The following is a 70,552-nucleotide window of genomic DNA, read 5'->3' as shown; positions in this document are numbered from 1 at the left end:
AATCTTTTAGATTCGGGCGCGGGAGGCACTTTTATGGAAATCACTTTAGGAGAAGCTACTAAACTCCTAGATAATATTATGGTTAATTATTCTCAATGGCACACTGAAAGATCTACTAATAAAAAAGTGCATGCTATAGAAGAAATTAATGTTTTGAGTGGAAAGATGGATGAACTTATGAAATTATTTGCTACTAAGAGTGTTTCTTCTGATCCTCATGATATGCCTTTGTCTACTTTGAAATAGAATAATAATGAATCTATGGATGTGAATTTTGTTGGTAGGAATAATTTTGGTAACAACGCGTATAGAGGAAACTTTAATCCTAGGCCTTATCCTAGTAATTCCTCTAATAATTATGGTAATTCCTACAACAATTCCTATGGAAACTTTAATAAGATGCCTTCTGAATTTGAGACTAGTGTTAAGGAATTTATGAATTCGCAAAAGAATTTCAATGCTTTGCTTGAAGAAAAATTGCTTAAAGTTGATGAATTGGCTAGGAACGTCGATAGAATTTCTCTTGATGTTGATTCTTTAAAACTTAGATCTATTCCTCCTAAGCATGATATCAATGAGTCTCAAAGCCATGAGAATTTCCATTGATGAGTGCAAAGAAAGAACCGCTAGGATGCGTGCTAAGAAAGATTGCTTTGTGAAAGCGTGTTCTTAAAATTTCTATGAGAATAAAGATGAAGATCTAAAAGTTATTGATGTGTCCCCTATTAAATCTTTGTTTTGCAATATGAATCTTGATAATGATAGGGCTGAATATGATCCACCTTTACCTAGAAGGCGTTCCAGAAATTCGGAGTTTTTTGATCTTGATGCTAAAATTGATAAAAGTGGGATTGAAGAGATCAAAACATTAGATATTAATGAACCCACTATTGTGGATTTCAAGGAATTTAATTATGATAATTTCTCTTTGATAGATTGTATTTCCTTGTTTCAATCCGTGCTAAATTCTCCTCATGCTTATAGTCAAAATAAAGCCTTTACCAAACATATCGTTGATGCTTTGATGCAATCTTATGAAGAAAAACTTGAGTTGGAAGTTTCTATCCCTAGAAAACTTTATGATGAATGGGAACCAACTATTAAAATTAAAATTAAAGATCATCAATGTTATGCTTTGTGTGATTTGGGTGCTAGTGTTTCCACGATTCCAAAGACTTTGTGCGATTTGCTAGGTTTCCGTGATTTTGATGATTGCTCTCTAAACTTGCACCTTGCGGATTCCACTATTAAGAAACCTATGGGAAGAGTTAATGATGTTCTTATTATTGCAAATAGGAATTATGTGCCCGTAGATTTTATTGTCCTTGATATAGATTGCAATCCTTCATGTCCTATTATTCTTGGTAGACCTTTCCTTAGAACGATTGGTGCAATTATTGATATGAAGGAAGGGAATATTAGATTCCAATTTCCGTTAAGAAAAGGCATGGAACACTTCCCTAGAAAGAAAATAAAATTACCTTATGAATCTATTATGAGATCCACTTATGGATTGCCTACCAAAGATGGCAATACCTAGATCTATCCTTGCTATTATGCCTAGCTAGGGGCGTTAAACGATAGCGCTTGTTGGGAGGCAACCCAATTTTATTTTTAGTTTTTTTGCTTTTTGCTTCTGTTTAGGAATAAATATTTGATCTAGCCTCTGGTTAGATGTGTTTTATGTTTTAATTAGTGTTTGTGCCAAGTTAAACCTATAGGATCTTCTTGGATGATAGTTATTTGATCTTGCTGTAAATTCCAGAAACTTTCTGTTCACGAAAATAATTGTTAAAAATCACCATAACGTGATAAAATATTGATTCCAATTTATGATGATCAATAAACAAATTGTCTAGGTCGTCGTATTTTGGCTGAATTTTTTGAGTTCCAGAAGTTTGCGTTAGTTACAGATTACTACAGACTGTTCTGTTTTTGGCAGATTCTGTTTTTCGTGTGTTGTTTGCTTATTTTGATGAATCTATGGCTAGTAAAATAGTTTATAAACCATACAGAATTTGTAATACAGTAGGTTTAACACCAATATATATAAATAATGAGTTCATTACAGCACCTTGAAGTGGTCTTTTGTTTTCTTTCGCTAACGGAGCTTATGAGATTTTCTATTAAGTTTTGTGTTGTGAAGTTTTCAAGTTTTGGGTAAAAGATTTGATGGATTATGGAATAAGGAGTGGCAAGAGCCTAAGCTTGGGGATTCCCATGGCACCCCAAGATAATCTAAGGACACCTAAAAGCCAAAGCTTGGGGATGCCCCGGAAGGCATCCCCTCTTTCGTCTACTTCCATCGGTAACTTTACTTGGAGCTATATTTTTATTCACCACAAGATATGTGTTTTGCTTGGAGCGTCTTGTATTATTTGAGTCTTTATTTGTTAGTTTACCACAATCATCCTTGTTGTACACACCTTTTGAGAGACACACACATGATTCGGAAATTATTAGAATACTCTATGTGCTTCACTTATATCTTTTGAGTTATATAGTTTTTGCTCTAGTGCTTCACTTATATCTTTTAGAGCACGGTGGTGGGTTTGTTTTATAGAAACTATTGTTCTCTCATGCTTCACTTAGATTATTTTGAGAGTCCTACAAAACATCATGGTAGTTTGCTTTAACAATAATAGGCATTCAAGATTAGTAAAGAAAAAAGAAAATTCTTAAGAGTGTGTTGAATACTATGAGAAGTTTGATGCTTGATAATTGTTTTGAGATATGAAGATGGTGATATTAGAGTCATGCTAGTTGAGTAGTTTTGAATTTGAGAAATACTTGTGTTAAAGTTTGTGATTCCCGTAGCATGCACGTATGGTGAACCGTTATGTGATGAAGTCGGAGCATGATTTATTGATTGATTGTCCTCCTTATGAGTGGCGGTCGGGGACGAGCGATGGTCTTTTCCTACCAATCTATCCCCCTAGGAGCATGCCTGTAATACTTTGCTTTGATAACTTGTAGATTTTTGCAATAAGTATATGAGTTCTTTATGACTAATGTTGAGTCCATGGATTATACACACTTTTCTTCCTTCCACCATTCCTAGCCTCTCTAATACCGCACACTTTTCGCCGGTATCATACACCCACCATATACCTTCCTCAAAACAGCCACCATACCTACCTATCATGGCATTTCCATAGCCATTCCGAGATATATTGCCATGCAATTTACCACCGTTCCGTTTACTATGACACGCTCCATCATTGTCATATTGCTTCGCATGATCATGTAGTTGACATTGTATTTGTGGCAAAGCCACCATTCATAATTCTTTCATACATGTCACTCTTGATTCATTGCATATCCTGGTACACCGCCGGAGGCATTCACATAGAGTCATATTTTGTTCTAAGTATTGAGTTGTAATTGCTGAGTTGTAAGAAAATAAAAGTGTGATGATCATCATTTTTAGAGCATTGTCCCAAGTGAGGAAAGGATGATGGAGACTATGATTCCCCCACAAGTCGGGATGAGACTCCGGACGAAAAAAAGAGGCCATAAAAAAAGGCCCAAATAAAAAAATGAATGAGAGAAAAAGAGAGAAGGGACAATGCTACTATCCTTTTACCACACTTGTGCTTCAAAGTAGCACCATGATCTTCATGATAAAGAGTCTCCTATGATATCACTTTCATATACTAGTGGGAATTTTTCATTATAGAACTTGGCTTGTATATTCCAATGATGGGCTTCCTCAAAATGCCCTAGGTCTTCGTTAGCAACCGAGTTGGATGCACACCCACTTAGTTTCTTTTGTTGAGCTTTCATATACTTATAGCTCTAGTGCATCCGTTGCATGGCAATCCCTACTCACTCACATTGATATCTATTGATGGGCATCTCCATAGCCCGTTGATACGCCTAGTTGATGTGAGACTATCTTCTCCTTTTTGTCTTCTCCACAACCACCATTCTACTCCACATATAGTGCTATGTCCATGGCTCATGCTCATGTATTGCGTGAAGATTGAAAAAGTTTGAGAACGTCAAAAGTATGAAATAATTGCTTGGCTTGTCATCAGGGTTGTGCATGATTTAAATATTTTGTGTGGTGAAGATAGAGCATAGCCATACTATATGATTTCGTAGGGATCACTTTCTTTGGCCATGTTATTTTGAGAAGACATAATTGCTTAGTTAGTATGCTTGAAGTATTATTATTTTTATGTCAATATTAAAATTTTGTCTTGAATCTTTCGGATCTGAATATTCATACCACAATTAAAAAGAATTACATTCAAATTATGCCAAGTAGCATTCCACATCAAAAATTATGTTTGTATCATTTACCTACTCGAGGACGAGCAGGAATTAAGCATGAGGATGCTTGATACGTCTCCAACGTATCTATAATTTTTGATTGTTCCATGCTATATTATATTCTGTTTTGGACATTATTGGGCTTTATTATACACTTTTATATTATTTTTGGGACTAACCTACTAACCAGAGGCCCAGCCCAAAATTGCTGTTTTTTGCCTATTTCAGAGTTTCGCAGAAAAAGAATATCAAACGGAGTCCAAACGTAATGAAACCTTCGGGAACATGATTTTCGGAACGAACATGATCCAGAGGACTTGGACCCTACGTCAAGACATCAACCAGGAGGGCACGAGGTAGGGGGGAGCGCCTACCCCCCAGGGCGCGCCCTCCACCCTCATGGGCCCCCTGTTGCTCCACCGACGTACTCCTTCCTCCTATATATACCTACTTATCCCCAAACTACCAGATACAGAGCCAAAAACCTAATTCCACCACCGCAACCTTCTGTACCCGTGAGATCCCATCTTGGGGCCTGTTCCGGAGCTCCGACGGAGGGGGCATCGATCACGGAGGGCTTCTACATCAACACCATAGCCTCTCCGATGATGTGTGAGTAGTTTACCTCAGACCTTCGGGTCCATAGTTATTAGCTAGATGGCTTCTTCTCTCTTTTTGTATCTCAATACAATGTTCTCCCCCTCTCTCGTGGAGATCTATTCGATGTAATCTTCTTTTGCGGTGTGTTTGTTGAGACCGATGAATTGTGGGTTTATGATCAAGTTTATCTATAACAATATTTGAATCTTCTCTGAATTCTTTTATGTATGATTGGTTATCTTTGCAAGTCTCTTCGAATTATCAGTTTGGTTTGGCCTACTAGATTGATCTTTCTTGCAATGGGAGAAGTGCTTAGCTTTGGGTTCAATCTTGCGGTGTCCTTTCCCAGTGACAGTACGTAGGGGCAGCAAGGCACGTATTGTATTGTTGCCATCGAGGATAACAAGATGGGGTTTATATCATATTGCATGAGTTTATCCCTCTACATCATGTCATCTTGCTTAAAGCGTTACTCTGTTCTTATGAACTTAATACTCTAGATGCATGCTGGATAGCGGTCGATGTGTGGAGTAATAGTAGTAGATGCAGGCAGGAGTCGGTCTACTTGTCTCGGACATGATGCCTATATACATGATCATACCTAGATATTCTCATAACTATGCTCAATTCTGTCAATTGCTCAACAGTAATTTGTTCACCCACCGTAATACTTATGGTCTTGAGAGAAGCCACTAGTGAAACCTATGGCCCCGGGGTCTATTTTCCATCATATTAATCTTCCAACACTTAGCTATTTTTATTGCCTTTTATTTTACTTTGCATCTTTATCATAAAAATACCAAAAATATTATCTTATCATATCTATCAGATCTCACTCTCGTAAGTGACCGTGTAGGGATTGACAACCCCTTATCGCGTTGGTTGCGAGGATTTATTTGTTTGTGTAGGTGCGAGGGACTCGTGCGTGGCCTCCTACTGGATTGATACCTTGGTTCTCAAAAACTGAGGGAAATACTTACGCTACTTTGCTGCATCACACTTTCCTCTTCAAGGGAAAACCAACGCAGTGCTCAAGAGGTAGCAAGCAGCCACGTAAAACTTGCAACAACAAAGTAGAGGACGTCTAACTTGTTTTTGCAGGGCTTGCTGTGATGTGATATGGTCAAGATGTGATGATATATAAATTGTTGTATGAGATGATCATGTTTTGTAAAAGTTATCGGCAACTGGCAGGAGCCTTATGGTTGTCGCTTTATTGTATGAAATGCAATCGCCATGTAATTGCTTTACTTTATCACTAAGCGGTAGCGATAGTCATAGAAGCAATAGTTGGCGAGACAACAACAATGCTTCTATGGAGATCAAGGTGTCAAGCCGGTGACGATGGTGATCATGACGGTGCTTTGGAGATGGAGATCAAAGGCACAAGATGATGATGGCCATATCATATCACTTATATTGATTGCATGTGATGTTTATCCTTTATGCATCTTATTTTGCTTAGTTCGGCGGTAGCATTATAAGATGATCTCTCACTAAATTTCAAGGTATAAGTGTTCTCCCTGAGTATGCATCATTGCGACAGTTCGCCGTGCCGATACACCACGTGATGATCGGGTGTGATAAGCTCTACATTCACATACAACGGGTGCAAGCCAGTTTTGCACACGCAGAATACTCGGGTTAAACTTGACGAGCCTAGCATATGCAGATATGGCCTCGGAACACTGAGACCGGAAGGTCGAGCGTGAATCATATAGTAGATATGATCAACATAGTGATGTTCACCATTGAAAACTACTCCATCTCACGTGATGATCAGACATGGTTTAGTTGATTTGGATCACGTGATCACTTAGATGATTAGAGAGATGTCTATCTAAGTGGGAGTTCTTAAGTAATATGATTAATTGTACTTTAATTTATCATGAACTTAGTCCTGGTAGTATTAGCATATCTATGTTGTAGATCAATAGCTCGCGATGTAGCTCCCCGTTTATTTTTTATATGTTCCTAGAGAAATATAAGTTGAAAGATGATAGTAGCAATGATGCAGACTTGGTCAGTGATCTGAGGATTTTCCTCATTGCTGCACAGAAAAATTATGTCCTTAATGCACCGCTAGGTGACAGAACTATTGCATGAGCAGATGCAGACGTTATGAACGTTTTGACAAGCTCGGTATGATGACTACTTGATTGTTTAGTGCACCATATTTTACGGCTTAGAACCGGGACTTCAAAAATGTTTTGAACGCCACGGAGCATATAAGATGTTCCAAGTGTTGAAATTGATATTTCATACTCATGTCCGTGTCAAGAGGTATGAGACCTCTGACAGTACTTTGCCTACAAGATGAAGGAGAATAGCTCAACCAGTGAGCATGTGCTCAGATTGTCTGGGTACTACAGTTGCTTGAATCAAGTGAGAGTTAATCTTCCAGATAAGATAGTGGCAGGGGGCACCAGCTGCAAGACGCGAATAGTCGCAAACCCCACTCCCCATTGTATTTATCTCTCAGTTGAGGTATGCCTCATTTTCATCATCCTGTCGCTCTGGCAAACCGAAGACAACCAAGGGCAGTAGTCGGTAGTTGCTCTATCGAGACACATTGGCCATCGTCTAGCGAGTAGCCGACAATGGTCTCTGTGAAGATTCTCCTAGTGCAGTGAGTCGGCGATCCTAATCTGCATTACGACAAGAGAAACTCGAATCTCGTCCTCGCCTACCTTTCATTGTTTGGACGCCTGGATTATGTGTTTGTTGCTTCATGTGGGCGACTCAAAGTTGGACTCATACCCTAATATGAATATATATTTTGGAATAGTAAGTTAGGGTTTTGGTTGCAATTTTGTCGGTACCATCTACATGTTTTCTTAATTGAGGGTTTGTGGCTTATTTTCCGACATTTTTATATCTTTTTCTGATAAGGCCGCGTAAGGAGTTGATCCCCATAGAAACTAATAGTGGGAAATTCGAAGGATTTGCCTAAAAAGACATACGACGTGTTTGGTTCGGTTAGTTTGGCGCGCTTACTGATACCTGCGCTTTCGGAAACCATAGACTGCATTTGTTTTGCGTACTGCGTCTTCGCTAACCGTGTTTCCTGATACGCCGCTTCGCTGAGTTGAAAACAGCCGAACATCAGCTGATTAGGAAACCGGGCCCAACCGCACTAACCAAACAAAGCACGCGTCTGGTAAACAGAGATCGGAAGCAGAGCTTCCCGAAACCAAAGCCCATTACGTTACCTGGCCGTGAACCAAATGCGTCGATAAATTGATGACAAAAATAGCCAGTTTATGGATGTGAACTTGACACATGATCGCCTCTTTGGTTTGAGGTCTTCATGAAACTCAACCTAAACTTCTAACAATCCATAATTATAAACCGGTCATTAGGGTATTCATAGAAGACGCATTCACGTTTGAGAGCGTTCGTTTCGAGTCAAGCCAAATGGCCCTCCTGAATTGGCAGCATGAGCACCTTCCCGGCGACAAACAACTCCTGCTAGAGCGTTGGAGGAGGAGGAGCTAGTACCGTGGCATGTGTAGGCGATGACGCCGAGCCTTTCTTCTTCGCTCGCTTCCTAAGAAACGAGCTTTCGCTCACAGGCATAACGGCATTGGCGCACGGGAGAGAGAGAAAGGAGAGATCGGGAGAGGAGCCTTTTTCAAGAAAATAAAATCAAACGCTTCCCGCGCAAATATGTCCCGCCACGAGCCCCTGTTGCTGACATGGGGGCAGTCGAAGCGCCGCCCCACCTATGTGACGGTAGCCGAAGCGACACCCCGATGGAACCCTGGTTAAAAGGACCTAGAAATACATTCCTTAATAATAGAACCGATTTGACAACTTTGGAAAAAAAGAATCATGACCTTGGATGCCTTTTACTCAACCTTTTCCCCCTTTTGAAAGATTTACTCGGCAGTTTTCGGTCGGAGAGAGGATGGCTCGCTCTCCCCCTCCCCCTCCCCGCCCCTCCCCTCCCCCTCGGGTGAAGCGACGAGACCGCCATTAAAGCCAACTCCACCTCCCACCCACCCACGCATCTCGCCGAGTCCTCTCCACCCCAGATCCCCATCTGAGAATCCGCATGGCTGGAGCGCGTCGACGCGGCGTGCGGGTTCGTCGGCTTATGCCGGCGGCGCGGGTAGCGGAGCCACGGGCACTTCCATCCCCCGCAGTGGCTCAGCTGCCCGAGATCGATCCGCACTCACCGGAGGCCCGCCGCGAGATGCGTCGGGTGGTGCGGGAGCGCTTCCCCGATCGCGACGAGTGGGGGAGATTCACATGCACATCCTCCGCCACGCGAACTTCGTCGAGCGCGCGCGCTTCATCGGCTGCGAGGATGTGGAGCTGCTGTTTTGGGCGATCCAAGAGGCGGAGTCACCGGATCCACGGCAGGCCGCCCGCTGGGAGAACTTCAGGACGGCGAATCCTTCGAGGCTCAACATCAGGCCACCATCGTGGGAGGGGATCGCCAACATCCCCCCGGAGTTCATCCCGCCGGGGACCGTTTGGCCCCCACGCCGCCAGTAGATCGGCTGCCCCGACTGGTTCAGACACAGCGACGACCCATCGATCCCCCGCCTTGGCCTGGTGAGTTAGGTTTGCATCTCCGTGCTAATTTGATTCTTAAGGCTCGTTTGCGGGATTTTCGTTTGCGCCGTCGAGGGATACAAGTTTGTGATGCTCAGATTTCTCGGTCGCCTGTCCAGGATTTGGTGTTAGAATCGAGGGTTCTCCCTCCTGATGCTAGTAATAGTAAGGATTGCGTTGCTGCTTCTGCAGCTGGTGAGACCTCGTCGGAGGTGGTCTCCGGCGAGGGGCTTGGCCTTAGTTTAAAATCCACCCAAAAAGCTGAGGCGGCGTCGCCCTGTCATGCCCCTCCTCTGAATCCAGGTGTCCCTGGCCCCACACTCAATTTACGTGTGGTTGGTGAGAAAGCAGGAAGGGCGAGGGGAATACGTAAAGCTGATTCCCTAGATAATGTGGAGGAGAACTTCGGCCAGCTCTGGCTCATTCCCTCCCCCCCCCCCTCGCCGCCGCCACCCTAGAAACCCTACCCTGCAGCCACAAGTTCCACCGAAAACCGGATTCCTTTGCTGGATCCGGAGAGATTTGGTTGAGAAAAACTCCTTCTTGGCTGCGGATTGCTTCCCTGCGTCCCGTCGACCATTTGACCCACCTCCAAAACAAATCAAAGTGGTTCACGAAGGGATTGGCCCTGGTTCAATTTCTTTCGCAGAAGCTGTCAAGCGAGGGGTGAAGATGGCCGACCGCCGTGCAGGAGGGAGCAGCAATCCCTCTGCTGGTCAGTCCAAAGGAGCGGGACAGAAACCCACTTCCTTTGCTGGGCGGAAACCAACTGCGCCTGCCGCAAAGGAACCTGTCCCTGCCCCCAAGCCCACCAGATCTACAGCCTTCACTGCTGGTTCCGCTCAGGTACAATCATCCCAATCTGTCGAGGTTGGAGTGGAACAAGTCCTTGATCCTAGGTATAAGGACATTATCTGTTTTAATTGTGGTGGACCTGGGCATTACGTGGGGAATTGCGTGAAGCCGAAAGCCTGCTTTATTTGTCAGAAGAATCACAATGTGAATAACTGTGCAGCGTGGTCTAAGATTCAACCTACTGCTGCCTTTTTTGGTAGTGGAGCTCAAGGTCTTGGTTTCTACCATGTAGATGTTCCTGTTGCAAATGAGTCGAAATAGCTAAACTTCCAGAACTGTGCGGTGGTTAACATCCTGAAAGGAGAAGTGGACTGTGCTAAGCTGATGGAACTGTTATCTGCTACCTTTTGCAAAACTAAACACTGGCCTTGGCAAATCAGAGGTCTTTTCAGTAAGACATTTTTAGTTAGATTTCCTCCTTGGAAGAAAGTGGAAGACCTAATTGAATTACCTGGGTTCTCCCTGCCGCAAGATGTGAATGTGACACTAACTGAATGGAAAGGGGGTTGTGAGCCTTTTGGAGAGTTGATTGAAGCCTGGGTGCTGATTGAGGGGATTCCCCCAAAGTGGTGTACCTGGAAGGTGTTTGCCCAAATTGCTTCACTGTTTGGAGTGCTTACAGATGTGGACTGGAATGGTATGTTCAGAACTCTTTTTGAGAACGTCAGAATCAAAATAGCCTGCAGAGACCCAACCAAAATTCCTTTTGAGAGATTGATTGAGATGAAGAAAAAACTGTTCCTACTTGGCTTTACTGTGGAAGGTTTTGAGCAAGCAGGAGGTGTTGACTCTGTCATTGATTTGGATGAGGATGAAGATGGTAATGAGGAAGGTGGGGGTGCTGAGAAAGAACAGACTGGAAAAGAGAATGGAGCTCAGGAGGAGCATGCTTCTGAAGGATCAGGTGAGGATGATCAGGCAATTGATGAACTAGACAAAGCTAATTTTACAACTAAACAGGTATCTTCAAACAAGTCTGGTAGTCAAAGGGGGGTGGTTACACCTATGGGGTATGGGAATGATGCTGATCAGGAGGAGTTCATCATGAAATGTGCTTTGGCTGCTGTTGATTTTGATGATGCATCATCTGATGGGCACAAGTCTGGCTTTGCTGGTGACCTCAAAGAACAGAACCACATGTCTGGTGAGGAGGAAAGGAAGGATGGAAAAATGATGATACCAGAAAATTCTCTACTTGGGGAAAATGCTGCTTACATAACTCTTGAGAAGAATATTGGTAGTATGGAATACTGTGAGGATCTGTTAAGATCAGTTGATGTTTCTGACTCTGAAAATGAGGATTCAAAGGAAGAAGAGTTGGGGGTTCTCCCTCTTGAGGCTGTCCAAATCCTACAGAGTGAGTCTTGGAAGAGATCCCTGTTGGAATCACTTAACCAAACCAAAAAAATGATGAGAATATCCATGAGAAGAAGCCTAAATGGGGTCCTGTGCTAGCTAAAAGGCCTGCTACTAGGGGGCATGGCTATGTGAACATCATGGAGAAAGCTGCTGCATATAAAATGAAGAAGAACTTGGAGATTCCACAAACATTCAAAGGTAAATCCTTTTCTACTATGGATAAATCTATTCTTGCTAATCAAATAAGTCAAATGAATTTGATAATTGGGGGGGTGGTAATCAAAAATCTCTGACCATTGATGATATGATAGCTGTGGAGAAAGAGAGGTGTTTGGTGTTCGCCAATAATAATCCTGAAATTGTGCTCCCTGATAATCTTGATTTTGACTCTAATGATTTAGCTAGTACACCTAATGGTGTCCTTCCCTTGGAGCCAGTTGGCACTTCTGATGCTACTAGGGGGACACCTGTTGTGCTAACTAAAGCTAGGCCTTGTGGCTTATCCCACCCTTTCAAAATTAATTAGTTATGATAGGTCTAATTTGGAACATTAGAGGACTAGGGCAACATGGGAAGATACAGTGCCTTTGTGATACTATTGCTAAATCTGATCCTGATTTTATTGGTTTTCAAGAAACTAAGAAGGAGCATATTTCTGAGGGTTTCCTCAAAGCTATTGATAGATTTGATAATTTCATATGGCATTTTTTGCCAGCTGATAATACTGCTGGGGGGATCCTTGTGGGTTTTAAGAAAATAATTTTTGAGGTGGTTGGTTTTATTAATCAAAAATTTTCCATCATTGCTACTGTTAAAAATAAAACTGATGGTTTTGTCTGGCAAATGGTGCTAGTCTATGGGTCTGCTTATGCTGAACTCAAGATCGATTTTATAGCTGAGTTGCATGATACTCTATCAAATGCTTCTTATCCTATCATGATTTGTGGTGATTTCAACTTGATTATGAATGATAAAGAAAAAAGTAGTGGTTTAGTTAATCAACAGACTGCATTTTTGTTTAATGACTGGATCAACATATGGGCCTTGATGGAGATTTCTATCTCTAACAGGATATTCACATGGTCTAATAACCAGACTTCCCCTGTGTTTGCTGTATTAGATAGAGTGTTCATTTCTGTGAACTAGGATGCTCATTTTCCTTTTTCCACCCTGTCAGCCCTTCCCAGGGTGGGGAGCGATCATACTCCCTTAGTCATTGATACTGGTGCTAGAACTCCATCCAACCCCAAACCTTTTAGGTTTGAAAAATGGTGGCTCTCCCAGCCAGGCTTTCATCAAATGGTCGTAGATGCCTGGAACTTTGTGTCTTCATCCAAATCCTCAACTGATAACTGGATGCTTAAGACTAGAGTTCTCAGGAAGAAAACTAAAGGATGGAGTATTAATAGAGAGGCAGCATTGAAGAAAAAAAAAGAGGGCACTCCTTTTGGAGTTTGACAAACTTGATGTCATGTCAGAAACCCAACAACTGTCTATGTCTGACTATGACAGGATGAAGGAGATTAAAAAAGAACTGGATGAAGTGTGGAAGAAAGAGGAGACTGCTCTTTGGCAGAGATCTAGGGACAGAAAAATCTTAGAGGGGGATAGAAATAATGCTTATTTTCAAGCCCTTGCTAACCACAGACATAGGAAGAACCATCTTTCTGAACTGAACAGTCCTAATGGTGTGGTCAATTCAACCCAGGAGATGCTTGAGGTTGCCACTTCTTTTTACAAAGATTTGTTTGCTTTTGAACCTAAACATGACATCCATTTAGATGCTGACTTTTGGGCTGAGGATGAATTAGTTAACGATGATGAGAGAGAACATCTAGAGAGACCTTTTACTGAAGAGGAAATTAAACAAGCTATGATGAGCTCTTATGCTAGTGGAGCCCCTGGCCCTGATGGCCTTTCCTTTTTATTTTATCAAACATTTTGGGATCTGATTAAAAATGACTTTATGTGGATGGTTAGAGACTTTGAGAGTGGTAGACTTGATATATATATAAGTTGAATCATGCCATCATTACTCTTATTCCAAAAATACCTATGGCCAGAGATATGAAGAACTTTAGGCCTATCAGCCTTAGTAACTGTGCTGTTAAAATTTTCTTTAAAGCTATGACTACTAGGGTTTCCCCCTTATGTGACAAGCTTATCTCATCCAACCAAACTGCGTTCATTAAGGGCAGATTCATTCTGGAGAGTGTGGTTATGGCCCATGAGGTCATTCATGAAATTCATAGATCAGGGTCTGCTGGCCTGATTCTTAAACTTGACTATGAGAAAGCGTATGATAGAGTCAGTTGGGACTTCCTGAAAGAAATGGTTCTTTCTGGAGGCTTTGGTAGTAAGTGGGTGAATTGGGTGATGTCTACTATCCACCAAGGGACTTTTCAGGTTAGAATCAATGACTCTAATGGTCCCCAGTTCTCTGGGGGAAAAGGATTGAAACAGGGTGATCCTCACTTACCCCTATTCAATCTAGTAGCTGATGTCTTTTCTAAAATGCTCCATAAAGCTGCCAATAGTGGTTTGATTTGTGGATTGCTACCCCACGCCTTCCCAGGTGGGGTGATCAGCTTGCAATATCCTGATGATATCATCCTATTCCTGGATAACTCTTTAGAGTATGCCAAGAACTTGAAGTGGATTTTATCCTGCTTTGAAAATTTATCTGGTTTGAAAATTAATTTCCATAAAAGTGATCTTCATGCTATTAATATCTCTGATAAATTATCTAAGGATTTTGCCCAGGTTTTCTGTTGCCAGCTTGGGGATTTCCCCTTTAAATATTTAGGTGTCCCCCTTCACTTTAAAAAACTTAGAAGGGAGGACCTCCAACCCATTATTGACAGAATTATCAAAAACATTTTTGGATGGTTGGGGAGATTTCTCTCATATAGAGGGAAACTGATTCTGCTTACCACTTGCATTGCTAGCATTCCTGCTTACCTGATGTCTATTATGAAATTTCCCAAATGGGTTATTGATATGATTACATCCCAAATGTCACACTTCTTTTGGGGGAATATGGGTGATAATCATAAATACCATCTTGCTAATTGGGGGTTGATTTCCAGAAGGAAAGAGTTTGGGGGTATGGGGGTCCCAAATCTTAGAGAATTCAACATGGCCCTTCTAGCCTCATGGGGGAAAAGATTTTATGATGACAGGGATAGTGACTGGAAGAAGATGTTAAACTACAAGTATAACACTTCCAGCCCTAATTTCTTTAATACTAGGGTAACCCTGGGGTCCCCATTTATGAAAAGTTTGTCATGGGCTCTTGCAGCCTCTAGAAATTTCTATAGATGGATTCCTGGAGATGGTAAGAGTATTGCCTTCTGGCATGACACCTGGGTTGGGGACTGTTCTCTTAAAACTTCATTTTGGGACTTGTTTACTATCTGTCAACAACAAGACTCTACTCTTGCACAGGTTTGGGTGGATGGGGAACTGCACTTAACTTTTAGAAGGTGTGTGATGGAAAGCACTCTAAAAAGATGGGAGGAGCTCATCAAGGTGGTCGAGCCAGTGTGCATGTCTGATTCCCCAGACTAGCCAGTTTGGTTGCTAGAATCATCTAACAAATATTCTGTCAAATCATTTTATAAAATGATTAACTTTGGTGGGATAGTTTCTGCTATCAAAGATGATATTTGGAAAATTAGAGTTCCACCCAATATTCATGTTTTTCTCTGGTTGATCTACTACAATAAGAGCTTAACTAGGGATAATTTGGCCAAGCGCAGACATGTGAATGACATGTCGTGTGTCTTCTGTAGTGAACCTGAAACCATCCAGCATCTATTTTTTGATTGCATTGTTGCCAGACATGCTTGGGAGGTGGTAGCTGATAGCTTTAATATTTCTGCACCTGAATCTTTTGAACTGCTGTCTTCTTTCTGGAAGAGGAGAAAATACTGTGAAGCTTTAAATATTGTCACTGCTGCTACCTTGTGGAGCTTATGGCGATTTCGAAATGACTTTGTTTTCCAGGGGAGAAGATGACGAAGTATACGATGTGTTTTGGACCTGTTGGGGGCAATGATCAGGAAGTGGAAAATCTTATGTTCAGAGGCTCAGGGTGCGCTTCTTCTCCATTGCTTAAGACTTTTGGATCATCGAAGAAAGGAATTGCTTAGGATCGCGTGGCGGTGATGCTGCTACCAGGGGCGCCGCTGGGTGATGCTCTCTAGTTTGCTATTTTAGCTTATTTGTGTCGACTGGCATGTCTGTCACCTGGTTATGTACCCTAGCTGGACCTTCTTGAAACTTGTAATAGGGCAGCTCAGTCTTTGTTTCTTCTATCTGTGGCAGCTACTCTCCGGTTGCCGCCGAGCGCTGTTAAATAGTCTTATGTTGGTTGCCGTTTTGCCTTGGCTTAATAAAGTCGGGGCGGGGAAACCCCTTTTCATTCAAAAAAAAAGTTTTCGGTCGGCGCTGTGCACCTGTGGGCGCGAGGTCGGCGTGGATGTCTATCCATCTATGGTCCGCTGGCCAGGTGGCGGCCCGATCGGAAACGGACGGGCCAGATGGAGCCCGGCCATCCGCTCCCCCACCACGTGCACCCCCCCTTCCCATCCCACCACTCGCCCCCAAGTTGCAACGCCCACACCCCGCCCCCATCCCCATCCCCACCGGCCACCGCTTCCCCCCCTCACTCCCTCCCCGGCGACGGCGACGAGCACCGCGGACCCTCGCCCTCCCTCCCTCCGCCGGAGCGGCGATCAGCCGGCTTCCTTAGGTACCGCGCCCCCGATCCATCCATCCACCCACCCACCCCGCCCGCCGCCTTCTTCCCCGTCGCGGATTTCGCCGCGGCCGCGCTCAAATCTGGGCGGGGCACCGTCGGTAGAAGCGCCGGTTAGGGAGGACGCGCCGGTGAAGCGTCCTCGTGCCGCCGGCTTCGGTCCCCGATGATCGCGTAGGGGTCGGTTTTGCTCGGTCGGGGCGGAGGACGGGTGGGTTCCAGTTACAGACCACCGGTTGTAGATACTCCGATGAACCCCCTCGGTTCCTCCTTAGCTTTAGCGCACATGGTGCCCGCGGATCTGCAACATCCGCGTATCGATTTTCGGCCCAGGTGTGAGGAAATGGGGTGTTGCTTTCCTGGGGCAGAACAGAGGCAGGTGTGTCAGCTATGGGCAGTATGTCAATTGCTGCTAGCTCTGATCAATTTGTGGGTGTTCTCGGTAGTGTTCTGGCGTTACGGTGCCGTTAGTTAGTACCCCTGAAGCGGACGAAACGATCTAAATAAGGCAAGGTTGCGTAGTTAACCGGGTGTCTGGATGCCGACTCTAAATCGGATTAAGATTCAGACGCCGAGAAGTGTGTTGTTTGTTTCCATTTCTTTGGTTTTGGTATTAATGTCATAGGATTTATAACCAGCACTTCTGTTTTGCACCCGTGGTCGAAACAACTGATCGTATTTTCATGATGTTTGTGCAGGCTTGTGGGGTTTCTTGTTGCAAATGAAGGTGGAAGATTGCTGCCACTCATCTCCAGGGTATACTTTATAGATCACACATGGAGACGGTTGATGCTGTTGATGGATACAAGTTTGCTGACGAGTCTACGAGCGATGTCCGTGTTTGCTTTACAAGGACCGGCGGGCGCGGCGAGCAGCCAGAACGGTTTCCCTGCCACTCGTCCGTCCTCTCCGCCAGGAGCAAGTATTTCGCGGACTTGCTGGGTCAAAGCGATGCTCGTTCTGGTGGTAGCAATAACAACTGCATTCAAGTCCAGTGCCCGAGGGCTGAGTATGACCATTATGTCAAGTTGTTGAAGTTTATGTATCTTTCGAGAGAATCGATTGAGGACGCAATCACCTCCGTTAAGTCGGCTCTTGGCGTTCTTCGAGCAGCGATCTCTCTCAAATCCGAGTTCGTCGCCGAAACCTGCATCGGGTATCTTGAATCTGCTTCCTGGGACGAAAAGGAGGAGGAAGAGATTTTACAGTTTGCTCAGACCCTGGCCCCAGAAGCTGCTGCACCTTTGTTAGCCCGTTTGCAAGCTCCCAGTGCGAACGCTGTCAAGACTGTTTTCATCTCCGCTGTGCGCTTCGCTACGTCCATGGAGACTTCAGCTGCTCCTTTATTCGATGACCTCAAGACTGCTGCTCAAGAGCAGATTGACTTCATGCTCCATGATGGTGATGACCCTGCAATTGTTATGATGGATGAAGATGTAAGGTCTGTCCTGAGGGAAGGTTTGACAAAGCTGTTCTCAACACTTAGGACTGGACTGGATCTCTTGGCCTCAGAGTTTGATAAATTGCCTGAACAAGCAGAGCAAAGGATTGTGCGCAGCTTAGTTGACATTGACTGGATAACCACCGTCTTGTCAAAGATTGAGCTGATGAACGAGTTTGTTTCTGGCTGGTTAGAAATCTCAGACCATGTTGTCTCGGTGGTTCAGGACGAGAAGTATAGCTCAGGTCTGTGGACTGTGAAGACGAAGCTTATAGAAGTGACTGGAAAGGCCTTGGATGCTGTTGGCTATGGCTCTGTGATTCTCCCGTCAACATCCAGAACGCATCTTGTGAAGACATGGCTCCCGTACATCCGGACGACAAAGCGCTTCCTTGATGCCAAGGCGAAAGACGAGGCATTTCCTCAGATGGACGCGGGCTTGTGCCAGAACATCGAGAGCGCAATTGTTTCATTGATTTTAGCATTGCCTTCAGGTGACCAGTCGGATATCCTGTTGGACTGGATGCAGAAAGCAGACAAGTTCAGATACCCTGACCTCACCGAGGCGTTTGAGATGTGGTGTTACCGCAGCAAAACAGCAATCAGGCGGCTGAATGGGGCGACAGATAAGGGTTGCAACCCTATCAGCTTGTAAGGCTTGCCATTGTTTTAATTGTAGACTGTAAGAGTGATACTAGCCGGTTATACCAACCAAATTCTCATTGTTGGATGTTGTTGTTGTGGATGTTGTAAAACCATCACCCATGTTCTATACAGTTCAGTTCTTCTGCAGTATGTTCTTGTTGCAAATTACCGGTTTATCTATTAATTATACTCGTGCAGAGATATCTGAGCATCCTCGGTGTCGAAAAGCCTATAATTATTGTTTTAGTGATACTCATGTTGATTTTTTTTCTTTCGTATTACATTGTAAACCAGGTTAAGAGTTCCTGGACCGATTGATTCCCAGTTCCAACCAGGTCTGGTATACCTTTTGTTCCTGAGGACCTTTTAAGCATGGATCCTGAAGGACTTTGTTCTCTGGCATGCTTTCTTGGTTCCATGGCCAAAAACTTCCTCTTAAGAAAAAGAGGTTGATGGTTTGCTTCTTTCAGGTTATGTTGCCAAAACTTGTTGCTCCTGTTTACTCCCTCTGCCTTGAGATGTAAGACGTTTTTTGACACGGACGTCTTACATTTTGCGACGGAGGGAGTGCCTCAAGATGTAAGACGTTTTTTGACACGAACGTCTTACATTTTGCGACAGAGGGAGTGGTAAGCAAATAGCCTGATGTTCCTTCTGTCCTGATCTTGCATTAAGTCTTGGCAAGTTAATTCCCTTAAGAAAGGAAATCTGGCAACATGGTATATATTAACAATCCCTACCGAATAAAATAATCAAAATGCTTATCAGGCTTTTATGGTGTTCACCATGTGCCTACCAATTTCCTTTTCCTTTCCTATATTCTTTGGTTATCAAGTTTGTGCTTTGCAATATGTGTTAAGAGGCCGGGAAAGTCGTTCTTTAGCATTCTTGTACAGCTTAATGGAGGTGGACCATGCATCAGATAGGTTTGGAAATTTAGTTGCTAGAGATCATTGTCTTCACTAAACCGCTCGATTCGAAAACAACACTAAATTACGGGCCACTGCATCCTAACCCAGCTACTACTCATGCATCATTAGCCCACTTGACCTCCTACTCAATCAAACAAAACCCATTTGGGGTTTGGCAACTTCTGTGAAAGCAGGGCATTCATTTAGTTGTCCCATTGCAGCACAGGAATCTTCTCAGCCTTTCTTTTAGCCATAACCTGCAACTGATTGAGGCAATCATGAGGCCAATCTTGCGCTAATCATATCCTAACATCATTCCCAGCACTTGGTTAAGTACGCATAGTAGGTTCGGTTACGAGCTTAATTCGTCGAAAGCCGCTTTATTTTACGATTGTGATTATGATTATGATTATGATTAGCAGGGGAGGGGCAGGAAATGATTGCTAGCAATTGGCCATCCAGCTTAATCCTGCCAATCTCCTGATGTGTTAGGGCTAGCTGAAAAAGCAAAGCTTTCCTCGTAGTGGAACGTAAAGCGGATGATTAACAAGGGTTTTTCCGTGCTAATAATCAATCAATCTCTTTTTTTTTATCGATGGCTTTTTTTCGCCCGTGCGTCGTGAGATTTTAAGAAATTTGCAAGCTGCTCCATTTGGGACTGGGAACCAAATCCAAGGCCCCCTTTTCTCTTCAGTTACATACAAGCGGTTGGTTTGATTCCTGGCATGATTAGCTGACGTGCAAACAGTGGATGAAGTGCACTAATGCGGGGTGCCAACCTAAAAAGAAGAGTATCTATGTAGGATGTAGCTCAATGGGCTGGATAATTATTCATGCTGTGCTAGTGGAGTTGAACATTTGAGCTAATCTATTGTAATCTAGCGTGCGTGTGTGTGTGATTGATGGGCAGGGAAGGTCGGCATGTGACATGCAGATTCAGAGGAGGCTGCTCAGGAACACACTAGCATTATATTGCACATTCGCAGTGACAGTATACATACGGTATGTATTTACAGCTATATATACTCTCATAGTACATGGTATATGTATATATGCTACTGCTATACTAATTCTACTGTAATACTCCCTCCGTCCCAAAATAAGTGACTCAACTTTGCACTAACTTTGGTAGCCTCCAATTTAAGGTTGTGCGGCATCTTGTAGCCGTTCGTGTTCGTCGATCAAAACTAAATTTACGGTGCTTGGATCCCTATGCGATGGCCATGCCGCGGTCGGCGTTGGAGCTCTGGACCTGGAACCTGAAGCTGGTGACGGGAAGAGCACTCTCCTCCTTCTCCTTCTCGGCGGTGATGGCCTCGGAGAAGCTCCACAGCCTGGAGGCCTCCTCGGCGCTGCACGCCAGCCTCGACGGCGCCGCCTCGTTGCAGTCGGCGAAGTACCTCCCCGACACCCCCGCCACCGCCGGGTGCACCGCCGCGTAGCACGTCGTCGCCGCCGCCTGGGACATACACACGAGGGTCAGGATTCCGGCGTAGAAACTGTTGATCGGCTGAAGATCCTGAAGTGAAATGAGAGTGACTGACCTGGGGGACCGTCTTGAGGAGCTTGGACGCCAGGAAGAACACCGTGTCTGCAGTGGCCAAGTTGTTCCAGGGTACAATAAGATCACCATTTGCCATTGTACGTTTATTTGTTGACTCCTCGAGTCGGAAAACTCCGTCGTCGATGCGGTGTGAGGCCGACACGTGGCACCTGGGCCCACGTGCCAGCCTCACATCGACACCCGACGGTGTTTTCCGACTTCGGATTATTTTTGCGAAACAAGAGGGGAGGAGGAGGACGTACTGGTGACGAGGCCGGCGCGGTCGCGGATGAGGCGGGTGCGGACGATGCCGGGGTGGACGCAGTTGGCGGTGACGTCGGCGCCCATCTCCCTGAGCCGGCCGGCGAGGGCCGTGGTGTGGAGCACGTTGGCGAGCTTGGACAGCGCGTAGGCCCGCGTCGGATCGTACGGCCTGCAGAGGGCCATCAAGTTTCCGGCAGAGGACTCACGTGAATCTCGAAGCACCATAGATACATACATAGTACGGCGGTGATTAATACGAAGGTAATTAAATGACGTACGTGGCCTTGCGGGTGACGCGGTGGAGGTAGGCGAGGGGCCCGTCGTCGCCGGCGTCGGCGGCGAACCAGGCGTGCACGGTGGAGGAGACGTTCACGACGCGGCCCTGCACGCCGGTGGCCCTGGCCGTGTCCGCCATGGCGGGCAGAAGCAGCTCCGTGAGCAGGAAGTGGCCCAGGTAGTTGGTGGCGAAGGTCATCTCCACGCCGTCCTCCGACACCGCGAACCGCTCCGCGTACTGCCCCGCGTTGTTTCTGCACGCACATGCGTAGAGCCGAACGGTCAGTTTTCGTCGCGGCGATCGCCGGCGGCGGAGACGACGGTGAGTGGATGAGGATCGGGGACGGACGTACATGAGGAGGTTGAGGGGGAGGCGGAGGGCGAGGAAGCGGTGGACGAAGCGGCGGACGGAGGCGAGGGAGGAGAGGTCGAGCGGGAGCACCACGACGCGGCCGCCGCCGGAGCCGGCGTCCCCGAGGTCGGCGAGGATGCGGGCGCGGGTCTCCTCGGCCGCCTTGAGGTTGCGCGCCGGGAGCACGAGCCTGGCGCCGCGCCGGGCCAGCACGCGGGCCGTCTCGGCGCCGATGCCCGAGGTCGCGCCGGTGACGATGGCGGTGATGTGGCTCAGGTCGCCGGCGGGCAGGGTGGCCTCGTCCGCGGTGGTGCGCGAGCCGTAGCCGCTCGGGCCCGCCGAGCCGGCCAGGTACCTCAGCGAGCTCAGCATGGCGCTCATGGAGGGAGGAGGCAGAGAGGGGGAGAGAGATGGGTGGAGAGTGGTGTGGTGAGAGAGGTGGACGGGGGTATAAATAGCCGGCCGGAGAGACGATGAAGATGAAGCTCCTCCGTCGAGTGCACACGCGCGCGCGCACGGACGCACGGTGCGTCGCTGAGTTGCACTAGGTGCTCTGGACAGCGACATGCACTGCAGACTGCACGTACCAACGATCGATTTCTCCGTTGTTCATTAAATTTGGTAGCTACTCCCTCCGTTTCATAATATAAGAGCGTTTTTGACACTGTACTGATGTTAAAAACGCAAAAATACAAAAATGAACATGGATGCGCGCGCACCCACATGAATAGTAAATTCATCAAAAATACTAGAAAAAATAAAAATTTCTGAAATTTTGAGGTATGGAATTTAGTCGATCATTCTATTCATGTGTGAAGTTTCATGATGTCTTGACATCCATGGTATTCTTAATGAAGAAAATACAAATGCGACCATACTATTCATTAAACAGTGGTTTTTAATATAGCTTCGATTTTGTCATTTTTGCCCAGATTACCCCGGATATTATTTCTTCGTGAAACTTCATGTGCGAGTATACCGGTTGACTATGTATATTACAAAAATAAGTTCAGATTTTTTTCTATCATTTTTAAAAATTTACTATTTATAAAGGGTGCGCGCGCACCCATGTTCACCAAATCCGCGTTCTTAAAAACACTCTTATATTATCAGATGCCGATCGTCTTCGAAAATAAATTTACCCTCAAACTGTGAAGAGATTTTTAACAGGTTTCTACCGGTGTCCTCCCAGCCAATCAAAGTGTGCCATGTGCTCGTGTACACACGTTGCATACGAAGTACTCTACTGAATTCTACTGTTTCACGGGACCGTCCATTGTTTAGGAGCATGGATTTATTGCACTTAATCTATCTTGATAGTACCATAATGGAACGGATCTGTTTAACTATTGAGCCGATGGTCCAATTTACAACCCGTTTGCGGAGCCATGTTCATGACATTTAAATCTTCAAAACAAGGTCAAACTTGGGCATGTTTTGACTAAGTTTGAATTCAAATTTTGATATCAATAATGAAACTTATATGAAATGTGAGATGATACAATAATGAAACCGGGGTGAACCAATAATTGAAACATCCAAAAGGGATGTAATAAACCATAATGAAACTTGTATCGAATCCGAGATGAAACATTGATGAATTGTTGAATGAAACAATAACGGAAACATGCAAATGAGAATGATCAAAAATAAAATGGAAACATGTAACATTGTGATGACATGAAAATGATATCGTATAGAAAATATGTGAAAAGAACACTTTTAGAGCCCTACCCAACCATGAAAGTTAATTAAACAAAATGATATGACAACTTATTTGAAAACTCTAAAAAACAGAAATAAAACCTGAATGAAACAATATTGAAATCCGGAATAAAAAAGTATTGAAAACATGTGATGAAATAAATAATGAAGCATGTAAATATATGATTAAACACACATGTGATAGTTTCATATAATTTTCAGTATGGTTTCACAATTTAAATTCAAGAAAAATCAAACATGTTCAAAATTGATCTTGTTTTGAAAATTTAAATATTATGGTTACTAATACCCAAACGGTTTGTCAATCGGATATTTGGTTTAAAAGATATAATTGGTACAAACTTTATAATGAAACTGAAAAGCGTCCGTGGACGAGATATAATTCTTCTGTGGGCTGGATCAAAAGATGTCATGTACTATGTTTTAACTACAAACATATCCACTAGGCACTCTGTTATGGGGCAAAATTGACAAATTTGACCTATGGACGAAATCAAATCACAGAATGAACTGCTCGTCAAACTATTTCACGCGGCTGACCTTTTTGTGTGACGCCCGACACGAAGGCGCCACACTACACTGTGCAACGCCTCACAGATAGGCGCTACACGCCTGGCCAGCGTCGCATCCATGTGATACGAAAACTACTAAGTCAGTGTGCAGCGCCTGAGAGCTAGGCGCCACACTATACAGCGTAGCGCCTAGCTTCTAGGCGTTGTACTAGTGGTTGCTTCATTTTGTAGTGCAACCACCAGTGCAGCGCTTGAGAGCTAGGCGCCACACTATACAGTGCAGCGCCTAGCTCTTAGGCTCTGCACAATGACTTGGCAATTTTTAGGCAGTATGGGGTGCAACGCTGGCCAGGCGTGTAGCGCCTAGCTCTTTGGCTCTGCACAATGACTTAGGGCGCCTCGCCTATATATATCCATATACCCTAAAACCATCGGAGAACAGAATAGATCGGGAGTTCCGCCGCCGCAAGCCTCTGTAGCCACCAAAAACCAATCGGGGCCCTGTTCCGGCACCCTGCCGGAGGGGGGATCCCTCACCGGTGGCCATCTTCATCATCCTGGCGCTCTCCATGACGAGGAGGGAGTAGTTCACCCTCGGGGCTGAGGGTATGTACCAGTAGCTATGTGTTTGATCTCTCTCTCGTGTTCTTGATTCGGCACGATCTTGATGTATCGCGAGCTTTGCTATTATAGTTGGATCTTATGATGTTTCTTTCCCTCTACTCTCTTGTAATGGATTGAGTTTTCCCTTGAAGTTATCTTATCGGATTGAGTCTTTAAGGATTTGAGAACACTTGCTGTATGTCTTGCATGTGCTTATCTGTGGTGACAATGGGATATTCACGTGATCTACTTGATGTATGTTTTGGTGATTAACTTGCGGGTTTCGTAACATTGTGAACTTATGCATAGGGGTTTGCACACGTTTTCGTCTTGACTCTCCGGTAGAAACTTTGGGGCACTCTTTGAAGTTCTTTGTGTTGGTTGAATAGATGAATCTGAGATTGTGTGATGCATATCGTATAATCATACCCACGGATACTTGAGGTGACATTGGAGTATCTAGGTGACATTAGGGTTTTTGGTTGATTTGTGTCTTAAGGTGTTATTCTAGTACGAACTCTATGATAGATTGAACGGAAAGAATAGCTTCATGTTATTTTACTACGGACTCTTGAATAGATCGATCAGAAAGGATAACTTTGAGGTGGTTTCGTACCTACCATAATCTCTTCGTTTGTTCTCTGCTATTAGTGACTTTGGAATGACTCTTTGTTGCATGTTGAGGGATAGTTATATGATCCAATTATGTTATTATTGTTGAGAGAACTTGCACTAGTGAAAGTATGAACCCTAGAACTTGTTTCCTAGCATTGCAATACCGTTTACGCTCACTTTTATCATTAGTTACCTAGCTGTTTTTATATTTTCAGATTACAAAAACCTATATCTACCATCCATATTGCACTTGTATCACCATCTCTTCGCCGAACTAGTGCACCTATACAATTTACCATTGTATTGGGTGTGTTGGGGACACAAGAGACTCTTTGTTATTTGGTTGCAGGGTTGCTTGAGAGAGACCATCTTCATCCTACGCCTCCCACGGATTGATAAACCTTAGGTCATCCACTTGAGGGAAATTTGCTACTGTCCTACAAACCTCTGCACTTGGAGGCCCAACAACGTCTACAAGAAGAAGGTTGTGTAGTAGACATCAACGCTATAAGGCACCTTCCCGGCGGCGGTTCCGAGCTGCGGCAAAGAATACTTGGAGAAGAGCGGCGCGGCGTTTACATCAACGCTGTAAGGCACCTTCCCGGCAGCGGTTCCGAGCTGCGGCGAAGAACACTCGGAGAAGAGCGGCGCCGCGTTTACATCGACGTTGTAAGGCACCATCCCAGCGGCGGTTCCGAGCTGCGGCGAAGAACACTCGGAGAAGAGCGGCGCCACGTTTACATCGACGCTGTAAGGCACCTTCCCGGCGGCGGTTCCGAGCTGCTTGGCGGCGTAGTAGTATAGAGGCTTGTAATGCTCCGGCCACGGCGTCGTCTGTACTGTGGGGGCGCACATCTGGGCACCGCGGCCTCCGCCGCGACGTCCCCCACGTCCACCACACCGACGCCACCACCACGACCACCGGCAGCCATCCGATTCTTGAGCTTCTACTCCTTTGTGGCCTTCGTTTTGACGCGTCGAGTTTGTCCCGTAGTCGAGCTAATCTTCCGGACGAGCGTGATGCTCGGATCCTCCGGTACCTCCTCCACCTTCATCTCCGACAGGTTCTCCTCCGGTTTCATGTGTCGGCGGCGAAAGAAAGGAGAGGGTGGGAGAAAAGAGAGCGAATTGCATGGAGAGCGGCGGGGATGGAAGAAGAGAGTGGAGGATTTTGATGCGGAAACAGTGCGGGTTGTTACAAAAGCGCCGGCTCCATCTTCCTTTTGGGTGGACCAGAGGTTAGAGTCCGACGTTTCTCATGTCCAAACTCCCCCAAAATCACCCCCATGTTTGGTCCCGGTTTACATGAAAATCATGGTTCGGACTGCACCGCGAACCGATATAAAATCGCGTTTGGATGACTTCCGAAATCTGAATGAATACGAGCGGTTTGAGGGTCTTCGTTCGTCGGAGATGCCCTTACTTACTTACTGCTGGCTTGCTAGCTTCAGCGCTCTGGAGTGTGTGCAGTTTCTTTATCGTGTGCATGCGTGCGTCTTGAAATCACACGCGTATACATAGCTAAGAAGGAAGGAGACCAATCGTCGAAAAGTAAAGACGCGCAACAATCTCACTAAACTCGTGCCGCTCACACCGACGGTACGTGGTTGAAAGCGAGCGTGCAGCCCTAACGAAACTGTGGCTAGCTTAGCTCACCTAGGTTTTAATAAGGGCTGCAGCTGAGATGGATTATCTATAATGAGCTTTTTGGTTAACTGCTGGTTAATTTGTTAGTGTACAATCACAAAACCATGTACGTACGCGTCTCGTTTCGTTGATTGGTTACTGAGCGCAGTGGTAGCTCGTGCACGAACAAACAGTTCATCCATCCATGTGATCAGCTCAAGGGCTCAAAAGAGTGCGTCCGACCAATTGCCCGCCACTTCTACTACTTTTTCCTTCTTCTTTTTTTTTAGAAATTGACCTTCCTCCCTAGACTTAAGGAACTATTTACCGGTTTGCTCACGGCATCCGAGGAAGCTCAGCCAGACACGGTTTCCTCGGGGAACTTGTGACGTTTGTGTCCTCCTTCTCTGTCTGGCTGAAATTGATTATCTTATGGCCCCACCGGTGATCGCCTCTTCAAGACGGTGATCTATCCAACTCGCGATCGTTGGCATCTTTTGGTCTACACCAACGACTTACCAGTCGCTGCTTCTACAAGCTCATGGGTTTTGGTTGTCCATGACTTTGGCGGGTTGCGGCGACAATAGTGACACGGTTGCCTGATTTTTCTTCCCCTCACCTGTGGTACCTTTCTGGCGGGAAGATATGGGCTACGCTACTCTGTTTGTGGTGATATGAGGTACATATTATGACGGACAAGTCAGAATTCGGTTGATCATCAGGTGTTTGGCAACCTTGAAAGATGATGCCGTCGTGGGGCGACGCATGAGCAGATCTTCCTTCAAGCCAAGTCTCTACCCCGCTCCTTGGAGCGGGTGTGTATTGCGTCCTTCAAGAGCCTTTTCTACGCCTCCATCATCATCACCATCGGGGAACGGTGCCAAGACGCCTTTTTGGGATGCACCTTGGGTCGGCGGTCCAAAGCCTAAAGAAATTGCCCCTCTCATTTACGATGCGTCGTCTCAAAAGAATTGGAAGATAAAGGAGGCTCTCTTCAAGGATGCTTGGGTCTCCAATGTCAAAATTTCCACCCACTCCATATTAGAGCGTCTTCGTCAATTCGTGGCCCTTTGGACACCATTCATGACTTTCACCTTGACGAGAATGCCGAAGACGACATCGTGTGGAAGCACACAAGAAATGGGCAATACTCCCCGACCTCCACCTATGTGGCACAATTCTTCGGTACTTTCTACTCTCCCATGGAGCACTCGATACGGAAGGCGTTGGGCACAACTGGAAGTCAAGTATTGCTTGGTTGGCCACTCAAGATAGGATTGGGACCGCCTATAGATTGGCTATGCGTGGAAGGCCAAATTGCCGACTTTGTCCTCTTTGCGAACGGGAGCAAGAATCCGGAGCGCACCTCTTCTTCAAGTGTCGCTTCACCATCCGTCTTTGGAACTTAGCGAATGCGTGGCTTCATCTTGAGAGCATCGACACCTCCGCTTGGCACCTTGAGAGCTCTGTCAAGGATTGGTGGACAAATTGTTCCAACATGAACGCTGCCAATCGGAAGGCCATATCGTCCCTCGCAATGCTCATCAATTTGACCATATAGAACGAGAAGAATGCCCGGCTGTTTCGCCACAAAAGCACTCCGCCTCCAATCTTGCTCAATAACATCAAAGGAGAGGCCCACCTTTGGATCACTGCGGGTGCAAAAAAAAATTGGGGATCATTATGCCTGGAGAGTAATCATTTTGTAACTCAGGGCTTGTAACTCACACTCTATTATCCTACTCGGGGCTTGTAATTCACACTCTATTCTCCTCTTAATTAATACGTGAAGCAGATCTTTTGCCTCGGTTTAAAAAAAGCCTACGTGTGATTGGGGTTTGCCCTAGATCTGCTCGGTCGTGATGAGAGTTCTGAAATGGCCATAGTTTCATGGGAGAAGAAGGCCGTGTAGTTTATTTCATGTTTTTATTTTTGTCAATGGCTTCTTTGTGTTCTTAGAAATGTAAGTCTCTTTGTACTAGGTATGAAATTCAGATATGGATGTCCTCTGGGTGTCCCTTGTCTACATCCTTACCAACACAAACATTAGTAAGAATGCAAATGCATGCATGGTGGATTGGATGTAAGAAACTATGGATACAGTATCTTCGAAGTTGAAAGTAATTTGAAAGTACTAAAAAAAGTTGTAGAAGGTACACCCTCTGTTCCTAAATGTAAGACGCTTTGACAGTTTATTTAGGAACAAAGGTAGTACTCCCTCCATAAACTAATATAAGAGCGTTTAGATCATTACTTTAGTCGGAGTTAGGTTTGATTTTGCAAAGTGAAATTAGAACTTGTTGTTAGTCAGTGCTTGGTAGTGTTGTTAGTCAAAGAGAAGCTCCAATCGAATAGGCCCGTGGTGGTGGGTGGGGAGCGAGATAGATAGCTCCAAGGCTCACATTCGCCAAAAGCAAGCTAAACAAAATTAGAGGGATATTAGGAGGTGATGGAGACTCAAGCTTAATAATTATGGAACAGTAGTTGCAGTCGTGGTAATCCATATCTGCGCAGAGATTTTGTGGCCATTGTTTTAGGGTGTGTGCATGGCTGCATCACAAGTAACAAAAGGGGGGTGCAAGTGTGCAACACCATACAAAATGGCCAAATGGGTTGAATATATATGTAGCTTTCTTTAATTTGTGTGCATGCATTTTCTTCCTCCTTCCTCTGCTCTTCTAGATGGTGTTATTACCTTCGGTGCTAAAATAAACAAACAAATTGTGTAAGAAAGTTGAAGGAAATTAAGCCATGTTGATTGTTGTATGCAACCCTCCCTGCAAAAATAAGTAAATAATAAAAGTACAACTTCAGAAAAGAATAGGTAGTTATCTGACCCCTTTTATGATTTATTATTATAGAGCTTCTATAAAATTATCATCTTTTAATACTACATTTTCTTCTCCTTTTATTTTGATCATTAAGTATATGCAAGCATGCACCATCAGTCCAGTAGCTCTCCCGCAAGAAAGAAAGTAGCATTGTATACTAAATTAAGGACTTATAGGTCATCAAACCATATATATATACACACAAGGAGATCCTCCATTTCCCTTTTTCCTGTGATTCCTATGCTTCTTTTCAGGAAGAAGGCCCCATGAGGATCCTCTTGACTATAGAAAATACTAATTTGGAAGCACTTTATAGGCGATGCTTTCTATGACAGATCTCCCAATTGTTGCCAAATATTATAAGCTCTCTCCAATTTGGAGTCTATTTTTGTGGGCTCCCCTGGAAACAAAATTGCACACAGCAGCAACTTTGCAAATAATTGGCTGAAAGTCGAATCGAAACAACGGTATCAGCTCTTTCTAGGCAGGCAGGCAGGCGGGTACCTCTACCTGTCTTACTCTGCCCAGTTACATCTATGCAATACTGTTCTTGCTCTTAGTTGGTGTCACAATTTCTCAGGCCAGTAGTACAAAAACAGATTGTTTCTTCCAAAAAACACCAGGGATGGGAGGTCCGGTAAGGTGTCACCTTGATGGATTCCCTCCCCGCAATAATCCGCTTGACCTCTGCTCTTCCTTTTGTTCTCATGCTGCAAGGTTAATGCCAGGAGAAAAGAAAAAATATAAAAGGTTTTGTCATGAGCCCAGTGGTCGATAAAGAATTCAGGAAGGTGATAGGGCTGCATGACCTGTGAAGGTGATGCCCGTTTTGGTTACAAATGGTTGTTGCAATCATTGCCAAGTCCTAGCCTCTTGTTTAGAGTTCAACCCCACTTTGTTCTTCATTGTTTATCCTAGGGACTAGAAAGTAGTCTGACTATCAGAGCACCTACTCTTAGCTTGATAGATAGAGAAAATTATTAGTAGGATGCAAGACTAACAAGACCATCCCAATTTTCGACAATTATTCTCACCTTTTCTTCTGTATGCATATTTACAAGTGAATTAATAGCGAAAAGAAGTTGTAATCTTTTTTTTCTGCCTGGGAAACCATGCATAATTTTTTGTTCACGTGGAATCCTACAGTGTAAACATGATTCAGAATAGTAAAACTATATGCAACAAGAGAAAACAAAGTGGGCGTCCATATCTAGGCGGAACACACGTCAGGTAAATTGGTTCTGGTCAGGATCCTTGAGACTTGTTCCTAGAAAACAGGCATCTCCCCTTGGCTTCTCTTGGGACTGAATCTGATCTTATCAGCAAATCTCAATTAAGAAGCACACTAATCACAACTGCTAGTGCATGAGTTTAGTAGTGGACAACAAGTGTACTTCCAAAGCCAAAATGTTATCCCCCAGGATGGGGGATTCCATTAGATTTCCTTTCCTAGTGTCACCTGCTCTTCCAACAAGCACCCAAACCAATGGAAGCCGATCCGGGTGACGTTAACTGTATCTTACTCCTGCCCCACACTCCACTACGAGCACCGATGAAGTTAGTTCCAAATACAAAGCAGCTTCGTTTCGCTCGCAGAATAATAGTATGCTCACCTCCATCTCCAAGATGCTTCCCTGATGCCGTGATGCGTGCAGGTTTGGTCTTTTGGACCATTCTATCATGTATGTACTCACTCCCAGGACACGCGCGCCATACTTGCTCCTTTCTTGGCACAGCAATACAATATACTTGGACGCCTTTCTCTGGACTTTTCGGCTACACGATCAAGAGCATGGTGTAAGTGTAAGTGTAATGTAATGGAAAAGAGAGTTTAGCGCGTGCACTGACCGAAAGCGCATTCTTTGCCATACAAGAATCAGTATCGTCTCAAATCTCCGGCGATGGCAATAGGATAAGTGGCAGAGTCAAACCCACTGAGTAACATACTAGCTCAACCTTCCAGTACCCTGCACTGCAAAGTCATAGATTAAGCCTCAATGGTGAGTGACTATACAAAGTGGTGCTGAATTGTTTTCAAGTGGAAGACGCAAGGTGAAGTGGAGGCTATCTTAGGCTATCAGCAAACACTCACCACACTACAGGTGGTGCAGGCATGATCGGTCTAACAAGTGTGAAAGAGACTGGAGACAGGTACATACTATTTGTGCAATGCAAGTTATCTCATCTCACTACTCTGCCATCACTAATAAAATGGCTTCTATTAATATATGTGTATTTAAAATGTTTATCCAAATTCCAAAAGTAGATTATATAACAGGAGACACGGCAATATGATGGACATGTATTTTTAATTTATTTATTATTTAGAAAAACAATAATTTGGACGACAGTGTAGTGATCCTAACAAAGCAATGACCGATTGCTGAGTTAGTGAAGATGAAATCTCAACAAAAAAGACATGCACGGAAATCATCCAGTGGAAACTTGTGAATTACTGAATAAAGACCATTTTTTCTGAACTGGCTTAATAGTGCACACCAAACTACAGGGAACAAGAAAGAACTCAATAATGAGATGGAAAACCAAATTTTCTGTTCATTCAGAACAGAGTAGGCATCTATGGAGGTAGAATTTGTTCTATGGATCATGCAGCGTGATGGTAAGCAAGCAGCTTCATCACTGTAAAATATGTTAGCTGGTTAGAAAGCCACGAATGAAGTAGTCAGTATTCAGTACAAATCAAAAGCTTACATTGGAAACTGAATTCTTACAGTTGTGGAACTGGAGTGTGAATAAGAGAACTGTATTTGTAGGGTACATGTGTTAGCATGAGGAGAACTGCAGTCCAGACTTATAATGAGCACACTTCGAAGTCGTAAGTCAGACAGAACAACCACCAGTTACTTGGGGGAGTTCAAGAAGCATGTTCAAATTTTCAAAATTTTAAGAGCTGGTGCATATGTAGATTCGCGATCGCGAACAAGATCTGAGCTTTGCAGCTCAATCCACTTTCCTTATAATTCAACGCAAATTCAGAGAGAAGAATGGATCCAGGAGTCCATTGCTGTACATGTCGATGTATCTGGACAAGGTGGACCTTCTAGAAACCGGTTCATGAATACAGACTGAGGAGAATAAAGATCATTTTCTCAACTGGCTTAATAATAGTGCACACTAAACTACAGGAAACAAGAACAACTCAATGTTGAGATGGAAAACCAAATTTGATGTACAAACTTGAGTCACTTATTTTGGGACGGAGGGAGAATCACTTAATCTCGACAGAAATACACTTGTTCTGCAGCTTGCTTGATCACTGCAAAATAGATTAGCCGGTTAGACGGTCCAGAATGAAGTACTCAGCATTCAGTACAAATCAAAAGCTTAGATTGGGCAACTGGAGTGTGAACAAGAGAACTCTTTTTGTAGAGTAGATGTGTTAGCATCAGGAGAACTGCAGCCCAGACTACCTCCTAGTATAATCAGCACACTTGGAAGTCATAAGTCAGACAGAACAACCACCAGTTACCTGGGAAGTTCAAGAAGGATGTTCAAATTTAAAAACTTATAAGAACTGGTGCATATGTAGATTCGCAATCGCAAACAAAAATCTGAGCTTTGCAGCTCAATCCACTGTCCTTGTATGCCAGGACTATTGCCACTTTCCCAGATATGCACTGAAAGAAGCTGAAACTGTTACAATATTTTGAACAAGTAAATTATTCAAGAAAAAGAAGTACACTGGAACAGACACATACACAGAAATGTAATCAGGTCAATTGGTTACTACCTACATAACGCAAAAATAGGTTACTAGCTATTTTATGGAGCACAAGCATCGGAATATGCAGGTTTGACTGGTGATAAACTATCTTACTCTATAAGTATTTACATCTAGATGGCAATTCACATCTTTAATTTCTCTAAGCTTCCTCAGAGAAGGGAAAACTGTTTCAATGCTGGCATGCAGTCTGCCACACAAATACATAATATGTTTCAAGAGCAACACATTTGTGACGAAACACAGAAGAGCAATTTCTTTTCTTCAACTGGAAGCAGAAATTTACACACTGAACCACTTCCATTCAGATGATTTTGTATCATGATACAATTTACATGTTCACTCCAACTGAAAAAGAAATCATTCATTGGTATCTATGAAAGAGGATACAGTGAGAGTACAACAGGGTGACTGACCAGTCAGTTTCTGATTGTCAAATATCTCTGCCCAACAGTGTAAACAAAATAAACTGATCATACATTGCTTCTCCAGTAAAGAAGGGCCTCAACGAAATCAAAAGTTTCAATCCCAGATTGCTCCCACAACAAAGACTTGCGCCGTCCTACCAAAACTCCAGCAATCCGGCGTGGAATCCGGCTCTATCAAATACAAGTCCATCTGGACCAATCACACAGCAAACGAAGTAAGAGACATGATTGGTCACAAGACAAACAACCATCCACGTTTGTAGCCGACAAGCGTGCCCACAGTCACCGCCGACCACACCGCCACCACCCAACGGGCCGCAAGCAATGCCGCCTCCTTCATGGCGACGGACCACCCAACAAGCCAGTCGAGCCCCTCCACACCCTCAAAGAAGTCCTTGCCTTGCACCCACCACAGTGCGAGCAGCGACAGCACGAGCAGCGGCGGCGCGACGAACTGCGTGGCCGCCGCGCAGAGATGGTGGTTGTGCAGGAACACCTTGGCGCGGCCGTACTCGGTGTCGGGCGCGCGGTTGGCGTGCAGCCGTTGGTACCAGCAGAAGACGGCCTCGTTGAGGTACATCTGCACGGCGGCCCTGGAGGCGAGCAGCTGCATCCCCGCCGCGGCCGCCAGCAGCTTGACCTCCAGCTCGGGGCCGTCGACGAAGCCGCAGCACTGCAGGATGGAGGCGGCGGAGGAGACGAGGACGGCGAGGTGGAGCAGGAGGCGCGCGGGGGCGGAGGATGCGAGGACGGCGAGCCCGGTGCGGGGCTGGTCGGTGCCGAGCCAGAAGGCGCGCGCGAAGCGCCAGGCCGGGAGCGCGGCGAGCGAGGCGACGGAGCCGGCGAAGGGGCTGGAGGAGAGCACGGTGGCGGCGAGCAGCGCGGCGAGGGAGGCGACGAGGTGCGCGGGGCGCGGCGGCGAGGCGAGCGCGACCTGGCGGAGGAGCGCGACGAAGAGGAAGGCCAGCGGGAGCAGCGGCGCGAGCGAGGCCGCCGGGGAGCGGGGCGGCGGGAGGAGGAGCGCGGGGGGCAGGAGCGCGAGCGGGAGGAGCAGGGAGAGGTGGAAGCCGGCGAAGTGCGGGCGGGAGGCGAGCGTGGCGTGGGAAAGGCGCAGGCGGTAGAGCTGCGCGGAGCCGTCGGAGGCCGGGGGCCCGGCGGCGCCGCGCTTGCCGGAGGGAGGGGCGGAGCCGGGCGGGCGGAGGACGGCGCGCGGCCCCGTGGACGGGACGGCGTCCGGGTGGATGTAGGTGTGGACGGCGTAGAGGAGGAGGGAGGGCACGTGGAGGAAGTGCGCGGCGGCGGCGAGGGCCAGCGACGCGGCGACTTGCGGGGCGTACGGCGGGACCGGGAAGGGCAGGAGGTCGGAGACGGCCATCGCCGGCGGCCGGAGCTGGGAGGGTGGGTGGGTGGATCGATCGGCCGATTGGAGATCTGGGTGGGGGAGTGACGGAGTAGACGAGGGGAGGACTGGCTAGTACATGGGCCGGGCCTACGATCCTAGATCTGGGCTGGGTTTGGAGGCTACCCAGGCCCATGTGCAGAGCATTCGAACCGTGTCTTTATTAGATTCTCGATTCTCAAAAAGAAAATTAGATTCTCTACAGAGATTGTGTACGTACACATCAACTTTTTATACTGTATATAAAAACTCGAAAAGCTTCTTTTTGAAAGAAACTTGAAATTTATGAGCCTGAGGAATGGGATCCTGAAATTCTCATGAACAAATTCTCGCATCCTAGAATTTGAGATCACACTACATGCAAAATCAAATGTCGCTCTGTAAAACCAGGCTGCCCAACCAAAAACAGTTTCCCGCAGAACATTTTGTTCCAAATAAAAAGGTACTAGTAATCTCATACAAATTTGCAAATCGGAGCAAATATGGTGCGATGACAAGCGGTTGAGAGATCCAACCAAACAACAGAGGACTGGCGGGATGGATAAACAGAATCATCATTATTATTGCATATATAATACAATTTGCATACACTAATCACAGCGTGCCTCCTCGGAAGTGTCTTCGGAGGACGGACGAGTAGCAAAATCTCACAGCGGGTTCTTTATTTCAGTTATGGCAACAAAATGAATAGAGGTTCTCAACGGAATAATGATACATCAACAGTGGAACTTAAGTTGTCTTCGGGGCAGGGCAGGGCTCACTCGCCGCTCAGGATGGGGTTGATCAAAGGCTTCATCTGGGCGAGGTACACGATTGCCCACCTGCAGAGAAAGATTAATTACTCGTTAGAAAATGATAGCTGGGACAAGCAGGAAGTGAAACCATGCCAAAGAGAGGCACTCCTGAATGCAGGATGAGGTCAGCCGCTTCTTCTTTCAATAATGGAAATACTGAAACAGGAAAACTAAGATAATGCAGGAAAATCTGCCGTGGCTAGAAAAGAATGGCACCACAAGTTGAACAGATCTGTGACATTTGTCACTTTTCTCTTCTGGTTCCTAGATCCATTATACTCTTGCTTTCATACAGCAAGAAACTGGAAAACCGCAGCAATTTTCTAATAGCAAGTTGCATAGGAAAGAGGATTCTCATGATTAATCTTAATCAGAAAAAACCTTAGTAGAATCAAAACCTTCAAACTAGTTAGTACAAGAACAGTATTTGACAAAGAAAAATTCAATCCAGAAGACTTAGATACTGGGTGCGGATTCCTGGGTAGCCCCTTAATCTAATTGGAACTCAGGCATCTAATTTGATGTATTATGGCCGGAGGATTACAGAACTAACAGTATTTGACTTTACGGAAACAAAAACAAGTTTGGTAGATAGCCTCTTTCAATTGATCAAATTATTTACTCTGACTGCTGAACTAGAAATATTCTGGCTTATCCTATATCAAATGTGGGTTAACATTGAACCGCATCCATATTACAAGAACAAGTTAAGAGAAATATGTCTGTACAAATTGTGCTACAAATCAAGGAAATAAAGCGCTAGGTGTGCATTTTGCCACTTCATAGCGCCTATCAGGCTATCACGCCTAAGTGCACGCCTAGGGACACATAAGCACGAGCCAATCATGATTACGCGCTAGGCATTCAGTTGTCACCCAACACCTAGCCACACTTAAGCGCACACCTAGACAAGTTTTTTTCTTTTTTCACTGCTACAAATAATACCATTTGTTGTATAGCAGATTTATTGATCATCATCTATATTGGCCCAAATCTAACAAACTTGGCATTAAAGAATATCTTTAGTTAATGCAAAATGGCAACCTAGTGCAAGCCAACAGATAAATTATGCCAAATGATGTCAAGCAGCATGCAATTTTGATAGCTGCCAATTTTCAAGTCACAATTGCAAGTCTGCATCATAAATTTTGATATGAGCAGTTTTTTTTTTAAATTGATATGAGCAGGACGTCTATCAGTTATTTGGGTTATCTAACTATTAGGTATAAGAAGGAGGGAGAAACCAAATATGCACATGGGTAAAATGGATCAGAACTTACATCATCCAACAACAAACTGTAGCGGTAATAACCAGAGTCAAATGGAATCTGCATAACAAGAGTGGAGAACATTAATTGATAGGTTATACACAACAATTGAATGCATAGAAATAAGTGCAGAAGTACAGGCATCCCGGAATGTAACATAGTTCAAGGTTTTCCAGGAAAACACAAATTTGTCCTAGCGGCGTAAAATGAAGAATACACTGACACATAGCACAAACCATGAGCAAACGTTGGTATGTAACCTGTCTACTCAGTTGGTGCCAATTTAGATGCACCGAATCAACACTAACTTGGGCGAAGTTGCGGTACGTGCAGAAACAGCGAAAAATATTACAGAAGCTCCTATTTTCCCCAATTGTGTAGTGAGGAACCAAGCATATGCCCCCGAATTCGTTTGCAGAGGCAGGCAGCTAGCGGCAATGACTCGAAGCATTGGACAGGTTCTCCAGTGCGGGGCTGCGGCTTCCAAGGAGCATAAGCCACAGCATCGCCCCAACGATCCAGACATTCTAGACTCTACCAAGCCCCTGACCAGAGATGGCGCGACGCTGAATAGAAAACCGCCGGCGGATCTCAGGAGGGCAAGCTCTACTAGACCTGCTTGCCCCAACCGGTCAGCCTAACCCTAGATCGGGCTCCCTCCCCGATTGCCGCGCCGCGATCCGAAGGGGAGGGGAGGGGAGGGCCGGCCGACCCCCGCCCCGCCAGATCCGAAGCCCCAGGCCGAATCCAGGGACGGGACCGGCGGCGAGACGAACCGGACGGGTAGGTGGGAAGAGGGGGCGGGATCGGGGAAGGAGGGGGGAGAGGAGCTGGCGTACATGTTGGTGGAGGCGCCGCGGTTGCAGCAGAGGAGCGAGAAGAGGCAGGCGATGAAGCCGGCGAGGAAGAAGATGGCGGAGGTGACCAGGAACCCCATCGGTGGCGCTTCGGGCTCGCCGGATCGCGGGGTTGGTCGCCGGGTCGGGGTGGAGGAGGTGGACGAGACGCGGTGGGAGACAGACGACGAGAGGAGGAGGTGGTGGTGTGGGGGTGCGGGGCTGCCACGTGCGTCACGTGCGCGCTCGTCGTGGATCGGATCGGATCGGATCTGGACTCTGGAGGACGAGCGCGGGCTGCTGCGAGCGGTGGAAGCCCAACGGCCCACTTAGCTCGGGTTTGTTAGCCTTCTCCCTAAAAATAAGTTGCCTTGGTCAGCCTTTTGACCTTTTTTTTCCACCGCCTTGTGTTCTCCTGATTTGAGAAGCACCCAGTACAGCGAAAAGTCCATTCTGCACCCGAACTCATATGCTCCCGCATGAACAGTAAAATCAAAAAAAATTCAAAAAATTCCAATTTTTTTTTGAGAGAAACATTGACAAAAGTTCTAAGTGCCTGCAAAAATTCATCATGAAATCACATTCCTGTAAGGCGTGGCAAAAAAAAATTCAGTGCTTCAAAATGCGTTTGAAAGTAGCTTTTTTCAGAGTACTTTTTTGTTTTTTTGCCACGCCTTCTAGGAATGTGATTTCATGACGAATTTTTGCAGGCACTTAGAACTTTTGTCAATGTTTCTCTCAAAAAAATTTGGAATTTTTTGAATTTTTTTCAAAAAAATTTTGATTTTACTGTTCACCCGAGCTCATTTGAGCTCGGGTGCAGATTAGCCGCGTCCCCAGTACAGCACCAACACGCATTTACCCCTGAGAAAAACATAAACACGCACGCACACACGAACTAACATGATGTCTGCCAATGAGCAACTGCCAGAGCCACCAACAGCATCAGGAGCAACAACATCGTCATCGTCGCCGCTTCCCGCTGAAAGGACAATCCGCCTTAAATGAGACACGCGTTAAAAGATGCGAGAGGAGGTAACTGTGTTGTCGCCTGGGACCTAGGGATCCTGAATCTTCAATGGCTCAACAAGGCACTGCGAGCCAGGTGGGCTTGGCTGCAGCGTGCGGATCGAGCCCGATCGTGGGCTGAGTTTAACATCCCTGTTCCGGCAGAAGCTCTGGGTCTAGTTCATGCGGCGGCACATACTACAATTGGCAATGGCAAAGCTACCCTCTTCTGGGATGCTAGATGGCTCGACCGGTGGAGAATTGAGGAGATTGCACCCACAGTACATGGCTTGATTCTGGACCGGATTAAAAGATCAAAGCTTGTTGCCGATGCTCTACCCAATGACAGCTGGGTTCGGGACCTTGGCCCCAACCTTTCGCCCCAAGCTCTGAACGAGCTCATATTGTTGTGGACCCTAATCTCCGGAAGGCAGCTCTCGAACGACGTTGAGGATGCACTATCTTGGTCTTGGGAGAAGGACGGACAGTTCTCAGCTAGATCTGCCTATGCCGCTGGATTCATGGGGCGTGTCGTCTCCCCGTCAGCGGCGTTCACTTGGAAGTCGAAGGCGCCCTTGCGATGCCGCTTTTTCACTTGGCTTGCCCTAAAGAACAGATGCTGGACCTTCGACCGGCTGGCCCGCCGTGGTTTACCTTACCAGGACTCCTGCCCACTTTGCAACCAACATGACGAAACCATTCAGCACCTCCTTGTTGGTTGTGTCTTTGCTAAGCAGGTGTGGCACTGGATGGGTAACATCACGGACAGACCTGACTTTGAGCCCCAGGATGGTGAAGGCCTTGGCGATTGGTGTCTCCATCAGGATCGTTCCTCTGCCCATCGTAGCTCCACTCGCGCAAAATGCCTACTTGGGATGTGGTGTATTTGGAAGCACCGAAATGACATCGTGTTCAACGGGGCTATCCCGTCACTCACTGCGGTTTTGCTTAGGATTAAGGAAGATGGTGCTCTCTGGGCTAGGGCTGGCCTTATGAAAGGCAACGCTGTAGGTTTTTAGGTAGAGGATGGTGGGCCGGATCGAGAGTAGTGTCTCGGTCTGGTGGTGTTGGCTGACCCCGGCATGTAAATTTGCAATGTAATCGTGGACTCGGGAGTCTTCCTGCTTTCTTCTTTAATGAATGATACGCACACTCGTGCGTATTCGAGAAAAAAAAATGAGACACGCGTTCTAAAGGTTCGTTCTACGATGGGCAGATTACGCAAGCACTGGACTAGCCTCCGAACCTACAATTGGTTCTCGGAGCATCCTAGAATTTTTCCTTTTTTTGATTCATAAAAGTTGCAATACGACGATATGACTAGTTACATGCAACTTACAAAAATCGGGTGGGGTCGCCACGACATGGAAGCATGCAGGAAAAAAAAAACACCCTCTTATCCCACAACCCAAAATAAACTAACGTGATGTTTACCCAGTTTCCTTGAATTGTATGTTACTAACGAAGCCACTCTCACACAAAAAAGAAGAGAATGCAACAGATGAAAGATGATTGCTTGTAGCAAATATTATGGTAGGATACATTTGATTCAGACAAAGTACATTTGTCTACAACTCTTTCTGTTGAGTTGGCTTAACTTACTGGATTAAAAAATAATATCACTTAATTCATCTATTCTAATTTACATGCAATTTCTAGGAAAAAATATTTAATTTCTCCGTACTTACTCTACATAAAATTTCTGAGAGAGAGAGAGAGACGGGTCTAGTCCAAGCATAAGAAAATATCACCATATATGAGTTTGTTGACCTAGGACCGTGTGGTCTAAGGAAGACATTGTATCACATGAGTCATACCTTCCGTTAAAGCTCAAAAGGGGTTACCTTTATCGATTAAGCATTAATGTGTTCACGCTTTTAGAGTTGCTTTAGCTCAATTTTTCATTAAGACTCTCCCTAAATGTGATATCCCTACTCAAAAGGCATGGACTTACATTGGGATGGTTGTTTATGAATTAGTGTAGTTGAACTTGGTGTGGATGCTTATTGTTGATGATGACGTGTGGTTATCATCAATAGTTTGGATCAATCCTTTGGCATTGAAGAACTTTCAATCCTACACGGATTGATAACACAAGGGGACAACAAGGATATCCAATAGACGTGGAGCGATAAATTACACAAGATGATGTCTATGGATGAATTGGGTTACCTTGTCCCTATGCCTTACCAACAACATAGGAAAATTGCTTGCTTGTGATGATTGGTGGTATACCACTTGTGTGATTACCACTTGTTGAACTTCAAACAAGTACTCATCGTTTAAGCTTATCCAACCTAGAGGGGTTAGATGCAAATCACAAATTCCAACAAGATATCCAAGACATAAAATAGTCATCATAAGAGAAATATCAAGGATCAAATGTTGAACATGGATAATGTGCATGCGTGAGGGTGAGATTTCATCGCACGTTAGAAGCATCGATTATATTAGAACACTCCTCAAACGACAAGGGTTATATGCAAATCACAATATCCAAGATATGTAACAGTTCATCATAAGAGAAATATCAAGGATCAAGTGTAGAACAATGGATATAATGTGCATGCATGATGGTGAGATTTCATTGCATGTTAGAAGCATAGAGGATATTAGCTCACTCCTCAAACGACAAAACGTCTTCTCATCAAGAGGTTTGGTAAATATGTCGGCTAGCTATTAGTCATTTCGAACATGGCTAAGATCAATGCCATCTTTGGATATATGGTCACGAATGAAATGATGACAAACATCAATGTGTTTAGTTCGAGAATGTTGGATGGGATTATGGGTAATTTTATGGCACTTTCTTTGTCAAAAAAGAAGTGGAACATGTTTGAGATGAATGCCATAATCTTTAAGTGTTTGTGTCATCGACAAGTTGAGCATAACATGATCCGGCTGAGATATATTCGGCTTCGGTGGTGCATAGAGATGCTGAATTTTGTCTCTTGGAGAACCAAGATACAAGGGAACTCCCAAGAAATTGACATGTACCCGAAGTCCTATCAACCTTGTCACCGGTATAGTACGAATCTGAGTAACCTACGAGGTCAAAGGATTAACCCTTTGGATACCAAAGGCCGAAGTTAGGGGTATGAAGTAAATATCTCATGATTCTTTTAACGACCACAAGATGAGGATGTGGCTCCGAGTGAAAGTGCTTTCGCATCACCGAATGGAATATAACTAGGTAGATACAGTGGAAAACTTGAAAGATTTTGAGGAGTTTTGGAGTTTGATCTTTAAACACATGGGGCAAAAGACTCAATGTGACCTTGGATCACTAAAATGAATGTGTAGAATCTTTTTGCTTGTCCAACTCTTGTCTTTAAGCATTTTTACGGGTCACCTTCATTCGAATGTTGTACCTAAAAGGACTTTTTCTACTATATACTTAGAAGCACCAGTAGTTCTTTGAGATATGTCGACAGGAATGCCAAAAATTCACCTTGGTGATTAGATGCACTTTCAAGTTTCAACAACACAAGGTTTGAAGTAGAACAGGAAAACCGCTGCATACCCATGTACTAAAACCGCCTCCGATGCTCGATTATGTAGTAGTGTTGGCTGCCCGCAACACCACCACCACAAATAGCAGGACAAACAGAATCATTATCTCGACTCCAACACGACGTCGCATGAAGCGCCCACCCACATCTGGTGGATCCAAGACGCCTTAAACATTGCCTCCCTGATTCAGCACCGTTGGCCGAGAGAACCATCTCTTGGACGAGATATTTGGAGGAAACCTATTTATCCGTTGCAGGAGCTGAAATCATGGACAACCAAAGATCTAACTAAGACACAGACTAGTGAACGCACGTGGAACAAAGTCTTGGGCTTCTCCCCCCCTCTCGTCCGGCGGCGGCGAGGAAATCCCGATGACGCTGGAGTCCGGCCGGGGCGGTACTCCCTCCTCTCGCCGGGTCGGTCGCCTTTGACGGCTAGGGTTTTCACGGGGACTCCTTCCTATGCATTTGCCAGATTTGTACGTAGGAACATTCCCTTGACCTGCAAAAGATAAATTCCCCAGGATAGAGAAGAACACATGTAGTCATAGAAACAAGTTTTGACCCGTCACGTCTACCACCAGTAGTAGGAGTAGTAAAGTTCCCGGAAAAATAACAAGCAGCATAGTCGTCACGTACCCCTTTCCGAAGGAATTCCACGAGAGTTCCCGATTCCATTTAAATATTCCAAACTTTGTACGTAACAAAAATAACAAAAACTGATCTGGACTCGACCATCGTCTTCTTCCAAGTGGGCAGCGCGAAGGCGCCAAGAAAGCCTGTGTGAGTTGTCACCGGTGCGGGTGCTACGTCTGAAAGCAATAGCCTTCGTTCGCGCCAACCTTCTCTGCGGCTTCGCGCGCTCCATGCAGAAGCTGCCTCCCCTCCCTCCTCTCGCCTCCTCCTGCCTTCCTCGTCCAAATCGAGGAACCCTTCAACCCCGCCCATGGGTATAAACCACCGGCCGGCGACCACGCCAGCCCCATTCCCATTCCCACCCGCCGCTCGCCACCGCACCGTACGCCGCCGATCGAGGGAGATCTGTCTGCCGTGAGCTAGGGAGCAAGGACGCGATGCCGTCGTCGAGGCTCGTGCCCAAGGACGGCGAGTGGGACGGCGGCGTGGCGCTGGAGGTCACCGTGCTGTCGGCCGAGTCGCTGCGCCTGCCGCCCACCTACTCGCCTCTCCCGCGCCGGCTGCGGCCCTACGTCGCCGTCTCGTCCTCCTCCTCCTCCTCCTCCGCCGGCTGCAGCACGGGCGTGGCGCCCGCGTCGTCCGGCGCGGGGGAGCACTCTTGGGCCGACGTCGGCGAGGACGCGCGCCTCGTGGTGCCCGTGGGCGCGGGGTTCCTGGAGGGCCGCGACGACGTGCGCGTGGCGGTGCTCTCGGAGTCGGGCTGCGCGCGGCTCGTGGGCGACACGCCGCTGGGCTGGTGCCGCGTGCCCGCCGCCGACGTGCTGGATGGCCTCCGCCCGCCCCGCGCGCTCCGCAGGCTCAGCTACTCGCTCCGCTGCCCGCGCCGCGGCGGGCCGGGACACGGCGTCGTCCACCTCGCCGTGCGCGTCCTCGGCGACGTCCACGTCCACGTCGCCCGCCCGGACCCCGCCCCGCCCGCGCAGCCCGGCTGGTGCCGCGTCGCCATGGGCATCCCGGTCTCCGGCGCCGCGGCCGTCGTCGGCACACCGTCTCCCTGGGCATGGAGCCAGACGTCGCGGTGACCCGTGATCGAGGACTCATGACTAGCCGTGGAAGAAGGGTGGAACTTGCGCTCGCGCCCGCGGCGACCGGTTCTTGGGTTTGACTAATCGCCACCGGACCGGGAGACGAAAGCGACGGGGGATTAGTCAAAAACTCGAAGCTAGCTGCCGGGCTGATTCCTCGCAGCTGCGTACGGACGTGCGAGACGGGAGCTGATTGGACGCGCTGCCGGCCGTCGGCGGCGGTGCTTGACCCCGACGTGTGGAATACGGCCGATCGAACGTGCCGGTGTATATATACGTCATCGTCTAGGGAAGGTTCCTAGTGCCGGAGAGATTGTGCACATCTCTGTCGTCCAAAGTGTAAATTCAGTAAATATGTGCAAAGGCAGGCTAATGTGAAGTTTTCAGTGCAAACTAAACAAGTTGGAATGCAATTTTTGTTTTTGTAGATTTTAGTTGCTCTCCTTTAATCCATAGATATGAGCTCATAACCACCGGCGGTGGATCTACTGTCCCTCTTTTGGGGGCCTTTGATCTGTGTTCCCAGCTAATAAACCTTATGTGCTTTTACCGGGTTGTGCCCCACGCCCGTGAGACTTAGGTGGTGTTTGGTTCTCTAGTCCTATGACTTTTTCTAGTCCCTGGGACTTTTTGAAAAAGACTCTCAAGGAGGTGCTTCTAAGGACTTTTAGCAAAAAGTCCCACCCTGTTTGGTTTGCTAGGGACTTTTTCTAGTCCCAACACAAAAAAGTCCCTGGAACCAAACACCCCCTTAGGGCAAGGCCAACGCGCCAGCTATCCACCCAGGCTCGGGTGGTCCAAAACAGCTCGACGTGCTGCCTCAAGATCAACACGGATGCCTGCAGAGGAGGCCGGCTCCTCCCTGACCAAACAAGCAAAAAGGCGAGAGGGTAGGGGGAAGAAAAGCAAAGAAAGTTGAGCATGTACTGGTATGGAGTAGGCATGCTTCCAATCCATGCCATGAAAAGAAATAGGAAGAGGGAGAAACCGTGGACCATAGTGAGGCAGCTATTGCGTTGGGTGTTTATTTCGTAATACTGTACTACTGCTCAACGTACTTTATCTAGGTGGAGAGGATGGGGCAACACCCTACGGGTGCTTCCATTGCTCATGCCCTTATGGTATGAGTACCTTTACACTTTGTAGGGTCATATTGGGCTCTTGCTTCAGTAGTCCCTTTCAAATTGATGACCCAATATCTCTTGCTCCCGGGTCATGTGCCGTTGTTGGGCTTCCCTGGCCATCAAACTTACCTAGGCATTCACAAATTCTCAGGTTTAGTGGCGGAGCTATGTTGGGATATTTTCTGAAGAAATTTTTTCTATAGCTGCATAGATTGAGAAAAGTATAGATTTTTACCCCTCTAAGAGTTCATTTTTTTTTTCAATTGGCCCCTAGTCATCCCAAGCTAGCTCCACCACTAGACCTGGGCATTCTCCAGGCTCGGCCGAGTTTTGGGCCAGGCCTGCCAAAGCCCGACTTGCAAAATCTAGCCTCGAGCCCGGCCCGACCCAAAAACGCATACATAAGCCCAAGCCCGACCCAAAGGGACAAAAACGAAGCAATTTCGGCAATGGCGAATCTAGGATTTGAAACCAGGGTGGTCCTGCTAAATTTCTTTTACAACAAATTTGACATGTGAAGCATCTAAGTAATTGCCAATACTATATAGGAATAGATCAATATAGTCCTAAAAACATCTGGCATACCCTTATTCCCTATCCTCATACATAACAAGTTTGTGAAAAGTAGATGCAATGTCTTCAGTCCTTTTCATTCCCCAATAGTTCTGCTATAAGAATTTTCTTCCTATCAATCATAAAAACATAACTGAACAGAAACTGTGCCTATGTTCGCCGGTTCATGTACTGGATAATTGAACAGAAAGCAAAGAGCAAACCCTAAATCAAAAGCTAGGGAATGGGCATTTGGCGACCTGCTACCTCAAATCAGGTCGAGTGACAGAGTGCCGAAGTGCTGGTGTGCGAACTGGTGGCTAGCCGCTGGCGCCGGCTTGCAGTACGCCGGCCGAGGCAGGAGCAGGGCAGGCAAGGTCGCAGCCTACAGGGCCGAGCGGGGGCGCTGTCGCGCGGCTGGTGCCGAGCGCCGGGCGCGCGGGACAGCAAGAGCCTTCTGCGTGCGGGCAGCCGACGACCGACGACGGCGGCGAGCAGAGGGAGGCGGGGAAGAGGCGGCTGGGCGTCACGGTTATGAACATATTTTTTTAGGCAAGGGGTGGGAAGAACTTTTTTTTAGCAAAAGGAGTGGGGTGGGAAGAGCTGGCTTAGATCTGGATGTGTCTCTCTCGGACTAGGCTTTTCTTTTCTTCTTCGGCCCATCTATATTGTATATAGGATATAGGCCGATCTGAAATTCCAGGGTGGGCTGCAACCCACCCTGTCCACCCTGTAGCTCCGCCCTTGAATTTCAGGTCGGGCCGGGTTGGGCCTCTGTGTAAACTACCTGATTTCCTAGGCCCAAGGCCGGCCCGACATATGCAACGGGCTGCATTTTCAGGACCGAGCCCGCCCCAAAGACAAAGCCCGACCTGGCCTGGCCCGGGTTTCTCGGGCTGGGTCGTCAGGCTGGGCTGCCCATGCCCAGGTTTCTCCGCCACTGCCTAGGACCACCACTGTTGACACCTCGTAGACAAGTAGAGTTTCTTTCTTTTATACGCCAACAAGGAGCTGGCTACTGGATCAATGCCAGGATCTAAGGTTGTGCACATCTCGCAACTCGCACATTTTTGTTAGACCTTGCTTCCTTCGATAAGCGCATGATACCCTCTTAGTCATAGTGGGGAGTAACTTAGAGCATGGTTAATAGTATAGCCAACTTCTAGAGTGAGGCGACGTTAAAAAAAAAAACCTTCTGGAGTGAGGCGTTTTGGCTCCCCGGAGCATCTGTACCTGCGCTGGATAAAAAAAATCAAAATAAATGCTAGAAAAATTCAAAAAAAAAATCAATTTTTTGGCATGGTAGATAATTTGGTGCGTGATGTCTGGTCCAAATTTTAAATCATTTGGACATCTGAGTAGCTCTCGGCAAAAAAGACAAATTTGGGGTCTGTTAAATAGTATACTGTTCATATACTGTTCAGACCCAATTTGTCTTTTTTGCTGAGAGCTACTCAAATGTCCAAATGCTCTGAAATTTGAAGCGCACCTCACGCATCAAATTATCTACCATGCGCAAAAAATTATCTAGCCCATCTTATAGCCAATTTGTACAATAGTTGATTAGAAGAGTTTTTTCCTTTTTGTTATATGGCCCACCTTTCACCCTCACAAAGTGCCTAGGAGCACGTGCTAGAGCTGGCTCTTCATCAAGAGCCCGCTTACCTTCTCTTTCCTCTTTTCTTTCCTCCAACTAAGCAAGAATATACTAGCTAGTTTATTTCTTATAGCCAGCTGACTCAGCTCTATTGTACTTGCTCTTACACTAGTGTCATGAATATGACACTAGTCTATGTTAGTACCTTCATAGCGGAGAGTAACATAGATGCAGTGTCACAGGTGGTTGTATTTATTAGCTTGTAGACTCATTTTGTCTTTGGGAAATGTTATGTGATGGTAACATATTATGTTGCTCCAAACAGCTCTCTCTTTATTAACTACATGCCACAAAGCAAAAATATCATGGAATGCTTCATGTTACTAGCTAAGTTACTCTCACTATGATCAGCCTAAGAGGATCCATTGGACATGGACTAGCAATGGGGTGTACTCGTCCAAATACAAACATGTTGGGCATCAGGGGATGCGCCATTTAACCTCTTGTAAGTTTTGCTTACGTGCTCCGAATACTGCGATCGGCATGTGACCATATGTACCTCTAGACCATGGGAACGGGGGCTAACACGTGCCACTCGTCGACCGCCACACTCATGAAACCGTGGGATACCATGCTACTCTAAGGACCAGTTCTTTTGCTGGCTTCTGGAATAAGCTGAAATAAGCCGCCCCTTACCCAACTTATTCTAGAAGCCCAACCAAATTTATGTTTTTAGAAACTTACTAGTTAAGACTTAACTATTAGGCTTCTAAAAAATATTTTTGATTTGGCTTCTAGAATAAGCTGGATAGGGGGTACCTTATTCTAGAAGCTCAAAAAAGCCACCAAAAGAACTGGCCCTAAGTAAGATATGCCATGAAGCGTCGGTCCAATAGTCAGAGCTTAACTTATGTGCAACCTTCGTGGCACAATGCCTAACTTATGTGAAGGTAGCAGTCGTGGCCTTCAAATACCTAAAATCTAGAAATCTTTCACTTTACAACCCTCATTATGATTAAACGGGTTTTGGATTATTTGACTCTGCTTTTGTGATAATCAGCAATGACATGTCACATGTATTTTTCACATATCCACCACATCAACTCGTTTCTCTCTCTTCAAAACTTCTCCTCGGTGTAAAAAATGCTCTTATATTATGAAACGGAGGGAGTAATACTAAACCATCAAGTTTCTATCAAACCTTATGTCTATTTTAGGTAAGACTAGGCTAAAATGATCACCGAATTCGACATGATTTTGGAAAAAAGAAACTCCAAAAAAATCGTGCGGTTGGAATTTTGGACCCAAATATTGAACTTGAATTTTGAAGAAAAGAATGGGTGCAGGGGTGCTTGTGTTGCCTACTATGGTTGCGAAAGAGGTGTGGGCAAATTTAGGCTTAGTATCAGAATTTTTTAGCCATACACTTAGGGTTAGATAGGTGGGAACCCTTTCGCCGCATTGGTCGACGTTTGTCGAGCAATCGGTCATTCAAGCGGTCTCACGCATGCATATATGAGCCGGCCTAAATCGACTTGTCTAGGATACTCCCTTTCCGGTTTTGTGAATATTCCAGAACCTTCCATGGCACTTTTTTTTTCTTTTGGTGTTCTTTTTTATTTTCATTTTAAATTTAAAATATTCCGTTTTATTTTCTCATTCTTTTATTAAAATTCAAGAACATTTTTTAAACCTAGGAACAATTTTAAAATTGGTGAACTTTTTCTGAAATTTGAAATACTTTTTCAAATCATAAATACTTTTGGAATTCACAATATTTTCATACAATCAAGATTTTTCCCCAATTTTTGATTTTTTTAAATCTCAGATTTTTTTACAAATTCATCAAAAGTTTTGAAATCCCAAAACACTTTTCCAAATTTGTTTTCCAAATCCTTGAACATTTTTTTCTACTCGTGATTTGTTTCCAATTCCCGAACATTTTATGAATGTTAGAACATTTGAAATTTGGGAATATTTTTCGCAAATTCGTGAAGATTTTTTTGAAATTATGGACGGTTTTTGAAATATGAGGAACAAAATCAAATTCGTGAACATTTTCTTAAAATTTGGGAATATTTATTTCAAATCCGTGATTTTTTGTTGAACATTTTGCCTAATTCATGTATATTTTTGGAAATTTTTAGCATTTTTAAAATTTATGAACATATTTTCAAATTCAATTTTTTTGGAAATCCTAGGATTTTTTTAAAAAGCTAAAAAAGACCAAAAAACAGGGGCACCCCGCGGCGACGTGGCCGTGCCAAATTTGTGTGTTGGGGGGGGGGCATGAGTGTGTGTTAGCTCGATTTCCCCTGCATGGGTTGGGGAATAGGAGCTACCTTAGAAAAATTGAGGGAAAGCTCCCAAGCTCATTTATTCATATGTAATAGAAGGTTTTACATTGCCCCTGGGTCCAAAAGCCGACAATGTCGGGCTGGTGATAATGCTAATGAAGCTTGCGCAATGTCGTGAACATCCACATTATCTGCCCTTCTTTCGTATGTAAAAACAAAGTCTTGTAATAAAAGTTTCATACAAGAAATATCTTTGGTAATCATGGACTGTAATCCTTTGCTTTCCTTCGTGAATAAATCGTAGTCTATTGCGGTTACTCCCTTTCGCATGTTGATATCCCTGGCTAGGCATAGTGCCTCACGGCAAGCCATCGCTTCCATGCTTGTGGGTTTATGACACCAATACACACCAGAACTAAGCCCCCATGAACACAACAGTTTCCAGACCTGAATGTAGCAGCTGCAGCTCCCCTTTTGTTTGTCACAGAGATCAATCCATCGACATTTCCTTTAGCCAATCCTTCAGGTGGCGGAAGCTATCTTGATGGTGCAGATGGTCCTCTTGGCTACTGCACTGGTGGTGTGTCGATCTCCTGCAGTTCTCTCAGATGATTTTCAATGAAGTTGCGCGTCGCAAAAGGACTTCCATATTTGTCTTAGTGCATCTCTCTTTGCCTTCCCAATGCCCACATTGTTACCATAACTTTGACATGTTGCTGTTCTGGCAGAAAATCCTCTAGCTCAAACTACCAAATTCTTGCAATGGGAGAGTCCCCATAAATGCCCAACTACTTTTCAGATAAAGTTTCAAGTCGTACATTCTGAGTTTGTTTCACCTCTCCTCTTAACTTGTTTGAGCACCCCTTACTAAAAATACTGAGGACTTACCAAGATTTATTTTCTGACCAAATGCGTTGCAATCATGGTGTAAGAGAGACATTACTTCCTGCGCCGCTGTCCATAGAAAAAAGACTGTCACATATGATAAATATGGCTTAATGGGTTGAATACTTCTAATGACGGGCTTGGAACCTGCACCATTACACATGTGTATCTTACAACAATAACGGGCCTTCTTTTTCGGGCCGTGAATAGTATAGTGCGTGAGTGGTAACAATGTCAACAGCGATGAGCCTCTTTTTTGTCCGTTAGTGGTGACATTTTTCGCTGATTTTGAAACAGTCTTGCTAAATCTCAGTCGACTGAGACTTGATTATATTTCAACCGACACTATATTTGTGGGATCATACATTGAGATTCGTGCACAAAAAAATTCAGATTTTTTCCCTTTTCTTACATGGTATATCACTTGACTCACACTTGGTTAAATCTCAGTCGACTGAGACCTAACTACATCCATTTTGAAAACATATATATGAATCACCACTTATAGTTATCCCTACTGCCATTTGCGGTAATTTGCAATGCTGACAGGCACACTTGGACTTGATAGAGGTGAACTGGTCATGACTCCCTCCAATCTAAATTACTAAAGTTGTATTAAAACAAACGACAAGTTATATGAATCAGAGTTGCTAAAAGTTGTACTAAAACAAACAATTTTTTTGAAATTTAAAATATTTTTTCAAATCACGAATAGTTTTGGAATTCGCAAAATTTTCATTCAATCGAGAATTTTTTCAATTTTTGAACATTTTTAAAAACCTTATATTTTTTAAAATTTATCAACAGTTTTGAAATCCCAGAACATTTCTTCAAATTTGTTTTCCAAATCCATGAACATTTTTTCTACTCGTGATTTTTTCCAATTCTTGACATTTCCTGAATGTTAGAACATTTGAAACTTGGCAATCAGTTTTGCAAATTCGTGAAGATATTTTGAAATCATGGACATTTTTTGAAATATGAGAAGCAAAATTAAATTCATGAACATTTTCTTAAAATTTGTGACCATTTATTTCAAATCCGTGATTTTTTGGCGAATATTTTTCTAATTCATGTATATTTTTCGATTTTTTCTAATTTATGAACATATTTTGAAATTCAATTTTTTTTTGAAATCCAGGAATTTTTCAAAAAGCTAAAAATAATAAAAAAACAGGGGCACCCCGCCGTGATGTGGCCGTCCCAAATTTGTGTGTGTGTGTGGGGTGGGGGAGCAGGGGAATGTATCCGGTGCACCCGCACTTGTGGTGCTACCGGTGCACCGGATGCCATAGAATGTTTTAAAAAATCTGAAAAAAATCTAGCACGTTAACGCAAATGATGTCAAAAAAATTCGTATAAAAGTCTAAAATATTTTTTGAGATACAATAATGACAAATTTGACATCAGTGTGATAATGGGCCAAATCTAAAGCCCGAGTTATGTTGTGTACTATTCAGTGTTGAATTTGTCATTTTTGTTTTTCAAGTTATATTTCGAATTTTGACTTGAATTTTTTTGACAACCTACATTGATGTTGGGTGAGTGTTAATTTTTTTCAGAATTTTTTGAACATTTTATAAGCACACTGTGAGTTCGGTGTACCGGTAGCACCATAAGCTCCGGTGCACCAGATATTTTCCCACGGGAGCAGGGGTGTGTGTTAGCTTGATTTTCCCCGCATGGGTCGGGGAATAGGAGCTACCTTAGCAAAATTGAGGCAAAGGTCCCGAACTCATTTGTTCATACGTAATAGAGGGTTTTACATTGCCCCTGGGTCCAAAAGTCGACAATGTCGGGCTGGTGATAATGCTAATGAAGCGTGCGCAACATCCACGTTATCTGCCCTTCTTTCATATGTAAAAACAAAGTCTTGTAACAAAAGTTTCATACAAGAAATATCTTTGATAATCATGGACTGCAATCCTTTGCTTTCCTTTGTGAATAGATCGTTGCACTTCTACACAGTGTATTGCGATTACTCCCTTTCGTAGGTTGATATCTCTGGCTAGGCATAGTGCCTCACGGCAAGCCATCGCTTCCATGCTTGTGGGTCTATAACACCAATACACACCAGAACTGAAGCCCCCATGAACACACCAGTTTCCAGACCTGAATGTAGCAGCCGCAACTCCCCTTTTGTTTGTCACAGAGATCGATCCGTCGACATTTCCTTTAGCCAATCCTTCAGGTGGCGGAAGCTATCTTGATGGTGCAGATGGTCCTCTTGGCTGCCACACTGGTGCTGTGTCGATCTCCTGTAGTCCTCTCAGATGATTTTCAATGAAGTTGCGCGTTGCAAAAGGACTTTCATATTTATCTTCGTGCATCTCTCTTTGCCTTCCCAATGCCCACATTGTTACCATAACTTTGACATATTGTTGTTCTGGCAGAAAATCCTCTAGCTCAAACTACCAATTTCTTGCAATGGGAGAGTCCCCATAAATGCCGAGAGCAACTCCCATCTGAATAATATAAAGCCCTCAAGATATGTGCACTTACGGAATTTTTTTCTTGCACCAACCCCGATCCCTGCTTAGTTAATAATACTAAATTAAATAGTTTCATCTTTAAGAAGCCCATTCCTCCCAAATACTTTGGTTGTGACATGTCATTCACGAAACCCAAGTTGTCTTCCTCTTACCCTCCTTCGCTCCCCACCAAAACTTGCGAAGTAAAGAATCGATATGTTCACACAATCCTCGCGGAAGATTGAAGCATTCCATAGCATATGTGGATAGGGCTTGAGCTACCGACTTACCCTCAATTTATTTACCTCCAACTGATAGAATCTGATCAATCTAACCCTGTATCCTCTTCCAAACTCTGCCCTTCGGGTATTTTTAAACACCTCATTTTTAGCTCGACCAACATCCGTGGGCATGCCCAACTACTTTTCAGATAAAGTTTCAAGTTTTACATTCTGAGTTTGTTTCACCTCTCCTCTTAACTTGTTTGAGCACCCCTTACTGAAAATACTGAGGACATACCAAGATTTATTTTCTGACCAAATGCGTTGCAATCATGGTGTAAGAGAGACATTACTTCCTGCGCCGCGGTCCATAGAAAAAAGACTGTCACGTGTGATAAATATGGCTTAATGGGCTGAATACTTCTAATGACGGGGTTGGAACCTGCACCATTACACATGTATATCTTACAACAATAACGGGCCTTGTTTTTCCGGCTGTGAATAGTATAATGCGTGAGTGGTAACAATGTCAACATCGATGAGCCTCTTTTTTGTCCGTTAATGGTGACATTTTTCGCTGATTTTGAAACAGTCTTGCTAAATCTCAGTCCACTGAGACTTGATTATGTCTCAATCGACACTATCTGTGGGATCATACATTAAGATTCGTGCAAAAAAAAACAGATTTTTTCCCTTTTCTTATATGGTATGTCACTTGACTCATAGTTGGTTAAATCTCAGTCGACTGAGACATAGCTACATCCATTTCGAAAACAAATGTATGAATCACCACTTATAGTTATCCCTACTGCCATTTGCGATAATTTGCAATGCTGACAGGAACACTTGGACTTGATAGAGGTGAACTGGTCATGACTCCCTCCAATCTAAATTACTAAAGTTGTATTAAAACAAACGGCAAGTTATATGGATCAGAGTTACTAATAAAAGTTGTACTAAAACAGTGACAAGCAACGCGGATTGAAGGGACTACTTTCTTCTTCTTCTACTAGATGACATGCACTGCACAAACAAATACAACTTTATCAATCACCCTACATGCATTTTGTAGTCCTCACCCGATCGGAAAGAATCGCAACTTCATAAGATCAAGTGACTAGTAAGTATAATTTACAAGAAAGAATTTCTATGAATGTCCACCACATCAGTGCACATCCCACCACCGTATCTACATCATTTCACACCACAAACACAACAAATCAAATGGTATGCCAGCTTCGTCTACGTATGCATGTCTGTATGTAACTATGTATACTACTCCTGTGAAACCTTTGTATGTGCACGATGAAATTCCTGCGAAACTAATCCGGACAGAGCCGCTGGTGCTCAGGACAAGATGGCGGAGGGGCCGGTGAACGGGGCGCAGTACAGGGGAGCTATGGCGGCCTCCGGGCCGTCCAACCCGCCGCCGCCGTAGCTCCGGCCACCGGAAGACCGGCATGTGCTCTTCTCCTCCTCTTCATCCTCCGGGCTGCCGTGGCGGTCCTGGCAGCGCGCGCACGCGCAGGGGAGGCTGCTGCCGCTCATGCTCTGCTGGTCGTCCTCGGGCGACGCGGTGGCCGCGGCGACGGCCTTCCTGAAGGAGGCGATGCCGCTCCGGCAGAGCGGGCACGGCACGGTGCCGGCCAGCCCCGGCACCTCGTACGCCTTCATCACCGTGCACAGGTCCATCGCGCACTTGAGGCACAGCTCGTGCCCGCACACTGCACACCGATCGAGTCAGAAACGATCAACAAATCATCGAAATTTTTGAAAAAATAATAATTTGCGCGTGACAAAAGAGCAGAGTAGGGCACCTTCGGCGGCGACGTTGCAGGGTCTCTCGAGGCAGACGGAGCAGGCGTCGTCGTCGTTGCCGGCACCGGAGTCCGGCGAGGCGGGGAAACCGGCGGCTGCGTAGTCCCGGGCGACGGCGAGGAGGGAAGGGAGCGGGAGGGAGAGGTAGGCGGAGGGCGGGAACTTGGGGACGGGCAGCTGCGACTTGGGCGCCAGCACGTGCTCCAGCCAGTTGCACTTCCACATCCGGGCCACGTCCACGGCGAGCCAGCCGTTGCAGTTGGCGGCCATCCGGTCGGCGCCCCGGGACACGAGCACCTGGCAGCACCGGACCTCGCCGCCGGACGCCGCGTAGTGCAGCGGCGTGCTCCCGGCGCCGATGGCCGCCATGGGCGCCGCGGCGCAGGGGATCGTCTGCGCGTCCAGGGACGCCCGCTCGTCGACCAGCAGGTGCACGCAGTCCACGTGCCCGTGCAGCGCCGCCAGGTGCAGCGCCGTCACGCCGCCGCCCGCCGCCCGGTTCGCGTACCGGGCCGATGCGCCCTCGCCCGCGCCGGCCGCGTCCGCCAGCAGCAGCCGCGCGCACCGCACGTGCCCGCCTGCCGCCGCCGCGTGCAGCGCCGTGCGCCCGGTCAGCCCGTCCGCCTTCCACACCTGATCGATTCAGCCACAAGCAAAAGATCGCGATCAGATTAGATTGATCTGCAGGAACAGATCAGAAGCAAGCGAGCTGAATCTTGGCTCGGGTTAGTGGCGTACGTTGCATCTGAAGGCCAGCAGCGTCTGAACCACCTCCCAGTGCCCTGAGCGGCACGCTTGCATCAACGGCGTCTGCAAAACCAAATCACGGTAAGGTTCCATTTTACTGAGCAAAACAAATTTGTCTGATGGGATTACAGCAGAGATAAAAACAAATATATCAAAGTATGCAGTTTTCGACATGAAATTTTTACTGCGAAGAAATTATTTCCCACGATGCTTCTACATAATCATTTCCGGACCACATTTTTTTTATGTAGGAACCATTTTGGAGTCCACCACAAATGTGACGTCGGATTTTTAATCATGGCAAATCGAATGATTTTTACGAGAATTATGTTCTCCAAGGATGGAAAATTTTGTTGGGAGCATGGCAAATTCGTCTAAGTTAATTTTTTGTTAGAAAATTGACGTGCTTGCAAACTATTCCCATCATCCCGCCAATATAAATTCCCATGAAAAATGTCAGATTTGTCATGTCTAAAAATCTAACGTCGGATTTTTAGTAGTGTTTCCGAACATTTTTGCTTTGCGTGCAATTCATGCAAAGGCTAAGGTCAGATTGCAAATATATGTTTCCTTTTATTTCTCTCTTACTGCTACTGCACACTCATGTCTATGCCTAAGTAGAATATCCATAATTAAAGCTTTAAAGCAAACATAAATTTATAAGAAATAATATATACTGGAGTCATGAACTGTCCAAAGTCTAAGTTTGGTCTCTGGGTTTCAATACAAGACATTTTCAACCCTCGGCCTTGGTCCATTTCTTCAATGTAAATCCTATAGGATGGTGTTTGTTTTTCGCCCACGTGGCAGTCCCGAGTAATACAAATTTTTGGAAATAGGCAAAACATTATGTAGAATGAAACTAATAAAATATGTGAATCAAAAATATTCATTTAAGGTTAGCAGAACTCTATACTTTTTCTTGCAAAAAAAAAGAACTCTATGTTTTTTTTTACAAAATCACACCTACAGAAATATCCTGGAAAACCATGGAATTCAGTGACACTAGAAATAATTCTTGATTGTTCAGAAATTGTTATTCCCGTAAAAAAATCCCATATTTACAACAATTTTTTTAAACAATTCCAAGTTTTCCAAATCTGGCATTTAAGAAAAATTATCAAGAACTGTATTTTTTTCCAGTTATTCTTGTAAATATGCAGGGCCAAAAAAAGTAGATGTCGTCATTGAACTTTTAGTTTCATGAAAGTACCATTTGTAGTCCAAATATTTGACCTTTGCCCATTTTTTCTTCAAATTAGTTAAGTTTTTTTTAAACAAGAAAGGCATTATTATCCAACACCCCCTCCCCAACCCCTTAATTATTTTTTTGACTTGTGTCAATTCTATGGCGCTGGGCAGGCTGTATCTGTTTGCGTGGGGAGTGCCACGACACACAAAAAAAGTGATGATTCTACTATATGAGGGACCAATAAGTTCCTCGATTGTGGCTGTTGCACTTGCAACCAATAATAGCACACATAGTTTCTATTAAAAAAAGAGGTACCAACAACAACACGCGCGCGACAGGAGGCAGCAGCGTTGCATCGATGGATTCAACTGCTCGATCGGAGAGATCAGCCTCGGAGACTGACACATTGAGTTGGTTGGGAACTTGAGATGAGCAATAACACAAGCAAGCCAGCACTGTTCACCTCACACTCTGTCACTGACATGCATACATACCTGTCCGTACACGTTCCTCGCGTTCGGGTCGGCTCCCTTCTCCAGCAGCAGCGCCGCGATCTGCACGCACGTAAACATAAACAATTTCAGAATTCTTTTTCGAGGAAACGCAAAAGCCTTTCTTAATCGCCGCGACGGCACGCACGCGTGCAAGTGAAAGTAAAACAGGGGAACCGATTTTTGCTTTTATTTTGCAGTCAAAAACTTAAATTAAATTAAATTTGATCGAATGTTTATGACCAAAAATAGCGTTACGTGTCCAGGTCGGGGAACACGTGATTTGAGCGTAACGACTGTACGGCTGCAGACGGGAACAGTTAAACCAGCTGGCTCGCTCGCTAGCTACTCATCATCAGCTCATGTACTTCTACTGCATGCATAATCACTGGCTGAGCATATATTTGTTGGCAAAATCGTCAAATTAAGCGAGCCAGCCGGACGATCGAGCGGACAGGACGCTGCGCTTAATTAATTTCTCTGTGACTTTGGTGATGGCGTCCTGACGCGATGGCTTTTAAAAACATGGAATTTAGCCTTGTCTACTAGCTGTACTATTAATCAGAGTTTACTTGGCACATGCGTCGACAGCAACACAGCAACTTGTGCTGCAAAAATCAGTCTACTGTGCATGTGTGCTTCAATTGCACGAGGTGGTTAACTTTTACATAAAAGCCCTCAAGAAAATTTGGCCGTGCATTCTACGGCTTCTTTCTTAATTATTACATAGCACTCGAGGCACACACACATGTACCTACATTTTGCCTTGCCCATTCCTGAAAAGAACTGTCCCGTCATATTTGGATTTTCGCGTTTGCTAAGTTCCATGGGAATCGAATTGGTGTAAGTCAATTTCCTGGGAGATGGGAGGGAGGTGAGGCCGGGCCGGGGACGACACGGTAGGGGCATTGTCAGTGGAGGGGAGTAGGAGGCTTGACGGTTCGGATGCGGGGCGGGTTCTCGGCTCTAGAGAGATGGCCGGGTGGGTATGGGCCACAGGCCGGCGAGGCACGCCCCGACACAAAGGAGTGTCATTGGCCATGGGCGGCGGCAGCAAGTAGTTAGGTCGGCGCCGGATCAAGCGGATCACGAGGAATGCGGAGTAGCTGGCTGGAGGAAGGAGAAAGCACAACAGCCATTGAGTACAAGCTAAAAAATCAACTTACCAAAAAAACCAGACAACTTGTTGGATTCCCCTACAATTTTACATCAAAATCTGCGTGTCACTATTTAGTGAACGCACCTACCTGGCTACCTGGCTCCCATTATATACCATCAACTAGGGTGAGAGGAAAAGCATCAAGTCAAAGAAAACTTTTGATCCATCTACCTTGTTACACATCAGCGTGACAGTAACCCGGCCCGAAAATATCCCAACTAATTAACTACGGGTGCCAACTTGCGTGGAAAAGAATGCATCCCTCCAATGGTGACTCGACATTGCCGTGAATTTCTGGCCACAAGACGAAGGGGTCATTTTCTACCAAGGAAAAATGAGTCGTACTTGCTTGGAAAACCATAGCCGGAGGACGCACGCATGCGCCCCAAATCAAATCCAATATGGTGGAGTAGGTAGGTTTTCCTGTCGACTCGTGAATTTATTTTATTTTATCAGTGGTTTGTCTGTGGTTAAGCTAGATAGGCGTCCATAATTATTTAATTTAGAGAACAAATCTGATATGGTAGTACCTTTCGAGACATTACTAGGAGGATCAATATGTGGGATCTACTAGCTAATTAATCTAGGCCACTTGTTTTTCTAGTTTTTGTTTCGTTGAATCTGTTTTGTCTTTCGTGCATAATTTTTTTTGAGGCCCATGATGTGGGCTTGTCTAGTTATTCGACATTAACCTCAAATTTAAACTTACACTCTACGAGTCGCGGTTTGAATTTTGTAGGGTTGGCTTGTTTAGGTATTCAAAATACAAAGCCTGTTTTGCATTTGCATTTCTATTTTCAGGGAGAGAAAATCATTGCGAAATTATTTTTCGTAACACCGGCCATAAAGAACTTGTAAGAGGAAAAAAAAGAACATGTTGAACTGCGCGCCTTATTTGCATGGTTTTGAATTTAAACTGCACCCGCTGAACTAGCCCATGCAAAACGGAAACAAATTCGCATGCATGCAGGCGGAGGCGCGCGCGGCCGCCGCCGGCGTCGAGATGCCACGCCGCAGCCACGGTACGAGCCGTCGAGCGAGCGGGTCGTCGATCGGGCCATCTCGCCGTCCGGCCGTCCGGCCGGCGCGCGCGCGCGAGCCTACGTACCTCGTGGTGGCCCTTGGTGGCGGCGAGGTGGAGCGGCGAGCTGAGGTTGCCGAAGGTGGCCGTGCAGCGCGCGAGCCCCGGGTCCGCCGCCAGCAGCCGCCGCACCTCCGCCGCGTCGCCGTCCCGAGCCGCCGCCGCCAGCCGCTCGCCCAGCCCGGCGCACCCCAGCGCGTTCCCCATGTCTGTGCTGATCAATCCGACGCGCCGCCGCCTGCCGTCTACTACGTACCGAGCCCGCGCACCCGCCGGCCGGCGCCCCGTCGCTAGCTGGAGAGCTAAGCTCACGGGACTTCTCCGGTCGTTGTTGGCAAAGGAGATTGAATCTGGTGAGCTAGCTAGGTGCGTGTGAGCCTAACACTAAGCCACCACATATATATTTGAGATTTGTGTCTATCTCTCTCGTGCATTTATCTTCCGGCTAGCCTAGAAAGTTTTATATGTGCACTCTTCTAGTTCTGGCTTAGTGTGATCATGACCCATGAGAGAATTCTTTTTCCCTTCTTCTTCTCTCACTGATATGATATCTTGGTGTCAGTCTATCAGGCCAGACAGCTGGGCACTAGTGTATTGATTAGTTGTGCATGGCCGCTTTTGCACATTAACCCCTATACTTGCGTCTATTCACTTGCATGCCCACCACCTAGGCCTAGGGGTAGCTTCAGAAATAACCCCCCTAGAAATGTTATTTTTGAAGTGATGCGTATCTTTGGCGCGAAATGGAGACTGTCTGCTCGAACAAGACGGGTGTCGGCTATAAGTGACTCGAGAGTATCATGTCGAAGGGGGATGTCGATCAACAAGGGAAGGGTCGATCTCCAAGGAAAAATATATGCGCCGACAAATCTCAAAAGCTCTTATCAACAAAGTGTCGCTCGCCAACACAGTATCATCTCGATTGCATCCTATGGTCGAAGAATGTTCCGAGGAAGTGAAAGTGATGCACGCATAAAATTGTACTGAAAACGCCAGAAGTCAATTCATTGACGATCATATATACCATCCCTTCGTGTAAATCGGTGAACTATGAAGAGTCAACCCTGGCGCCAAAAGAGTCTGACGTGTTGCACACCTGCTTGTGTGGTGCTAAGTTGGCATGGAAAAGATCTCCTTACAGTGTGTCGAAATCATCCACAGCCAATGAGACCGTGCAAGATATATTCGTACGTGTATGATAGTGTGATCGATGTAAGTATCAGCCAACCCCACTAAGCACTAACTCACGGGTGCAACTAATCTAGCTAGCTAGTGGATCAAGTTTCTCCACTTGGTAGCATCAGTTTCCTTCACTTTCTGCCACTTGCATTTCGTGTCTATTCACCGAAAGGAAACACTATTATGGTTTTATCACCTTCATTGCCATCAGTTTTTTTTGAAAAAAAGGTTATTTACTGGTTAATAAGTAGGCAAGGCTTTCCGATCATTTTCAGTGTCTTTCATGGAATAACGTTTTTCCTGATTTTTGTAGAAAACTTATGTACTGAAAGACATGTCTCAACCAATTCAACCGGGTTTCAATTTTCCAGCAAAAAAAGAAGAAAAAATCGCAAGATAGCATGTTGGGTCCCAATGCCATGCACAGAGAGAGACAAGTACCATTTCATTCAACCCCAAGTGCATCAATACGTACTCTTCACTCGTGGGATCTGATTTTATACAACCAGAACCCCCTTCATATATACCACTACCAATGTCAAAAAAATTGTTAGAAGGTTCCAGCGCTCATGTAGCAAGATATATGGAATTAGTAGATACAACATCAAGAGAGAGAGAGAGCCAAGATTTATTATTGTTAATCAATATAGTCACAAGAGGGGAACGGCCTTGAGTGAGACCTGCCGAGAGAAAAAAGCAAGGCATCCAATGGACGTGTAGAGCAATCAATGATGATACCTTTCTCAAATTTCATTACGAAAAGTGACTTGTTTGGTCTTTGGTGGCCAAGCAATTAGGTAGGTAGGCGTTAAGCAAACAAAGTGCTTGTATGTCACCATCTCATTCATGACATATAAATATATACTATTAGTTGGAAAACAAATGAGATTTACAGGAGTAGTTTGCAAAGGAAAATATATATTACTATATCAAATATAAAATAAAATGCATCGTCCGTCATGAACTGTAGCATCCATTGGCTCTGTGAGCTTCATACACTTGAACAGCTGCGCTATCATTAGATTCATTACAAGATGAGGTGGAGCGTACTACTGTTCTCGCTTCTGAATGTGCACAAGTGGGCAAATCACTTCCTACAATCTCTGTACACGACTTGGAGACTTTGAAAATAGAAACCATAATTTATTGTGACAGCATGAATTTCATTTCGTATCACATAATGGCCTACCTACCGGCACTATTTCATTGACCAAACAGTGGAGACTGGTGATATGAAGTGTACAAATTCAAGGGTACATGTAAAAATAATAACTTCTCAGAGGGTACGGCCGCGAAGTGGTACATGATTGAACACGTCATCATCATTGAAATCGTCGGAGCAGAAATGACTAATCAGTGAGCAGAATTAAGAAAGTGCTAATTATTTTTAATGTCAGGAACAAAGAGAGGCAGCTTGTGGCAGCACTCATCAGTGAGTTTGATCCGTTCTGAAGTCCAAGGGAAGAGTATCTTGATAGTAGGAATCTCTGTACGTAGGGGGTGGATTCTTTCTCTTTCTTTTTTCGAGCTTGGGTGGTGGATTCTTGCAAGGAAAGAGAATCTCCGGTTGCTTCGTCCACGCTAGCTTTGTCAGCCAATCGCCCGGTTGCATTTCCGTATCAACTTGACCTTCTATGCGGATAGGATTTAGATTTAGGAGAGGACGGATTTTCAAAACTTATTTTGATTCCTTGCTTGTATACTAACTATTGAGGGGATCTTTCATTCCAAGGACTTTTATTATAAGAAAAATTAAAGATTACTTCAGCATCTTTTTTTTTCCGGAAAAACTTCCAATCTATTCATCTACGATCATAGCAGTACAACGAACATCAGAAATAAAAATTACATCCAGATCCGTAGACCACCTAGCGACGACTACAAGCACTGAAGCGAGCCGAAGGCGCGCCACCGTCATCACCCCTCCATCGCCGGAGTCGGGCACAACTTGTTGTAGTAGACAGTCGGGAAGTCGTCGTGCTAAGGCCCCATAGGACCAGCGCACCAGAACAACAACCGCCGCCGATGAAGAATAACGTAGGTTGGAAGGATTCAACCCGAAGACACACGCACGTAGACGAACAACGACGAGATCCAAGCAAATCCACCAAAGATAGATCCGCCGGAGACACACCTCCACATGCCCACCAACGATGCTAGATGCACCGCCGGAACGGGGGCTAGGCGGGGAGACCTTTATTCCATCTTCAGGGAGCTGCCGCCGTCTCGCCTTCCTGAGCAGGACACAAACCCTAACAAGACAGGAAAAAACGATTGAAAACAGAGCCCTCCCGCCAGCCCTTTGCAGGATCCACCGCGCCCCCATGGCCCTAGGGCCACCGGAGACGAGGCGGACCTGCGACGGCGCCGGCGAGAGGCAGAAACCCTAGCTTTCTTTCTTGGAACGGAAAGAACTCGACAGGTTTCTACTTCAGCATCTTTAGAAATTTTACCCATTTGTGTTGATTGATTTGTACATAAGGGCATCACCAAGCTGGCCTCTAAAACGGACACTATATTTATTCATGGACTGGTTCAGACCAGTCCGCGGACACTGATGCGGTAGTCGGCCATTCAACCAAGGTGGCTTTTGGTTGGCTAGGCATATGTCCAGACTCCTCCAAAGCCTCCAAGCTAGCTTCTAGTTTGACAGAATTTGGACATTCGGACCAGTCCGAGGACGCTTGAGGGATACCTTGGATGGCAAAAAAATGTCGGGACTCTCACAAATGACATATATGAACGATTTGCGGGTCCACGTTGGAGATGCCCTAAGGATCTTTTTGAAGACTCCTTTTGTTTTTTTTCACTTCCTGATAAAAGGTTGTGTTTTTATTAACTCGTAACGAAGCATTAAGAGGATGCAAACATGATGGAATATCCACTGGCTCTATAAAAAAGGATGCACACACCGAACACCAATGCACACACGAAGGATCGTGCCGACAAATCGCAGACATGTAAGATCAATGCTATGCCTAGGTGGAGGGAGTAAGAACAAAAAAGAAAAAGAAACATCACTAATCCCAGTCGAGCATTTGCAGCTATTGAAAATGATGTAAGCGTATATGGTCCCGACGTAATATCCGCGTGAAGTAAAAACCATGCACACACCAAGCAAATAGTTAGTCACCCTAAGATGAATGGAGCCATTGATCGCATGGTGAAGAAGATGACAACACCAAAATTCCAACTTGGAGATGATCCGATAATCCCACGCTTTTCATGGCCGGTGTCAAATATGGGCACCTCAAGCTGTACACCACGAGTTGTCATTGTCTCGCCAAGGTGGTGATTATCACCGGCAAATTGTCATGCACCATCTTTGTGACGCTAGTTGCAACGAAGGATTGTCGCCACGCAACGTGTGGATACCTCAACCAACCAAAATAGGGCAACAACAAAGGCGAGAACGGCATCAACAACTCGTAATGCCCAAAGACGTCACCATAGTCGACCCAAAATAAAAATTCCAAGCATGACTTTCATCGACCATCTCACCGCAGCCAAACAATGCATCTCACGGCACGCGGGCTGAGACGGAACTACGCCATCACCCTACGGCGGTCGTGTAACAGGCCCGATCTACCTAATCGATCAGATCGGGAGGAAGGAGGAGGAGGGGAGCAGGTGAGATCGAGGTAGGTGGAGAAGGAAGGGGATAACCAGGAGAAGAGCAGCTTCTCTCTGTCTATTCAGTTAGATACAATTCGATACCCTTGACGGCGCCAAGCCACCTACTTAACACCCGAGCTCGCAGGCTCGATACGGCCCACAAGGCCACGCATCCAAGACACTGCGGCCTGTTAACGGGCCGATCCTTCTGTCGAGTCAGCAAGCGCCTTGACCAGTTCCTCTCCCCGCTTGCTGGCTGGTGGGGTCGCCTTGACAGTCGTGACATCCTTCCCCCCTTGAGGTGAGGCTTGTCCCCAAGCCGATGTTGCTGGAAAGAGACGACGAAGTTCAGCGGGTTCCTCCCAGGTGGCGAGCGACGTTGGCAGCGCACCCCATTGTACCAGGAGACGAGGTTGCATCTCTCCTTGGACGCGAATGAACTTGGTGTCCAGAATTGCCTCCGGTTGGTGTTCAGCCTGCAGAATAGAGTTAACAGGAGGAAGATCGCGACTCACCTGGGTGCTAGGACCAACAGCCTTCTTCAGTTGTGAGACGTGCACCACAGGATGTATCTTACTGTCAGCTGGTAACTGGAGTTTGTATGCCACTTTTCCGACCTTAGCGAGCACTTGGTATGGGCCGTAGTAGCGGAACACAAGCTTCTGGTAAGGGCGTTGGGATACTGATGTTTGTATGAATGGCTGAAGCTTGAGGAAAACCATGTCACCCACTTCGAACGAACGGTCTGTGCGGTGCTTGTCTGCCTGAGCCTTCATGCGATCCCGAGCATGTTTCAGTTGTTGCTGTAAGTGTTGAGCCATCACTTCTCGTTCCTGTAGCCAAGCTGCCAGGTCAGGCACTGAACTTTCTTCCACTTGAGTGACAACGAACTCCCTTGGCAGATGACCATAGATTACTTCAAATGGAGTACGCCCTAGAGAGGAGTGAAATGTCGTGTTATACCAATACTCAGCTAAGAATAGCCACTTGATCCAATTACCAGGACACGAGTGTACTACACAGCGCAGGTATCCTTCCAAGCACTGATTTACGCGCTCTGTCTCCCCGTCAGTTTGGGGATGGTATGACGAACTCAAACGCAGCTGGGTCTGAGACAGTTTGAACAATTCCTGCCAAATTGCACTTGTGAAGATCCGGTCTCGGTCAGATATAATAGCCAGGGGCAGCCCGTGAAGCCGAAAGATGTTTTTCATGAAGGCTGTAGCCACCGTCAGGGCTGTGAATGGATGAGTCAGTGGTACGAAGTGAGCATATTTGGAGAACTTATCCACCATGACCAAAATTGTTGGGGAACGTAGCAAAAATTCAAAATTTTCCTACGTGTCACCAAGATCAATCTAGGAGATGCTAGCAACGAGAGGGGAGGAGTGCATCTACATACCCTTGTAGATCACGAGCAGAAGCGTTCAAGAGAACGGGGTTGATGGAGTCGTACTCGTCGTGATCCAAATCACCGATGATCCTAGCGCCGAACGGACGGCACCTCCGCGTTCAACACACGTACGGAGCGGGGACGTCTCCTCCTTCTTGATCCAGCAAGGGGGGAGGAGAAGTTGATGGAGATCCAGCAGCACGACGACGTGGTGGTGAAGTAGCGGGATCCCGGCAGGGCTTCGCCAAGCGCAAGCGGGGAGGAAGAGGTGTCACGGGAGGGAGGGAGGCGCCAGGGCTTTGGGTGCAGCTGCCCTCCCTCCCCCCTCTTTATATAGGGCCCCTGGGGGGGCGCCGGCCCTAGGAGATCCAATCTCCAGGGGGGGCGGCGGCCAAGGGGGGTGGCTTGCCCCCCAAGCCAAGTGGGGCGCCCCCCACCCCTAGGGTTTCCAACCCTAGGTGCAGGGGAGGCCCAAGGGGGGCGCACTAGCCCACCAGGGGCTGGTTCCCCTCCCACTTCTGCCCATGGGGCCCTCCGGGATAGGTGGCCCCACCCGGTGGACCCCCGGGACCCTTCTGGTGGTCCCGGTACAATACCGGTGACCCCCGAAACTTTCCCGGTGGCCGAAACTGGACTTCCTATATACAATTCTTCACCTCCGAACCATTCCGGAACTCCTCGTGACGTCCGGGATCTCATCCGGGACTCCGAACAACTTTCGGATTTCCGCATACTAATATCTCTACAACCCTAGCGTCACCAAACCTTAAGTGTGTAGACCCTACGGGTTCGGGAGACATGCAGACATGACCAAGACGACTCTCCGGTCAATAACCAACAGCGGGATCTGGATACCCATGTTGGCTCCCACATGTTCCACGATGATCTCATCGGATGAACCACGATGTTGAGGATTCAATCAATCCCGTATACAATTCCCTTTGTCTATCGGTATGTTACTTGCCCGAGATTCGATCGTCGGTATCCCAATACCTCGTTCAATCTCGTTACCGGCAAGTCTCTTTACTCGTTCCGTAACGCATGATCCCGTGGCTAACTCCTTAGTCACATTGATCTCATTATGATGATGCATTACCGAGTGGGCCCAGAGACACCTCTCCGTCATACGGAGTGACAAATCCCAGTCTCGATTCGTGCCAACCCAACAGACACTTTCGGAGATACCTGTAGTGCACCTTTATAGCCACCCAGTTACGTTGTGACGTTTGGTACACCCAAAGCATTCCTACGGTATCCGGGAGTTGCACAATCTCATGGTCTAAGGAAATGATACTTGACATTAGAAAAGCTCTAGCAAACGAACTACACGATCTTGTGCTATGCTTAGGATTGGGTCTTGTCCATCACATCATTCTCCTAATGATGTGATCCCGTTATCAATGACATCCAATGTCCATGGTCAGGAAACCATAACCATCTATTGATCAACGAGCTAGTCAACTAGAGGCTTACTAGGGACATGTTGTGGTCTATGTATTCACACATGTATTACGGTTTCCAGTTAATACAATTATAGCATGAACAATAGACAATTATCATGAACAAGGAAATATAATAATAACCATTTTATTATTGCCTCTAGGGCATATTTCCAACAAAAATCACATCATGGCCTCCGGATTTGGGAAGACCTTCAATAAAATCCAGGGAGATCACTGCCCACGGCTGCTTTGGAATGGGGAGGGGTTGCAACAGCCCCGCTGGAGCGATTCGTTCTGTCTTCGCACGCTGGCAAGTGACACACTCCTTGACATATTGCTTAATCTGAGCCTTCATGCCTTTCCAGAAGAAGAGGTTCTTGATTCTGTGATACGTGGCGTAGAACCCTGAATGTCCACCCACTGCACTGTCGTGGAGGGCCTTGATCAGCGATTGCTGTATCGTGCTATCCGAGCCAATCCAGATACGCCCCTTGTAACGCATGACTCCATCCTTCAGAGAGTAATCCGAGTCACTTCCAGGGTCTAGTGTGATTTGCGCCATCTTGTCTTGAATTTCTTTGTCTTGGCGATAACTGACGGCCACTGCTTCCAACCAGGCGGGCTTGCAAACTGAAATCGCTGCCACCTCTGCTTTAGTGTCATGTTCGCGCCGCGAGAGCGCATCTACTGCTTTGTTAGTGATGCCTGCCTTGTACTGGATCTGGAACTGCAGCCCCACCAACTTGGTGAAGGCCCGTTGCTGGATTGGTGTGTTGAGCCTCTGGTCGGTCAGATTCAGCAAGCTCTTTTGATCGGTGCGCACCAGAAACTCTGCATGCTGTCAATACGGCCGCCAGTGATCAACTGCTAAAATCAGGGCAAGGCACTCCTTTCCATATGCTGATAGGCCAAGGTTGCGTGGCGCCAACGCCTTGCTCAAGTAAGCTAAGGGGTGGGAATCCTGCATTAGGATTGCACCGACGCCCGTAGCACTTGCGTCAGTTTCTACGACGAACTTCTTGTTGAAATCAGGTAAGGCGAGCACGGGGGCCTGGATTAGCGCCTGCTTCAACTCTGCAAATGTTGTTTCTGCTATCGGTGTCCAAATAAAGAGGGTGCCCTTCTTCAACATGTCTGTCAGGGGACGGGATATGACACCAAAGTTTCTGTCAAACTTACGGTAGTATCCCGCAAGCCCCACGAAGCCTCGCAGCTTGCGAGTTGACTCTGGTCGCGGCCAGTCACGGACTGTTGCAATCTTGCTCTCACCAGTGGCCACACCTTCCTTGCTTATTGTGTGCCCCAAGTAATCGATCTTGCGTTGTGCAAAGGAGCATTTGGACATTTTGACCTTCAAACCATGCTGTGCCAAAATACCCAACACTTGCCGCAACAATTCCACGTGTTCCTCTAGGGTTGCTGAGTGGGTGAGGATGTCCTCCATAAAAGCGAGCACCCCATGCCTGAGCAAAGGACTCAGAACCGTGTTCATTCCTCCCTGAAATGTTGCTGGTCCCCCGGTCACACCATACGGCAACACCCGGAACTGAAAGTGCCCTTGGTGGGTTGTAAAGGCTGTTTTTGGTTCATCCTCTTCTCTCAACCTGATTTGGTGGTAGCCCGCTCGTAGATCCATCTTTGAGAACCAACACGATCTCGCAAGCTCATCGAGCAACTCGTCAATGACTGGCAATGGATATGTGCTCTTCAGTGTAATTGCATTCAGGTGGCGATAGTCCACGCAGAGGCGCCATGTCATATCTTTCTTTTTTACTAACAGCACAGGCGAGGAGAACGGACTGGTGCTAGGCACGATTAGTCCAACCTTAAGCATTTCTTTCACCTGAAGCTCAATCTCTGTCTTTTGTTCTGGGGTATACCGATACGGTCGAATGTTGACCGACTTGGCTCCAGGAATGATTGGGATTGCATGGTCCCAAGTGCGGTGTGGAGGTAGATCAGTAGGCTTTTCAAACACCACACTGTATTCTTGCAGCACTGCTTGTACTTCCACCGGTATGTGTTCCACCACCACATCATCCCCCACAACATGCAAACAGATGATGTGAGCCACAGCATTAGCCTCTTCCAGTGCACACAACTGAGCCGAGGAGATTGGTTGGACTTGTCGCAATTGCATTTGCACTCCTGTCAACTGAATTTGCTGCCCTCCATGGTTGAATATCAGTTGCTTTGCGGACCAATCGATCCACATAGGACCACATGACTCCAGCCAGTCCATGCCCACTATCATATCATAGCACCCAAGTGCTAAAACTCTGAGGTCAGTGACAAATTCATGTCCTTGTGTCTTCCATCTGCACTCTGGCACCACACCTGAACATGATAGAGTTCCCCCGTCTGCTATTTTGACTGCAACCGTGGACATGGCTTGAATTGGTAGTTGAAGTCGCGCCACCACTGTATCACTGAGAAAGCTATGAGAGCTGCCCGAATCCACGAGGATCAACATCTCTTGTCCACCTATCTGCCCCAGCAACCTGACTGTACGGGGAGTAGTTTGCCCCGTGGTGGCTCCCTTGGAGATGCACATCAGAACATCTTCATCAGAATCAGGGTCAGGCACTACTGGAACGCCCTGATCAGCTTGCAACAGTTCTAGCAGTTCTTCGACCACATGTAATTGAACTGTAGGCCCGCATTGATGCCCTTGGCCCCATCGCTCACCACATTTAAAACAGAGCCCCCGAGCACGCCTGTAGTTACGGAGGGCTGCTACCCGATCATCACCTCTGCCTTGATCGCGGCGATCCGGAGGGTTTGCCGCATCGATCGCCCGTCGATCTTCAGCTGCAGGT

General features: G+C 46.0%; 6 protein-coding genes across 6 annotated transcripts; 2 read left to right on the top strand and 4 right to left on the bottom strand.

Moving 5' to 3' along the window:
• Positions 1 to 16,263: 16,263 nt before the first annotated feature.
• On the top strand, positions 16,264 to 18,653 carry LOC123166174 (BTB/POZ domain-containing protein At3g05675). The gene is made up of 2 exons (XM_044583944.1): positions 16,264 to 16,411; positions 17,116 to 18,653. Exon 2 carries the CDS (start codon positions 17,194 to 17,196, stop codon positions 18,511 to 18,513), a length of 1,320 nt encoding a protein of 439 aa, XP_044439879.1. The 5' UTR covers positions 16,264 to 16,411; positions 17,116 to 17,193; the 3' UTR covers positions 18,514 to 18,653.
• Positions 18,654 to 20,361: 1,708 nt separating this feature from the next.
• On the bottom strand, positions 20,362 to 22,259 carry LOC123167570 (short-chain dehydrogenase TIC 32 B, chloroplastic). The gene is made up of 5 exons (XM_044585403.1): positions 21,851 to 22,259; positions 21,500 to 21,751; positions 21,221 to 21,390; positions 20,959 to 21,005; positions 20,362 to 20,873 (listed from the first exon to the last, which is right to left on the bottom strand). Exons 1-5 carry the CDS (start codon positions 22,228 to 22,230, stop codon positions 20,625 to 20,627), a joined length of 1,098 nt encoding a protein of 365 aa, XP_044441338.1. The 5' UTR covers positions 22,231 to 22,259; the 3' UTR covers positions 20,362 to 20,624.
• Positions 22,260 to 33,852: 11,593 nt separating this feature from the next.
• Positions 33,853 to 35,352, bottom strand: LOC123168873 (uncharacterized). Its single transcript, XM_044586734.1, has one exon. It carries the CDS (start codon positions 35,304 to 35,306, stop codon positions 34,164 to 34,166), a length of 1,143 nt encoding a protein of 380 aa, XP_044442669.1. The 5' UTR covers positions 35,307 to 35,352; the 3' UTR covers positions 33,853 to 34,163.
• Positions 35,353 to 35,868: 516 nt separating this feature from the next.
• LOC100192131 (V-type proton ATPase subunit e1) lies at positions 35,869 to 38,484 on the bottom strand. Its single transcript, XM_044586159.1, has 3 exons — positions 38,232 to 38,484; positions 37,405 to 37,452; positions 35,869 to 36,151 (listed from the first exon to the last, which is right to left on the bottom strand). The coding sequence occupies exons 1-3, from the start codon at positions 38,327 to 38,329 to the stop codon at positions 36,088 to 36,090; spliced, it is 210 nt and encodes a 69-aa protein (XP_044442094.1). The 5' UTR covers positions 38,330 to 38,484; the 3' UTR covers positions 35,869 to 36,087.
• Positions 38,485 to 43,355: 4,871 nt separating this feature from the next.
• LOC123166707 (uncharacterized) lies at positions 43,356 to 44,896 on the top strand. Its single transcript, XM_044584501.1, has one exon. The coding sequence runs from the start codon at positions 43,822 to 43,824 to the stop codon at positions 44,464 to 44,466; it is 645 nt and encodes a 214-aa protein (XP_044440436.1). The 5' UTR covers positions 43,356 to 43,821; the 3' UTR covers positions 44,467 to 44,896.
• Positions 44,897 to 54,699: 9,803 nt separating this feature from the next.
• Positions 54,700 to 60,542, bottom strand: LOC123167998 (probable E3 ubiquitin-protein ligase XBOS36). Its single transcript, XM_044585861.1, has 5 exons — positions 60,132 to 60,542; positions 57,868 to 57,927; positions 56,173 to 56,244; positions 55,434 to 56,067; positions 54,700 to 55,340 (listed from the first exon to the last, which is right to left on the bottom strand). The coding sequence occupies exons 1-5, from the start codon at positions 60,309 to 60,311 to the stop codon at positions 54,964 to 54,966; spliced, it is 1,323 nt and encodes a 440-aa protein (XP_044441796.1). The 5' UTR covers positions 60,312 to 60,542; the 3' UTR covers positions 54,700 to 54,963.
• Between the last annotated feature and the right edge of the window lie 10,010 nt (positions 60,543 to 70,552).

The sequence above is a fragment of the Triticum aestivum genome, chromosome 7D (genome assembly GCF_018294505.1).
Source record: "Triticum aestivum cultivar Chinese Spring chromosome 7D, IWGSC CS RefSeq v2.1, whole genome shotgun sequence".
Lineage (NCBI taxonomy): Eukaryota > Viridiplantae > Streptophyta > Magnoliopsida > Poales > Poaceae > Triticum > Triticum aestivum.
This window is presented reverse-complemented; position numbering and strand designations above follow the sequence as displayed.

Excerpts from the sequence above, each read along its gene's own strand:
- LOC123166174 (XM_044583944.1), top strand. The coding sequence starts at position 17,194 with ATGGAGACGGTTGATGCTGTTGATGGATACAAGTTTGCTGACGAGTCT.
- LOC123167570 (XM_044585403.1), bottom strand. The coding sequence starts at position 22,230 with ATGAGCGCCATGCTGAGCTCGCTGAGGTACCTGGCCGGCTCGGCGGGC. Across the intron at positions 21,752-21,850 it reads CTCCCCCTCAACCTCCTCAT|AAACAACGCGGGGCAGTACG; the intron begins GTACGTCCGTCC and ends ATGTGCGTGCAG. Across the intron at positions 21,391-21,499 it reads CGCGTCACCCGCAAGGCCAC|GCCGTACGATCCGACGCGGG; the intron begins GTACGTCATTTA and ends GGCCCTCTGCAG.
- LOC123168873 (XM_044586734.1), bottom strand. The coding sequence starts at position 35,306 with ATGGCCGTCTCCGACCTCCTGCCCTTCCCGGTCCCGCCGTACGCCCCG.
- LOC100192131 (XM_044586159.1), bottom strand. The coding sequence starts at position 38,329 with ATGGGGTTCCTGGTCACCTCCGCCATCTTCTTCCTCGCCGGCTTCATC. Across the intron at positions 37,453-38,231 it reads CGCGGCGCCTCCACCAACAT|ATTCCATTTGACTCTGGTTA; the intron begins GTACGCCAGCTC and ends CTTGTTATGCAG. Across the intron at positions 36,152-37,404 it reads ACAGTTTGTTGTTGGATGAT|GTGGGCAATCGTGTACCTCG; the intron begins GTAAGTTCTGAT and ends CTTTCTCTGCAG.
- LOC123166707 (XM_044584501.1), top strand. The coding sequence starts at position 43,822 with ATGCCGTCGTCGAGGCTCGTGCCCAAGGACGGCGAGTGGGACGGCGGC.
- LOC123167998 (XM_044585861.1), bottom strand. The coding sequence starts at position 60,311 with ATGGGGAACGCGCTGGGGTGCGCCGGGCTGGGCGAGCGGCTGGCGGCG. Across the intron at positions 57,928-60,131 it reads CCACCAAGGGCCACCACGAG|ATCGCGGCGCTGCTGCTGGA; the intron begins GTACGTAGGCTC and ends ACGTGCGTGCAG. Across the intron at positions 56,245-57,867 it reads CGAGGAACGTGTACGGACAG|ACGCCGTTGATGCAAGCGTG; the intron begins GTATGTATGCAT and ends TTGGTTTTGCAG.